Source organism: Haliotis rubra, unplaced genomic scaffold, assembly GCF_003918875.1.
Source record: "Haliotis rubra isolate DU_JTF1 unplaced genomic scaffold, ASM391887v1 Scf1199, whole genome shotgun sequence".
NCBI classification, from domain to species: domain Eukaryota; kingdom Metazoa; phylum Mollusca; class Gastropoda; order Lepetellida; family Haliotidae; genus Haliotis; species Haliotis rubra.
This window is the reverse complement of record NW_025765113.1, coordinates 141,144-213,232: the sequence shown is the minus strand read 5'-3', so window position 1 is coordinate 213,232 and position 72,089 is coordinate 141,144. Positions and strand designations below refer to the sequence as shown.

General features: G+C 39.3%; 2 protein-coding genes across 2 annotated transcripts; both read right to left on the bottom strand.

Annotated features, from left to right (window-relative positions):
* Positions 1 to 17,617: 17,617 nt before the first annotated feature.
* LOC124261896 lies at positions 17,618 to 18,525 on the bottom strand. Its single transcript, XM_046696264.1, has 2 exons — positions 17,880 to 18,525; positions 17,618 to 17,745 (listed from the first exon to the last, which is right to left on the bottom strand). Exons 1-2 carry the CDS (start codon positions 18,429 to 18,431, stop codon positions 17,728 to 17,730), a joined length of 570 nt encoding a protein of 189 aa, XP_046552220.1. The 5' UTR covers positions 18,432 to 18,525; the 3' UTR covers positions 17,618 to 17,727.
* Positions 18,526 to 34,150: 15,625 nt separating this feature from the next.
* On the bottom strand, positions 34,151 to 62,321 carry LOC124261884. The gene is made up of 11 exons (XM_046696255.1): positions 62,155 to 62,321; positions 51,237 to 51,277; positions 50,527 to 50,572; positions 46,855 to 46,959; positions 46,134 to 46,315; positions 42,873 to 42,995; positions 41,086 to 41,181; positions 39,442 to 39,694; positions 38,483 to 38,578; positions 37,411 to 37,677; positions 34,151 to 36,871 (listed from the first exon to the last, which is right to left on the bottom strand). Exons 1-11 carry the CDS (start codon positions 62,243 to 62,245, stop codon positions 36,837 to 36,839), a joined length of 1,335 nt encoding a protein of 444 aa, XP_046552211.1. The 5' UTR covers positions 62,246 to 62,321; the 3' UTR covers positions 34,151 to 36,836.
* Between the last annotated feature and the right edge of the window lie 9,768 nt (positions 62,322 to 72,089).

The following is a 72,089-nucleotide window of genomic DNA, read 5'->3' as shown; positions in this document are numbered from 1 at the left end:
TAAACAAATTGCCAAGATTATCAGCAGCGGAGCGTGAACGAGCCTGTTGCCGATCGGTGCTTTGAACAGTGATATTGTCAGAACGTTTGAGTGTAGAAGGCAGACCATCAACCAGACTCCCCAGACATCTAACAATCCCAGAACCAGATGACCGAGAGTGACGACCCCGTAGGATGACCATCACCTGTGCATTTTCTGCGCAACCTGCATCAGCAAGAACACAGTATACTCTTTTTGGTACTCTATCCAGCATCTACAGACTCTTCCAACCAGAATTTTAAAAAATCCTTAAATATGACGCATCTGTTGGTTGTATTCACGGAGGGAATAAGGCACATTGAATATTTCTTGATCTTGAATAATATACTGTTGGGGTAGAAAGAATAAATACAGTTATATATTGTTGCTGAAGATGATTCTTAAGAAGTGTAGTCTGGTGTTTGGGAAAAACATATTATATCATATTATTGCTCAAAACGCCTCGAAAAAATATGTTTTCGCTATTTTCTACCGAAGCATATGTGTTAAGACGGAAATGAATAGAAATGGAAATTAGACGATGGAGATGTTCATTTTTCTACAAAACCTCATTCAGAAACAGAATTGAAAGTATTGAAAGTAAATGACACACAGAAAATCTGCACAATTATTGTTTACTGGGTGTACAATCGCACTTGGATCCATTGACAAACTGAGAATATTTGTCATGTTTTGCAATAAACCCACGCATTTACTAAACAAATGTTCACACAAAATCTCCAATGATGACAGTATTTACAGAACGATTGGAACTTACACAACTCGGGAGTACCATAACATATATCACGTTCTCTAAACGTGTGATTGCTACAACATTGTCACGTTCTCTAACTATATGTAGTTTGATGGATTACTCGTTACTATTTCATTATAGTAATACTATATGACGGTTGCATTGGTCGTTATTGCCCTTTCGTAAGTTTTAATGACAAAACTTTTCAAAGAGAATGAATAGTATCATTGCCGACTTTCGTGGGTGTTATATGTCCATCCCATTATGACAAACACTCTGTATCTGATGGTTGCATTGATGGTTATAGCTCTTCTTGGTTTCTGTTGATAGACGTTTCAGGGTCTTATATGTCAATCCAATTATGACAAACGCTATGCATATGATGGTTTCAATGATTGTTTATGTCTTTCTTGATGTCTGTTTGAAGTGTCAAATGGAACCAAATCAGAGAGTCTGACCATATCAACCAGTTTGTCGCCTCTTACGACAAGAATGTCTTGCTCAAGATCGGATCTAACAATGTTTATTTTATGTGAAGTATGGACTGACTTTGATTCTGTCAGTGATTATCAAACGCCTGCACCAGCACCAACTGGTCTTCAGTAACCCATGCCTGTCGTAAGAGACGACTAACGCTTTTGAGTGGTCAGGTTGGGTGACTTGGTTGATGATGGCAATCACTTGATTGTCTGTCCCGGACACGAGTGTAGCATTAAAGAACAAAATCAAAACAAAACAACAACAATAACAAACAAAAAAACCCACCCCCCAAAAAAAAACCCAAAACAAAACAAAACAAAACAAAACCCCCGAAAAAAACCAAAACCAAAACCAAAACAACAAAAACCAACAACAAAAAAGCAACCACCAATATCGACACCAACATAAGAATAAAATAATTTTACTTGCCAGGCCTTTTCCAGATACAGTGATGCTGACATTCAGTCCCAGAAATAGTGTCATATTTAAAGATATAATATATGTATCTGCAAACAAATCCCAATTTTGATCCAGAACAATCCTTAATTTCCTGAGCTTAGACTAGATACACCAGATTGCCAAGTTATTCTAGACTTGAGTAGGAGTCCAAAGTCATTTATTCTCTTGGGTCTGGGAGACTAATATGATGATGAAACCCTCTATCCAATGAGATCAGTGCTCTTATTTTGAATAGTTCCAGAAAGATGATGTCCACAGCAAGTGAACCGGGCGATCAGATAAGTAAAGATTCGTCATTTCATCCCTGCCTCGCAAAAAGGTTTTGGACAGTAAGGATACATATTACTGTCGTATTTCTCTCTCACAATAATATATATGCATAAAGTCTTCTCAGTATCAACTGCCTCTTCTTGTAATTGTAACATGAACCACTCAGCATGGGTCGTCTAAAATAGGACTGCGTCTCAGCCTTTGGGAAAAGCATTCGTTCCTTCGAGTTAAAAGGAACAATGGCGTTTTTACTCAAATATGTAGAAATACAGAAAACTAGCGAACGAACTGATTGATATAACGAATCATTTTTTTTATCTCGGCTACTTGCTGTGTAAGGTTGTCGAAAAGTCCCTTTGTGTTTTTTACAAACGTAATTTATTGTACTTAGTTCAGTTGTCTTAAACCTTCGAAATTATTTGTCGTTGCATAACGTTTTCATAATTTCAGCGGAAATTCGACAGTCGATGGCTGTGGCAATGGCAGCGATAAGGTTTTTTGAAACCTTTGGTCGATTTTTGTCAAACGTTCTAGAATGAACCATCGATGTGTCCGATAATACTCTCCTGTTTAACTCAGAAATGTTGCTTTGATGTGGCAATGGTGAAAATAAACCTTGATGTAACACTCTAGACACAGGATGTTGGTTAACTGCCGACCAAAAATCTTTAGGGATTAATGCATTATCCAACACGGACTGAGATCTGTTTCGGCGCAAGTGTATATGACAAAAATGAGAGTGTAAGTTAACGCATTTTCCATCAATATTCCACCACAATCCCGACAAGGAACGGAATGAGTGGGTAAAGGGTCGGTGGGGTAGCTTGGTGGGGAAACCTTTTGCTTGTCACGCCGAAGACCCGGATTCGGATCATCACAATGTGTAAAGCAATTTCTGGTGTTCCCTACCGAGATATTGCTGGAATAGACCCGTGAAGGTTAGGATTAGAATGAACCTTCAGTAACCCATGCTTGTCGTAAGAGGCGACTAACGGGATCGGGTGGTCAGGCTTGGTTGATACGTGTCATCAGTTCCCAATTGAGCAGGTCGATGCTCATGCTGTTGTTCACTGGATTGTCTGGTGCAGACTCGATTAGTTATAGACCGCCGCCATATAGCTGGAATATTGCTGAGTGCAGCGTAAAACTAAACTCACTCACACTCACCTGTCCTGGAATATTGCTAAAAGTGACGTAAATGTCAACTCACTCATGTGGAATATGCGAGTATGACCAGCGAACGATTTCACCACTGTGCTACCTGACCGAACCTATTCGCCGAGAAGTGCTATCATGTAAGCAAGCGTCACAGACATAAAGTCGATCCGTTGCTGCCAGGTGTAAATGAGATGTCCTTCGAACTGGTTATTAAACCAATCTTCAGACTAAAGCTCGTCAGATTAAAATGTCTAATGTCATGCATTGCTGTCAGCAGAGAACCTGAACTGGACGTCAACTAAGTATGTATATAATTTCATCTCGACATAACATCGTGTGTATCCGGGAGATTGTGACTGACACAATTACCATCCACAGACATCTGGCTTTGTAGCGTGATGAAGAGGCAATGTCTGAGGTCGGGAAGTCTTCCATGCAGGAGCAAGAGTAATTTTATTACAAGTCTTTTCGGCATTGTTGCAAGTGCCATACATGAAGGTCTTATTCTGTGGGCTTTTTGTCTCATGGGACACATTCTATTTTAGATTCAAGAGGATGCATTCAGAAAATATACTTGATGTCTTAAATATTCATAAATGTGTACATTAAGTATGTGTTGTGTTCATGTTTAGCTCGTCATGTCTAAGACCATGGTTCGATTCCCCCGCAGTGATATTGCTGGAATATTGCTAAAAGCGGATAAAACTAAACTCACTCACGCACTCACTCATCTTTAGTAATTTAGTTGTTCATACTTGTTCATATTTGCTTTCTTTCTGCTTGTGGGGTTGCTTGGTAGCCTGGTGGTTAAAGCGTCCGTTCGACACACAGAAGTCCCGGGTTCGATGCCAGCTCACGTTGCACAGTATTAATGGGAGCATCGGTAATTTTAGAATTTGTGTCAGATGTAGTTGAAGTAGTAGTAGTGGCAGTAGTAGGAGCACCAGTAGTAGTAGATGCACTAACAGTAGGTAAAGCAGCAGCAGTAGTAGTAGTAGGAGTAGTTACTGTAGCAGTAACACTGGCAGCATGTTGTGTCTACTTTGTAGGTAAAATAGCAGCAGCAGGTAAGTGTAAGTAAATGTAGTAGATATAGAAGAAGACACGGCTGCAACAGTATCTGCAGTGATGTATAGATGTTGATGAAGTAGCTTCAGGGGAATCAGTATAGGAAGTTATTAACACAAAAGATACGTCCTCAATATCACAGTGTCTACACATAGAGTGCAGACAGGCACTTGACTGTAGAGGGGGACTGTCAGATTAAAGTGATTTCATCGCCTAGAGCTTGTGTGTCGACAGTATTTTCAATGGCCACATCCTGGCTGCCCTGAAGGCTGTAATCTTGGAAAGGATATTTGGTTTAGGATCAAGCTGGTTCGGTTGTCTATGTTGCCAAAGTTCTGACTCAGCAATCGTAGAACACTGAAAATCCCTTCGTGCCATGCTGATCATTCCATTAGCACAGTTGAAAGTAACTATCGATCTCATTTCAAGCTTATATTAATCCCCAAACGAACTAGTATAACATTAAATGCGCTATTCCCAGTAGCACTTGGATTTGTACACAAGGTAGAATTACACTGGTGCCGTTTTAAACAGTATAATTCCAGTCGAGATGCCTGATTCTGAGAGTGTGGAAAACAATGGCGTGTGTACATAGGGTCGGGGAGCTGGTTAATGCTGCGATTGAGTAAACACTCAAACTTGTATAACATAAAACTTCTGTCCTTGCAGCCTTCCGTTAGCATAGTGAAAGGTAGTTATCTACGTCAGTTCAAACTGATATTAATTCCAAAACGAGTCTGACTTTAATCCGCTATTTATATTATCTTGTGAATTTCTACATAAGATAGATTTCACCAGTGTCTCTTTAGGAAGTAGAATTCCACTTGTGTGCTGGCGATTAGGTGCCTGTCTCTGAGCCTCAACGTAACTATATTCTCGAATCTGTACTTCACTGAGAAAGTGTTATCCCAAAAATCGCATCTGACCACTTTTTAAATGGTGTATTCATAGTTTTCGGTCGTACGAGGCGTGCCAATTTACTCTTGCCAGATGGGCACACAAGGTACGTGTTCTACGAGGAACGTGGGTTAGCCTAGTGGGTAAAGAGTTCGCTCTTCACACCGAAGACCCGGCTTCGATTCTCCATTTGGGTACAATGTGTCCCCCACCATGATATTGCTAGAATATTGCCAAAGTGTCATAAAAACTAAACTCACTCACTCACGCACTATACTAAGTCCCCACACCCTCAGCATCTAAACAATCACCATTCATATTGCTAAAAGCGGCGTAAAAAGTAAAGTACACCCAACACCCATCTCAGAAACCGACCTTCACCATCCTACACTCAACCAGCTTCCAAACAATCACCATCAACCACATGAAACACAATTCACAGCACTCCAACACCTTCCAGCCAACATCATCAACCAATACCACACCCTCATTTAATCCAGACTCATGTCGCTAAATGTTTACACGTACCAGTCATCAAACAAACCTTACTCTTAGGTCCTTTAATATATATCCGAATCCATTTAATCTTTACCATACAAGCCAGCCAACATTCCACCAGAGGGACCCATTACAAATCATCGTTGTGCCAGCACGATGGTACCGTTATATCGGAATGTACGGCAGCACGGCAGGAATATATTAATCACTATCAGCTATACTGAGTACATCCTTCCTGGCTGTACACACACTGGTTAACGTTGAATTGTCCCCACCTTTGTTTGAAACGTGGTCGTTTTGGAAACTAATGTATTGTTTATTCATACTATGTCGGGTGAATCTCGTTTGGTCATTACTATGGCATCCTAGAAGGGACATTGTCGCATTGTCGCGTTGTCCCCCCCCCCACAAAAAGTAGCAAAATATGTCGAAATTTACCAAAGCACTGGAGTGTTAACGTTTTGCCAATTTTTCATTTTCCGCATTTTAACGCTTTTTTGACACATTTTATATTAGGCGACAGTGCGACAACGTGATATATTTTTACCTTTAAAACTGTGGCGCTGAGCTATTGTTTCCTCTTTGTAACATACACAGATATTATCCAAAGCCCAGTAAGTGACACAGCGACAATCTGACAAATTAAATATTGCGTTGTGGCATTGTTGCGCTTTGGGTAATATTGAAACGTTTGCTTGCTTTTTATAAGGGTGACAGTGTCCCTTGTAGGATTCCATTAATCACAGATCACTTGGCGGTATCCTAGCAACGTACAAATACAAGCTCGGTTTACATGGTGTAGGCATGACACTAATAACACCAAAGTATGATCCTACTGTAACCTGACATTTGTGCCTCCACGCGGGGTATTATTTGCATTCCGGAACTATATATATTAGTTAGCGTGTTCAACGTTGGCGAGGCAAATATCTCGAAACCGGTTAGGCACACTAATTGCTTAGTATCCCATGCTAACGATTGGAGAATGTGTAAATCGTGACAGCAGGCTTGTAAAACAGTAATAATGGTCATGAATATGACTTTATTATGTTGACAGTTCAACATTTCAGCTATGTCAATAAAATATTTCAATAATGTCTTGTGAAGTGGTAATCAAATACGTTTTATGGTTGGGGGTGTGTACAAATATAACAAAACCGTAATGTTCGTGTGAAACTTAGCTCTGAATATGCTTTCTTCTTTTTTTCTTTTGAAAATTGTAGTTTAGAATCTACACAACGCCTGGATCCTAGGAGCCTCGGTTTACTTAACTGTCTATTCTGGAATTTTGCAGGTTTCTGTAATAAAGCTGTTGATGGGAACTTTGTGTGATCTCATTGTCATTATCGGTGGGGACTTTAACGCTAGAACCGGTGAGGAAGCAGACAACATTCACAACACCATTGCAGATATCTTGGGAGATGACGATGTTGACTCTTTCTTTCATACAATAAATACAGAAAGACATTCATGCGACAAAATGATTAACCATGCTGGGAGAAAACTACTTAATTGGTGTGCTTCTGTAAATGTTTCTATCTTTAATGGTCGTTGTGGCCAGGACGCTGACATTGGAGACTTTACGTTTATAAGTCACTCGGGTAAAAGTGTGATTGATTATGTCATTGGATCACCTGCTGTCTTTTCAATTTGTAAACAATTCGACATTGTATCTAGGTCAGACTGCGACCATCTACCGTTATCGTGTCAGTTTCAGTGACGTGACTGCCAGGTTAAGCCCGTGCAGTATCCCGATGTTCATCTGCGGGCCGAGTACCGGTTTGTTTGGGATGAAACCAAAGCTGAAATATTTAGGGAAAGGTTATTGTCCAAGGGTAGGATAAACATGTTTGATAATTTTCTTGATGCTGTGTCTGAAAACATTAATGAAGCTGTTAATTTATTGGTAAATTTAATATGTACAGCTGCTAATTGTATGAAACAAAGTAATTATGTAGTCAATACCCAAGATCAAACGTGGTTCAATAGAGAATGTAGTTATTATCAAGCTGAGGGGTAGATGTTATTAAAAGTATTAGAAAGAGTAGACTTATTGAGGATTTAAAGAGTTTTTCGGTGGCTAGAAAAAATTTCTGTCGTGAGAGAAAAGAAACGTTTGTATCAGGACAAGATAGTGAGATTGTTAACAGACAACCTGTTTAATAGTAAAGCGTTTTGGAACATATTCAAAAGGTTTTAGGGGGCATCTGTAGTTCGTCCCAATATATCTTTACAAGAGTGGTTTGTCTATTTCTGTAATATGTACATGGACGCTGCTGGGTCGATAGATGGTAATGCAACTTACAATAGCGAATATCAGCCCACGGATATTAATGTTACAACCATTCTGGACTCGTCTATTACAGTAAAGGAGGTTACCAAAGCAATAAATACCCTCAAGTGCTCTAAATCTGCGGGTGATGATAAGTTAATTGCTGAATTTTTCAAGTTTTCTTCTGATATTCTTTAACAGTTTTATTCAACATGATCTTTGATAATGGTGTGTTTGCTGCTCAGTGGTCGGTTGGTCTTATTGTCCCTATTCATAAAAAGGGAGATTGAGATCCAGTTTCAAATTATAGAGGAATTACTATTGTCAGTGTATTTAGTAAACTTTATATTGCAGTGATTAACGACAGACTTAAATTTTGGAGTGAAGCTTACGCTAAAATATCTGAGGCACAGGAAGGGTTTAGAACAGGATACTCAAGCGTCGACAACATCTTTATTCTTCATTCTATTACACAGAGAATTCTATCGAAAAAGGGTAAGTTGTGTGCTTTCTTCGTCGACTTTTCAAAAGCATTTGATTTGGTAAATAGATCGAAATTATTGTTACTTTTGTAACAGAAAGGATTAACATCCAAGATGTTAGGTTGTATCAAATCCATCTACAGTTGTGTTAAATCTTGCGTTAAAGTCAATAATTGTTTTTCACAGTTGTTCGACTGTAATATTGGAGTTCGTCAAGGATGTGTCTTGAGTCCCTTCTTGTTCTCCATTTTTATAAACGATTTAGCTGACAGTATAGAATCGTTGTGTTGCCCGGGCATACAGTTACATCCAGAATTAACTCAGTTGTTTCTCCTTCTATTTGCTGATGATGTCATTCTATTCTCTGACACCATCTATTGGCTACAAAAACGTAGTAATGTTCTTTAACAGCATTGCAAGGAATATAAGCTATATGCCAAAAGTGTTGTGTTTAGAAATGGTAGCATCCTTACTAAGCACGAAAAATGGAATCTAGGAGGTAAATTAATTGAGTGTGTTTCTTCATGTAGATTTTTGGGAATAGTATTTTCACAAACATTGTCATGGAAACATTTTGAGAGCTCTATTTTACAATCCAAAAAGGCTTTGTTCGGTATTTTGAAAAGTTTATCAAAATTTGAGCACATGAAAAGTGATGTCTCCTTCAGTATTTTTGACACTAAAGTCATGCCTATTTTGCTTGATGGTGCCGAAGTATGGGGTCTAGACTGTGATTGTAATTCATCCATTGAAACAGTGCATACCCTAGCATGTAAATACTTACTCGGTGTTAAACTATGTACCCCTAACCACGTTGTACGCGGCGAATTCGGGAGATACCCTATGTATATCTTTGCGTACAAACGCTGTATTATGTATTGGTACAAACTGTTAAATATGCCTTCTACACGTTTCCCTAAGAAATGTTACAATTTATTACCGTTAGATGCTTCAAATGGTAAAATTAACTGGACATCAAAATTAAAAAACTTATTTTATACAATGTCATTCCCCCATTAAGGAAGATTCCCAAACAGTTTTCGTTTTCCTGATTCCAGCTGACAGTTTCCTGTTTTTGCAGACACAGGTATATTCAATGTGTCTAAAATAGGCATCGATTGTGCAGCTTCTTAATAATGAATGAACAAGATTAGTTGTATCACGCAACGGGTTCTCTCATTAAAGATTTAGACTTAGAATGCAAGATTATGTTTGTCAAGTGTAATATGAAACTGAGAACGGACACAAATGTGACAAGGTATGAATGAGTTATTGTATCCCTTGACAGAATACATATATTTACTTGATTGTTATAGAATGCATATTTATAAGAAATCATTGTCACAGACCTTTATATTAGTGATGCAAAGGAATTCCCTTTGCAGATACAGACTGCAACTGGATGTCTCAATTGAATATACATGTTGCCTGATGGTCAATGTGAATGGTTTTTGTGCAAACTATTTACTTTGGGGGTCCTGTCAGCACCATCTCAGTATTTTTGGTTGGTTTTGTCGTAGCATGTCAGTCCCAACAAGCCAATTCCCTTCACCATGTAATTAAGTTTAATTAATGTAACTATTTCACGTTCTAGTTTTCGAAAGCGCGAACAAAAACAAGCAGTAAGTATATGAGACAATAGTTTAGACAACTGAACAAAGAGTGCACATATCTCACCAGTGAACGGTTGAGACGATTCATTATATACCGTGTCGGGCAAAGGACAGTTGTCATGCATGTTTGATGGTGGCTAAAGGGGAAACAGCCCAAACTGGTTGTTACATGGGGATGTATTTGATAGGGACATCATAGTTTGAAGTTAACAGTGTGTCGACGACAGGTTATAGTCAAGTGTTGTTTTCCTCCAAATCCAATCAACAGAACAACAACACAAAAATCTCCAAAAAATCCAATAAAACAAACAAACAAAACAAAAAAACAAACCACACATCCCCATCCCACCCTGAAAATGATAACAAGAATATAAATGAAATAATATATGCTCATAAGGCTCAATCATCTACATACCTTAACCCAGACTATTGGGCCAGAATCCAGCCTAATACAACACAATCCAAACAATGCAATCCATCATGTCAACGCAAAACAACATTAATCCTCCAAAAATTGACAACTTTAAAAGTTATTTTTAAGAAGGAAAGCTTGGGACGTGAGGTCCCCATTGTCCGTGTTTTTCTCTCCAGACCAAGCTGATCTCTTCTTCATGCATAAGAATCATCATGTATAAGAATCACTGCTCCAGTTGACAGGACCTGGGAATTTGACCAACAAGTTTAACTGATGAAATAGCCAGATCCCTTCCACTGATTTACTAATGAAACTAGAAATAGGCGAAACCAGTGACACTACGTCATCATATTCATATTAAGAGCCACGCATAAATAGTGACAACAAAATGATCGACCAAATAAGAGAGGGCATTCAATAAACAACTTTCCGTTAATATTCAGTAGTATTTGCGTTGAATCGGTCTTTGCTACCAATATTTGAGCTTCCGAGCATGTGTGTTTTTCAGTATTACCAAGAGCATTAAAAGTATTTTGGTTCAAAGGCTGTTTGTTCAGGCTAATAGAATTCAAGGTGTTTTTAGGCATTTGTGGTAAACGCGTGGATGGCATTTTCAACTTTGATGCATTGTTGACGGAAATAATGTCCTATAGCCTCCCCTTGAAGATGAAATTGCCTTGCCTGTGTATGTGTTTGTGATGGTTGCCATCGGTGGGTCAGGGTGCAGTAGGATTTCGCCAGCTGATAGTGATTTTTGAACAGACGCTTGCGATACAGACTCCTTATGTGATTCTGGAAATGCTTTAGCCAGTTTAATTTAATTAAATTTACAGCCACGCATGAGCATTTATTCAAAAACGTTTCCATCGTATTCAAATCTGGAATGACATTCATCAAGACAACACTGTAAGAACCAAACCCAATACAACCCTGTGCATTACATCTCACTCCAAAGTAATCTATATTAGACGAATAGACCTGACTCAAGGAAATATGGAAGGTGAAGGTTCTTTCCAAGAAAAGAACTTTTAGTTCCTGCTCAGTGCATCACCTACAGTTGATATACCCAGTGTCAATGTGTCAGGTCTCTTTCACAGTTAAGTAAGCAGAAGTATTGGATCAATTTCCCTTAAGAAGTTTACAGTGTTATGCTAAACACATTCATACCTTCTAGGACACCAAAGTGTGAGCTGGGGATATCTGATAAAGATGGATGAAAGAATTGTCCACAGTGCTGTAAGCACTGAACACGTCTGCAATCCAGATATCGTTTCCGGAACACCAGTTCCTTTGTTCACAGCATTAACACTGTTCATTTATTGACAACGACGCAGCGACATTCTATACTTAGCAGGGAGTACCACACTGTCGCCTGTCTAATGACTGGCGTCATCCTCTGAAATGAATTATCATGAAATATTAACAGTCTGACAGAAGCAACTTTTGTTGGTCAGCATTTGTACAGCTTGTTTGTTTGTTGTTAAACAACCTCAGCTGCTGATCTTTTGAACACCAATCTAAAGCATTGGGATACGATGACCCGTAACCAACTAAGTCAACATATGTCGTCAAATCTTACAAACCTAAATTCATTGGGATCAAATTCTAACCCAGAATCTCCTCGCTTACGATGATAATATTAACTATGATCTTTTTTCCATCACGTACCGGGAGCAGTTAGAAATGTCTCAGCACATGGTTTCAGTCATTTAAGCAGCAAATACATTTCGTCTGTTTCAGTCATGTATGACTGTGACTACGAACAACGCCGCTTTGTGTACGTATAGATCATGATGACAATCGCTGGTCTGACTGAGAGCTGTCATGGAACATTGGAGTGCGGCTAAAGTGCCTTGCTTAAACAACGAACAAATCCAAACAAACAAATAACTGAGGCAATGCCATAGAGATTCCCATGGAACTATCAGTTAATCAAGCAATGTGTTTAGTTGTGAAGTTATATGTCAATTGCACAAGTCGATTTCGTATCACAAAGAGAGCAGCATAACGAAACCCCCAACCGCCAAATAGATCACCTGAAACCTCTACATATACAAATACTTGTAAACACAAGACTGTATGACTGTACACTTATGATTCAAGATTTGTCAGGGTCATACTCTGCTGGCCCAAACTGTAACTGCCTCAAAACCTGTATCACTTTGGCTGCCACCCAAACTGTATCAGGCGCGCCTAGGCATTACTGTAATATTGTACAAATCGGTATTAAATCAAACACATTCACTCATTCACTTGACCCGTGAAGAACCGCGTCACGGTATCCCAGTCGATGTTGCTAAAACACTTCCAAGGACAATATTCAAAATCTCAACCTTGTGAATATTCAACAATACTTCAGTATCTATACCTTAGACAAAGTTAATCATCGGATCTCTTCTGGGAACCAGTACCACCAGCATCAGAAGCAGCCACAACCTTGGTGATGTTGGAGTTCACCAGCCATGGGTCACAAATGTGCATTCCCTTCCATCCGCCTTGCTTGTCCGAGGGGTCGATGAAACAAGCGGATGTCCATTTGGCCACACATTACAAGAGCGATATTAAAACCGTCGCGATGAATCTTTCAAAGGTGAATTCTATAAACATTATACGAAAGTTCAATAACCATTTGCTAGAGCGATGAAATAATGTTTCTGCTTTGTTATTAAATTTGCTTTGTCTCGGGAAGACAGGGTCCTTTTTAGTGCGAGCCACTCTCGACTCAAAGCTATAAAGAGAGAGAGAGAGAGTCTTTATTTCCTCCAGTAGTTACCGAAGATTACAAACAAAAACATCATATTATATTACAACACGTACATGAATATTAATAATTGGATGTTTAGAGATATATGTACAGAAATTTATGACATGAAGAGAATCATTCTGTATAACAGTTCACAAGGTGAGGTTTCAGGTCATATACATACAAAGAAAAGCGTAACAGTATCGTTTCCCATAGTGTTGAATCTATAGAGTTATAAAAGTCGTTTTCTGCTCCGAAGAGAAATGACAACATATCTTGTTCACCTGCATTTCAAATATTACGTAAGTTTCAACATCAAGTTTATCAATTAAGTATGCAAAGAAATCATTTCGTTGTTGTATTAGGTTTTCACAGTGGAGAAGTATGTGGAAATCAGAGTCAAATGTTTGTTTATTACAAAGAGCACACTCTTTCGAGATTTTACCTCTTGATAATATTTTGACACAAAATTGCAAGGATTATTTATAATTAGGGTGTTTATATGCCAGTTGCCAGAAAGTATGGTAAGAGAGTGTAGTATGAGTTGTTGCATAAAATGACATGCTTGAACGATAGAGAGTTTGTGATCGCCATAATTGTTCTTCATAACTATATATGTACAGTAGCATTTACAATTCTTCTCCATACCCGTTTTGGAGGAAATATGCCTTGAGCAATATAATTGTCAACAAATGTATTTAGATTATACTTTTCAGATATTGATAAAAGATCATCACAGATGTTGTTAGATTTTACTGAAGTTGCAATAGCAGCACAAAAGATATGTTTTGCAAAGTTGTTACACTCAGTGTTACATAGTCGCCCAAGAAATAGTAGTTTACATTTATCGATATACCCAGTTAGTGACCATAATCCCAAATTTGCAATGGTAGATATTGATGATGACCTCTTATCAAGACCTTGCACAAGACGAGCAAAGTATCTTTGTGTTTGTTCAAAGGTGTCAGCCTGTTGGACTTTGATGTTTGGTAATACTTCACAGCCATAGAGACTAGTTTTAAGAATCATTCTGAGCCATATTTTAACACAAGTGATTGGATGTAGGTCAGAATCATTCAGTCCAATAGATCTAAGTGAGTTTACATTCTGTCTTGCTTTCTGACAATACTTTTCACTTCTAGTTTTTGTTGAGAGGTTACTTGTAAAGAGTACACCCCCATATACGGTAGATTCTGATAAGGGATTGGGATGTTACCAATGCTACAGTGGACGTTTACATCATAGCCTTTTCTTTTGCTAAAAACGATGATGGTACTTTTTGATGGGTTATATGTTAGACGCCATTTAGAAGCGTATGAAGAGACAATATCCAGTGATACCTGTAGGCCATTAGAGGATGTGCTTATGAGTGTAGTATCGTCAGCAAGCAAGACAGCTGGAACGTCCATACCAAAGACACGGATACCACAGCCAGCTTCTCTTAAAGATGTAATTAGGTCATTAATAAAATGAGAAAAACCAAGAGGATATAACCCTCCCTTGTCCAACACCTTGTTTGACCAAGTACATATCTGACCTCTCGCCGGTATGTATGCAAAATGATTGGCTATTGGTGTAACAGTGATGTAACAGTTTCCATGTATTACCTCTAATACCAAGTTCATGAAGCTTATAGAATAAACCATCATGCCAAATTCTGTCGAATGCTTTTGCATTGTCGAGAAAGGCTGTAAAGACAGGGGAATCTCTATGGTTATAGTATTGTATACTCTCCATGAGAGTAAACACAGACATTATGGCTCCATGCTCTTTTCGAAATCCAAATTGTAACTTGTCAGGAAAGTCCGGATTTGATTTAAGCAATTGATTTTCAATTCGTTTGAGCAAGAGCTTTTCAAATAATTTACCAAGGCAAGATGTTAGTGTGATACCTCTGTAGTTTCGAGGGTCGGTTTTATCATTTTTACCTTTATATATTGATATTACCATTCCAATCCTATATTCGTATGGGACATATTGAGATTCAATCATATGATTGAATAGTTTACATACATAATTAATGAATACATCACCTGCATATATGATATGCTCGTTTGTAATTTTGTCGGGACCTGGGGATTTGTTTTTGCTAAGAGACTTAACACCATCCTTTACCTCATCAAATAGAAAGTCTCTTTCTAGTTCCTCATCATAATCCTCAGTGCTGCTATTGTCCATTTTCTTAACCATTTGAGATATGTGATTTTTGAAATCATCATCAAATGTTTCTGACTCATGTGGTTGACCTAGGTCGGTATAGTATTTGCCCCAAATTTTACATACTTCAGATGGCGTTGAGCCGCTCTCGCCTCCGTAATCAAGTGTAGATACATTTGTAACTACTGACCGTTGCTTTCGGACAGTTTTGTAGAAAGTGTTTACTTCAATTCAGCAGATAATTCAATTTCTTTAAACATTTCTTTTTTATGGGATCTTTTTGATTTCCGAAGCAGACATCGGAATTTTCTTTTCTCATCTTTATAGGTCAAACGTTGTTCAGAGTCATGTTCGCGAGGTTTACCGGAGTTTATCCATGCACGCCTAGCTACTCGCATATCGTAGTGAGCATCATTTAGGCAATTAGATTTCCAAAAAGGTTTTAGGTATGGTTTGTAGTTACTGTGAGGTATAGAATTTGAGGAAGCATACAATAGAGCAGAGCTTATCATATCATTGAAGTGATCTATATTGTCTGGTTGTTTAAAATCTACATGAGAAAAAATTCCGAGAATACATAACGTCCTCGAATAGTCTTTGGTAGGCGTTAATGTCATTTTCATTAGCTAATTTCCATTTTGGAATACCATAATGAAGATTGCTATAACATTCCTTTACTGGCATACTTATGGCCATAGAGCAAGGCAGGTGATCTGATACACTAAACGGACAAGTGTCATCTACCATAATACTGGTAACACGTGTGCTTAGATCGGATGGTATAACAATGTAGTCAATCATACTTTGGAATAAATTATTTTTGACCTACAAGTATATTTACATGTATGTGAATTCGTAGGCATAAGTTTGAGAGCATTTATGAGGTCTCTATCTGACAAAGCACACTTCAAAGTTTGGTCTCTGTGTGATAGAATATGCTTACATATGTCAGAGTTTAGATCACCTAAAATAAAGGTCGAACTCTTTTCAGATAGATAGTCATACAAATCTAATAGCTCACTGAGAGCACTACAGTAAGTTGCATGCAAAACATTCGTTGATGGCAGACGACAAGCAATGACAAAGACATCACAATAGTTGAAACGGCTAAGCTTGATTGCAATGACATAATCAGAGTTGACTGTAATTCTCTCCGGCTTTCCACGAGGAGTTTGAATTAACTAACAGTGCCAGACCGTGTGATCCACGTGAGCATGACGAGTCTGCTTTCACATAGTTATAAGTCACAGTTTTCAGTTCACAGAAAGCATTGAAATGATGCAAGTTACCTGATGTTAGCCAGTGTTCTTGTATAGCAACAACATCAACAGGCTGTGATATTGTCTGATTGATGTATTCACCACCGTGAAGTAGTCCACGTACATTCCATGTTAACAGAGAGAGAGTCATTATGATGACACTGTGGAATAATGGTATTCTAATACAGCTGATAACGTTATTGCACATCATGATATCAATACTTGTTGCTGTACGATTCACTCTCGTCATTATATGACCTGTTTCTTGGAACATAGTCTCTCACCCGGATTCCAGGTGGCCAAAAGTCTCTATTACCGGAAACATAGTCCTCATAATCGTCAAGATCGAGATTTACTTGTACAGTGTACGTATCTTGATAGTTGGAACGAACATTTTTCTTCATTAGCCTGACAAAGGTCACACGCACATTTTGATCATGAGTATATTCATGAATGAGTTCCTTTACTGAATCGAACGACTCCTCAGCACTAATGTTATACAGCACAAGACGTTTAGTTATGACTCTGGGAACACCTTGAAGAGCATGATATCGTTTAGACAGTGATCTGATAGGATGTGTAGTATTGTTCTTTACCTTATTATCACTCTTGTCTACGTTGTTGTTGTCCCGTTTCCGTGATGGGTGACGATCAACTTGGTTCCAGGAATCTGTGTTGTCTGTATGTCCTGGATCCATTGAGGGGAGGTCAGCGTCGTAGTTGTCGTATACGAAGCTTATGGTGTTCCTGTTGTCCTGTGGTGGATGCACACTGTTGTCGTTGATCTGACTGGATATGACTGGAATATGACGGGGTTCAGGGTTGGACGTATTAGTTTTGTCCTTCTCCAGACGCGATGTTTGCTCCACCGCTGTTTCACTTTGTTCTGTTGTTGCAGGTGTCGTTGGTGTCGAGTCCGTGTTCGAGGTAGATTCACTGTTAAGAGATCTACCTTTTACTTTGTCATTACAGTTCTTATTTGACTAGAGAGGCTTGCAAATTTAGCATCAATTGTCTTTAATTTGGCATCGACAGAATAATTTGTCTTTAATAGTTCACTTTCTAAATGTAGAATGTGATCCCGATATGATTTATTTTCTTGACTATACAGTTTCAGTTCCGATCTCAGTTCTGACCTTCTGTTTTCAGAGTCACTGAGCTTAGATTGTAGGTCTGATATAGATTTATCCTTTTCCTGGATAGTCTCATTTAATCTCATGATGTGATCAGAAAATCTACTTTCCATACACTGTACCCTTTCCTCCAACTTGCTTTGTCCACGAGAAACAATCTGTTTCAACTGTACAATGTGGCTAAGTATGGAACACGTTGAGTCGTTTGTCTCACCTGAAGCTCGTTCAGTGGGAGTAGTCGATGATGAAGATGTGCTGTTGATCTTGATTGGTGTATTGACGTTGGTGACGTCGTTGGCTGTTGATGGCGTACCTGGTGTCGACATAGATAGATGTCGTACACTTGCTCTGCTGAGCACCTTAGTTTGCAGGACATGTGCAGGAATAGTACCTTCAATGTAATGATATAGGTAGTACACATCTTGAGCACACTTGTATATGGCCGGCGCTGTTGTTGCCTGAGTATTTTTTCTTCTCACAAGTAGACCAGCTGGGAAGTTAACACACGTCTGCTTGGCGTAGTCATACAAACTCTCTTTTACATCATTTATTTCTTTTATGTTGTGGTTGTATATGTCTTGAATGCTGTCAATAAAGCTTGTCTTGTCTTTAGAACCAAGTTTAGCTTTTATTTCCAAGTAGATTGACTTGTCAATCTCATCACACGGCTGGGTGGTGTATATGTCTTCATTGTCCATGTCATCAGCCTCACCTATTGTTTCACATACATTGTTCTCGCTGTTCGCGACGTTCATTGTTGTATCTTGAATTCAAGCTTGGGTTGTGAGTAGGTAGTTATGTGAACATGGTGGACAAGTACTAAACTTTGTATACAGAAAAAAAATCAAAGTTCACTTGTGTTAATAATAGATTAGGTTAATGATAGATTAGAATGTAAGGCTGTTTGGTAGAACTGTAGAGTGTCCAATATAGAACCATTCCAGAAATTGCTACAAAAGAGATGCGACAAAACAGTAAATATTTCTAGAGATTACAAAACAGTATATACATGTCATCACTTGGCTGCTGCCATCTCTTGAAATCTACACAACTACGCCGCTGAATGCAACAGAACTTGTAATACAGAAGTTGCCATCCATAAAGCTCTACGTTTTCATTTACTCACTAGCCTCTAGGATGCGAATCAGAAACTTATGAGAGATTATTAGTTCTACTGTGGCATTAAGGTACCTAGTAATGTATAACTTGGGAACTCTTTACCAGAAATAATTTCATCAATACAATGCATAAGTAGCTTTATAGACAGGATCACCTAGAAATTAGGGCATAAACTTTGCGTTTGATATCAATTTTAGAAATGGATTCTGTCAAGTAATACATTCAGATGAGGTTGTAGTGATTTAAATTCACATAAAACCCACTGATTCATGCCATATCATCAGTAGTGTGTCTGTGGCGTTACTTGTGAAAATACCCTTCATTACTTATTTGTGTGTCTAAATTACACCATTATTTAAACAACATATATTATTGTACAAACATATGTACAATATGGTATATGGTATAAAAAATCTTTATGGTACTGTTGAAAAGCTGTAGAGGAAAACATATTAATGATTTAATCTGTATGTATATTGATCTTAGAATTTGGCACATTTAGTTGACCATTATTGTCTTATACTTTAATTATCTACTTGTGATCTAATGATTACAATACTGCTTGACTAGAGGTATTGAATCAGAATGTCATGTTACAACTATGTTAATATATAGTGGTCTGTGTTTAGTATGTCATGCAATATATTTAATGTCTTTGCATTTGGGTATTGGAGGAGAATTACGATATGACTTTGGCTGTTTTGTCATATCCATTTAACTATATTTCATTCATGTTTAAAACGCATTACGGTATGCACTGCACCATCACACTTGTGGCTCACTGACGCACAAAAGAAACTACAAATCTATTGGTTTGGGATTGTTTTGAAAACTGGTACTCCCTGCGACTTACAAGTCACAGACATTGCGTACATGTTTCCGAACACCACATATAGCCTTTCAAATGCTGTCATTGGAATATATTAAAAATTGTTATTTTCTTGACTCGCACCTGTATGTTAAGCGCCAGCAGTATGAAACACTGTCAGTTGAAATTGTTTGTCGTATACCCATCAAAGGCAAGAAAGAAATTATCAGCAGCGGAGCGTGAACGAGCCTTTGCGATGTCGCCATCGGGTGCTTCGAACAGTCATATTGTCAGAACGCCTGACTGTAGAAGGCGGACCATCACCAGACTAATGAGACGCATCAGCCAGACTGGCCAGACATCTGACAGTCACAGAACAAGAAGACCGAGACTGACCACCCAGTAAGATGACTATCACCTGCGCATTTTCCATTTGCGCAACCGGCATCAGCAGGAACACAGTGATGGGACGACTGCGTGCTGTGGGCACCAGGACCATTTCAGGGCATGCCATGAACTGTCAATGACTAAAACGTCTTTGCTGGGCTAGGAACGTGGGATGCATGCAACGTTGCACGTGTGTACGATATCTGTGGTGTTTTGGCAACATGTACACAATGTGTCACAAGCACTTTTCAAATTATTTACAACCATGTTGTTTTTGGGAAGCACCAGCTTTGCACTTTTTGTACGTCAGTATCTATTCAAGATGTCTCAGAGTGGTTACCATGACACTTATTTAACTCTTTTAGTACTCAATCCAACATATACAGACTCTTCCAACAAGTATTAAAACAATATTTATTTAAATCAGAGAAAAAGGAACTTATACATTTTTGGGTTGTAAGCACTAAGCAAATAGGGCAACTGAATATTTCTTGATTTGAATAATGTGCTGTTGGCGTATAAAGAATTACGATAGTTATAGTTTGTTGTTGAAGACAGTTCTTAGCAAGCATAGCCTGGTGTTCAGGACACTTGATATGATAGTATTGCTTTCAAAACTCCTCGAAAAACATGTTTTTAATATTTTTTACCGAAACATAAATTCATGTTTCAGGACGGAAATCAATAGAAACAGAAATTGGACGATGGACATGTTATTTCTTTTTATGAAACGTCATTCAGAAACAGAATTAAAACTGTTATGACAAACAGTTTGACTTGCAGGAAATTATGTTTTGAAATATCTGCACAGTTATTGTTTACTTGATATACTGGGATTCATTGACAAACCGAGAATATTTGCCATGTTTTGCGATAAACCCACGCAGTTCTAAACAGATGTTCACACACAGTCTCCAATGATTGACATTATTTACAGAGGAATACCTTTAACGATTGGAACGTTCACAACTCGGGTGTACCATAGCCGTATCATGTTCTCTAAACGTGTAATTACTATAACATTGTCACGATCTCTAAATATATGTAGTTTGATGGATTACGATATGACGGGGAGCTTGTCCCGTAACTACTTCATTATTGTAATAGTATATGATGGTTGCATTGATGGTTTTTGCTCTTCTTGGTTTCTGTTGACAGACGTTTAAAATACAATCAAGAGTATCATCTTCAATGTTCCAGGATGCTATATGTCCATCCAATTATGAAAAATATTCTGCATATGATGGTTTCATTCATCGTTAATGTTTGATGTAAAACTCTAGACTCGGGAACTCGGTTAACTGCCGACCAAAACTCTTGAGGGATTAATGCATTTTCCAAAATGGACATACTGAGATCTGCTTCGGTGCATGTTTTTATGACAAGAATGAGTGCATATGAATTTACCCATTTTCAGCAATATTCCACCTTAATCCTCGGCAAGGAACGGAATGAGTGGGCTTCAAAAACTGTGATACAATTTCTGGTGTCCCCGGCCGTTATATTGTTGGAATATTGCTAAATGCGGCGTAAAACTCAAACCACCCTTGTGGAATATACGGGTCTCGTAACGAGCGAACGACTTCACCACTGGGCTACCTGACCGAACCTATTCACCGAGAAGTGCTATCATGTAAACAAGCGTCACAGACATAAAGTCGATCCGTTGGTGCCAGGTGTAAATGAGATGTCCTTCGAACTCGTTATTAAACCAATCTTCAGACTAAAGCTCGTCAGATTAAAATGTCTAATGTCATATACTGCTGTCAGCAGAGAACCTGTACTGGACGTCAACTAAGTATGTATATAATTTCATCTCGACATCATAACGTGTGTATCCGGGAGATTGTGACTGACACTTGAGGGATTAATGCATTTTCCAAAATGGACATACTGAGATCTGCTTCGGTGCATGTTTTTATGACAAGAATGAGTGCATATGAATTTACCCATTTTCAGCAATATTCCACCTTAATCCTCGGCAAGGAACGGAATGAGTGGGCTTCAAAAACTGTGATACAATTTCTGGTGTCCCCGGCCGTTATATTGTTGGAATATTGCTAAATGCGGCGTAAAACTCAAACCACCCTTGTGGAATATACGGGTCTCGTAACGAGCGAACGACTTCACCACTGGGCTACCTGACCGAACCTATTCACCGAGAAGTGCTATCATGTAAACAAGCGTCACAGACATAAAGTCGATCCGTTGGTGCCAGGTGTAAATGAGATGTCCTTCGAACTCGTTATTAAACCAATCTTCAGACTAAAGCTCGTCAGATTAAAATGTCTAATGTCATATACTGCTGTCAGCAGAGAACCTGTACTGGACGTCAACTAAGTATGTATATAATTTCATCTCGACATCATAACGTGTGTATCCGGGAGATTGTGACTGACACAATTACCATCCACAGACATCTGGCTTTGTAACGTGATGAAGAGGCAATGTCTGACGTCTGGAAGTCTTCCGTGCAGAAGCAAGAGCAATTTTATTACACGTCTTTTTGGCATTCTAGCAAGTGCCATACTTGAAGGTCTTATCCGTTTGGCTTTTTATCTCATGGGACACATTCCATTTTGAAAAATTCTAGAGGATGCATTCAGAAAATATACTTGGTGTGTTAAACATTCATAAATGTGTACGTTAAGTATGTGTTGTGTTCATGCTTAGTTGGGGCACGTTGTGTCTACTTTGTAGTTAAAATAGCAGCAGCAAGTAAGCGTAAGTAAATGTGGTAGATATAAAAGAAGACATAACACTTGCTGTAACAGTATCTGTAGTGATGTATAGATGTTGACGAGGTAGTTTCAGGGGCACAAGAAGCTAGTAACACAAAAGATACATCCTCAATTTCACAGTGTCTACACATAGAGTGTTGACGGGCACTCGACTTGGGACGTCACGGTCAGTGAACTGATGTCTCCGAAACTTTCAGAGTAAAGTGATTTCATCGCCAAGAGCAAGTAAGTCGACAACGTGAACCATGGGCACAACCTGACTGCCCTGAAGGCTGTAATCTTGGAATGGTCTTTTTTGGATTAGGATCAATCTGGTTCGGTTGTCTGTGTTGCCAAAGTTCTGCAATCGTAGAACACTGAAAATCCCTTCGTTGCATAGTGATCATTCCGTTAGCATAGTGAAAGGTAGTTATCTACGTCATTTCAAACTAATATTAATTTCAAAACGATTCTGACTTTAATCCGCTATTTTTATTATCTTGTGAATTTCTACATAAGATAGATTTACACCACTGTCGTTTTAGGAAGTAGAATTCCACTTGTGTGCTGGCGATTAGGTGCCTGACTCTGAGCCTCAACCTAAATATGAACTCGAAGCTGTACTTCACTAAGAAAGTGTAATAAAAAAAAATGGCATATGCTACATTTGACCACTTTTTAAATGGCATGGTGTATTCATAGTTTTCGGTCGTACGAGGCGTGCCAATTTAGTCTTGTCAGATGGGCACACAAGGTGCGTGTTCTACCAGGGACCTGGGTTAGCCTAGTGGGTAAAGTGTTCGCCCTTACTCCCAGGCTGATTGACTGCAAGCTGAACCTTGTCTCTGATAGCTTGTTTGATAATGAAAGTATCATCAACCAACACCACACCCTCATTTAATACAGACTCATCTCGCTAAATGTTTACACGTACCAATCACCAAACAAAACCTACTATTAGGTGCTTTAATATATATCCCAATCAATTTAATCTTTACAATACAAGGCAGTCAAGATTCCACCAGAGGGACCCATTACAAATCATCGTTGTGCCAGCACGATGGTACCGTTGTATCGGAAAGTACGGCAGCACGGCAGGAATATATTAATCACTATCAACTATACTGAGTACATCCTCCCTGGCTGTGCACACACTGGTTAACATTGAATTGTCCCCACCTTTGTTTGAAACGTGGTCGTTTTGGAAACTAATGTTGTGTTTATCCACATGCTGTCAGATGAATCTCGTATGGCGTCACTATGGAACCCTAAAAGGGACATTGCCGTATTGTCGTGTTGAGGCCTTTGCAGAAACAAGCAAAGAATGTCGAAGTTCACCAAAGCATGGGCATACGAACTTTATACCAATTGTCTTCATTTTTTGGATTTTGCCGCTTTTAAAACACATTTTAGATTAGGCGACAGTGCGACAACGTGAAATATTTTTATCTTGAAAACTGTGGCGCTGTGCCATTGTCTCCCCTTTGTAACATACACAGACTTTATCAAAAGCCAAGTATGTGACATAGCGACAATGCGACAGATGTTTTAAATATTGCGTTGTTGTATTGTCGCGCTTTGGGTAATACTGAAACTGTTTTGCTTGTTTCTGTAAGGGCCACAACGCGACAATGTCCCTTGTTGGATTCCATAAATCATAGACCACTTGGCGGTATCCTAGCAACGTTCAAATACCAGCTCGGTTTACATGGTGTAGGCATGACACTTATAACACCAAAGTATGATCCTATTGTAGCCTGACATTTGTGCCTCCACACGGGGTATTGTTTGCATTCCAGAACTATATATATAAGTTGGCGTGTTCAACGTGTCGCAGTGTGGCGAGGCAAATATCTCGAAACCTGTTAGGCACAGAAATTGCTTAGTATCCCATGCTAACGATTGGAGAATGTGTAAATCGTGACAGCAGGCTTATAAAACAGCAATAATGGTCAAGAATAAGACTGTTTTATCTTGACAGTTCAGCATTTCCGCAGTGTCAATAAAATACTTCAATAATGTCTTGTGAAGGGGTAATCAAATATGTTTTATGTTTGGGGGCGTGTACGAATCTGACAAAACCTGTGATGTTCGTGGGAAACTTGGCTGTGAATATGCTTTCTTCTTTTTTCTTTTTAAAATTGTAGTTTAGAATCTACATTTGTTGATGGTAAAAAAAGCAACGGGTCTATGCAATGGTGAGTGAGTGATTCAGTGAATATGGTTTTACGCCGCAATATACCAGCATCATCACAGTGAAATTTGTTTCACACTTTGTACCCATGCTGGTAATTGAACCCGGAACCTTGGCTTGAAGAGCCTATGTTTTAACTACTAGGCTACCATACGGTAAACTGAGCCGCCATAGTTTGTGTATTGCTATTGTTTTGGGTTTGTTTTTGCTGTCCATTCAAAACCATTAATGAATGAATATGGTTTTACGCCCTTTTAGGGACTATTCTGACAACAAGACGCCTTGGACACTGGACATGGCACAGCAAAGCTCCGCAGCAAACTAAGAATCGAACCAATTGCTTGGACAAACGCTTTAACCACCCGATCACCGCTGTTCCCCTCAAGCTATGCCTTTAAAGACTTGCAGGCTAATTTGGTAGCCATGAATTATATCCTTCAGTTTTCATACACACACCTAATGCAAATCTGATCATGAGTTTGCATTCACTAACATACTTTCAGCTTTTCATCTAAAACGGAAGACCCACCTATCCCATGGACAAGGGTCAGTGGGGGAGTGAACTATCAAACTTTCGTCAGACGTAAACCGATATATGGTGTAAACAAGTATTTTGAGGGTATGAAACTATGGTGCGTATCTGTTGCCAGGCGTGCTTGAACCATTAGCATTAGCGACTGTGCATGTTGTTTTGCAACTTTCCTCCAACTTCAAAGCTACCATCCAGGAACAATTCCAGCAATATTCTCCCCCAACCCCAAACCCCAAACACACAACAACAGAACAAACAGACAAGATGATTAGTAAAAGCTGCGTAAAACCAGACTCATTAACCACACACGCACGGCCTTCAGAATCAGGAGGGTACTTTCAGCTTAATGAACTCACAGTGTGTGGGCTTTGTTCTACGCAGCTGTGATACATACAGTGGAAGCTGTCTAAACCGGCACCCGTCGGGACTAAAGAAATACTCCGGTTTAGACAGCGTTCCGGATTGAACAGATCGGTTAACTCCGACTAGAAGTGAACAAGTTTTGTCAGTCTCATATACATTGTTCTATCACAATAAAACATGTCAACTCACTCAGATTAAAATGTTTTTCTGGGCAACCATGTTGTTTCAACGCAAGATTAATTGGTGACATTACACATCCAGCCGAATCCTCGCCACACGCCGGATTAGACAGCGCTGATTACAGCATAAACCGACATTCGGGCGGCTCATTTCATGCCGAGATTCGCAATAGACAGCTGCCGGATTGCAGATATTTTAAATGATATTTTTTTTGATAATTGCACTAGCCACGGACGGGCCTGAGATTTTATGCCAGTGTTGACAACTTGCCGGATTGGACAACTGACGGTTTTGACAGCTTCCACTGTATACCGTGATAGGTACATCAGGACTTGTCATGCAGATATCACGCACATCTTTGGCGTTTGTCAGGGACATTCTTGAACATGTGCATTTTGTCAGCCTGGGCGAAAAATCTTTGAAAACCGAGAAGATCTAGTTAGAGACTCAACTCCAGATTACATGTAACAAATGTTAAGTTCGGACCGGACTTAAATGACGAACAGGTAGATTTTGACCTAGTCAATGGCAACAGATGTGAAGGACATTTGTGATTCTGTCAGTATGTATACTAAGGTCTTTTTTCTGTCAGTGTTCATTATATGTGACGTAAGGTCTGTCTTAGATCCTGTCGTTGTGTATCATACGTGATATAGGGCTGTTTTTGATTCTGTCGGTTTGTGTGATATGTGATGTAAGGTATTTTTAGTTCTTTTGATATATACTATATGGGAAAGCAAAACAGTTTCCGAAACCTATGATATGTACAGTATGTGACGCAATGTATGTACCCCTTCATTGTGTAGACGGTAAACAGGACAATAATTGAACAATCAGCTACAAAACGTTTGCATTAAATGTATATAAAAACGTCTGTTACAAGTCACCACAACTCTACGGAATTAACTGGCCTAAGCATTATACTGCTCATCCTAAAGTATTCATGCTTCATGATCCCATATTTCCATTCATGCTTTTCCCAAAGTCATTCCTCCATTAACAAAGATTCCCAAACAGTTTTCGTTTTCCTGATTCCAGCTAACAGTTTCCTGTTTTTACAGACACAGATATATTCAATGTGTCTAAAATAGGCATCGATTGTGCAGCTTCTTAATAATGAATGAACAAAATTAGTTGTATCACGAAACGGGCTCTCTCATTAATGATTTAGACTTAAGATGCAAGATTATGTTTATCAAGTGTAATATGAAACTGAGAACGGACACAAATGTGGCAATGTATGAATGAGTTATTGTGTACCTTGAGAGAATACATATATTTACTTTATTATTATAGAATGCATATTTATAAGAAATCATTGTAACAGACCTTTAGTGATGCAAAGGAATTCCTTTTGCAGATACAGACTGCAACTGGATGTCTCAATTGAATATACATGTTGCCTGATGGTCAATGTGAATGTTTTTTGTGCAAACTATTTACCTTGGGGGGCCTGTCAGCACCATCTCAGTATTTTTTGGTTTGTTTTGTCGTAGCATGTCAGTCCCAACAAGCCAATTCACTCATTCACTTGACCCGTGAAGAACCGGGTCATGGTATCCCAGTCGATGTTGCTAAGACATTTCAAAATACAATATTCAAAATCTCAACCTTGTGAATATTCAACAATACTTCAGTATCTATACCTTAGACAAAGTTAATCATCGGATATCTTCTGGGAACCAGTACCACCAGCATCAGAAGCAGCCACAACCTTGGTGATGATGGAGTTTCCCAGCCTCGGGTCACAAATGTGCATTCCCTTCCATCCGCCTTGCTTGTCCGAGGGGTCGATGAAACAAGCGGATGTCCATTTGGCCACACATTACAAGAGCGATATTAAAACCGTCGCGATGAAGTTTTCAAAGGTGAATTCTATAAACATTATACGAAAGTTCAATAACCATTTGCCAGAACGATGAAATAATGTTTCTGCTTTGTTATTAAATTTGCTTTGTCTCGGAAGACAGGGTCCTTTTTAGTGAAAGCCACTTTCGACTCAAAGCTATAAATCAGGTTCAATTATGTAGATGCTAGTTACGAGGATGCTATTATATCATATCAAATGTCAGAACGACAACAATGTACTCTTTTTCAAAACATTTCAAGTGGCCGCTCTGAAAATTCTATCATAGTTTTTGGGCTGAAAGGACATTGATTTATAAGGATCATTGTCATCTTACCCTTGAAGTAGTTCTGAAGGTTCACAAGAAGTCGATATTAAATCACTGATGACAACCTGGAAATCGGAGAGAGAAAAGAGCACAGCAAACTACTGATAGAGTAGAATGTAAGGCTGTTTGGTGGAACTGTAGAGTGTCCAATATAGAACCATTCCAGAAATTGCTACAAAAGAGATGCGACAAAACAGTAAATATTTTACAGATTACAAAACAGTATATACATGTCATCACTTGGCTGCTGCCATCTCTTGAAATCTACACAGTTCCGCCGCTGAATGCAACAGAAATTGTAATACAGAAGTTGTCATCCATAAAGCTCTACGTTTTCATCTACTCACTAACATCTAGGATGCGATTCAGAAAATTATGAGAGATTATTAGTTCTACTGTGGCATTAAGATACCTAGTAATGTATAACTTGGGAACTCTTCACGAGAAATGATTTAATCAATATAATGCATAAGTAGCTTTATAGACAGGATCACCCGGAAATTAAGGCATAAACTTTGCGTTTGATATCAATTTTGAAAATGGATTCTGTCAAGTAATACATTCAGATGAGGTTGTAGTGATTTAAATTCACATAAAACCCACTGATTCATGTTTTATCATCAGTCGTGTGTCTGTGGTGTTACTTGTGAAAATACCCTTCATTACTTATTTGTGTGTCTAAAGTACACCATTATTGAACACATCTAAATAATTCTGAACGCCGAAGTGAGCTTTCCGTCATATTGGATATGGTTTACAAAATCAAGTTTCGCAAAGGCCGGTCATATGACGCCTATTCATCACGCATATTTCATATTCAGTTGTGACAAATGCATCGCTGAATTCCTTATGCATTTTAGAATCAACTTACAAATGGTCTTTGTCACTAAAACTAAGTGTCCAGAAAAAAACGAAACATATTGGGTGTGAAAACGGAGCGTTGTGCTCATAACACAGCGCTTGCTAGAAACGTAAACAAAGCGAAATCAGATTTTATACTGGGCAGCATTTTCTCAAGTTTTTGGACATAAGTTTCTTTATTCGTAGCATGCATTAGCTCAATAATTTTAGAATATACACGGAAAGAGTATCGTAGCAAGAACTAGAAAATTAAAAACAGATACAATACAAAAATTTGATATATTCATGTGCAGCGATACGCCATGCCAGACGCAAAATCATTGAGAACAACATAGGCAATTATCGGGATTTCTGACTTTTTCAATGAAAACAATAAAAACAAATAACCATACGCAGATAGTCAGAATGTTTCCGATTACTTACATCATACATTTATGGGCAAAGGTTCCCTCGCAAAATCGTGGGCACATCCGCAAAGCCGCCATTTTATGAGAAATCGGTCATCGGTAGTGATGTCATACGTCAACATTGTTGGCAATTTCTTTGAGGTGAAGGTCGGTTGAATAAGAATAAACACACTGTCCTGCGGATTACACTTTCACATGTTTCAGTATTATGTATACTTTGCGTATCGTTCACATATGGTTTCATGAAACTAATTTCACTATCAACATTTAGTATTTTAAACCTAAGTAATACTGACATAATAAATAAAAATGATTTATTTATTTCATGAAATGTATATATGCACACGTTTTTAAAGGATATGTCTTGTGCATTGAATTTGTTTATGTTGTGGTATAGACAAAACAATGGCGTATAATCATTGGCCAGGTGCCCGTTTGTCACAAATACTTTGAGTATAATTGTTTTCGATAATTCCCTGAACAAAACATCACGAACATGTAGTGTCCTTATTTACAGAAATTTTCTCCAAGTGATCTGAGTTACAATGACTTAGTATTAAGCATAGCGGGGTGATGTCCCCTTATCTTTATAAGAGTGTGACCTTTATGTAGCCATTTTACGTCATAGTGGAACATCCATTTTCAACACATATTGCGAGTCATGTTTAGAGTGTATAACGTTAAACATAGGCACACAAACTACTTTAATACATACCTATGTTGTTCAGGTATCAGGCAGAATTTTGTTCGATCACACTTTCCTTAAAAATTCCAAATTGAAAATATAGTAGCACAGTACTTTTATCAGTACACGATAAAAAGCAGAGAAATTTACTGTTTTTAACGCACAACAAAATTAGGGGTAACATTTAGCAGTGTCTACTTTTCAAACTGAGTTTATACCATGAGATAGGACATTTAATACTCTACATTTCTGTGTAATTTCATAGCTGTAGGTAGATCCAGTGCTGCGCAAACGAAATTCTGGCGCTATGTTCACTTTTCCAGGAAGTTAATGACACTCTATTGATACCCCATGACCTTCATTAAGTTAATGACGCGCTAATGACAACACGACGTCATTAAAACCTTAGTACAGCAGAATTTAACGACACATTAGTTAATGAACGTTTAATGGCACGTTAATGCTTCATTAAAGTTTGATACAGCCGGGTCAAGTCTATATGTGCAAGATGTCTCAGCGGTTACCATGACATTTATTAATTTTAGCTCTTTGTATTGCTCTATCCAGCCTCTGCTTACTCTTCCATCCAGAATTATAAACATGTTTACTCAAATAGACGATGCATTTGTTGGTAGTAAACACTGAGGCAATACGGAAACTGAATATTTCTTGATTTCGAATAATATGCTGCTGGGGTATAATAATAAATATAGTTATAATCTGTTGTTGACGATAGTTGTTAACAAGCGTAGTCTGGTGTTTGGGAAAATCGATATCATATTATTGCTTTCATAACGCCTCGAAAAACATTTAAATAGTTTCTACCGAAACATATGTTTCAAGACGGAAATGAATAGCAATGGAAATTGGACGATAGAAATGTTATTTTTTTTATAAAACGACATTCAGAAACAGAATTCAAAAATTGTTATGACACAGTGTGACTTGCAAGAAAGTCTGTGAAATATCTGCACAAATATTGTTTACTTGGTATAGTGGGATTCATTGACAAACTGAGAATATTTGCCATGTTTTGCAATAAACCCACGCATTTTCTAAACAAATATTCCCACAAAATCTCCAACGATGACAGTATTTACAGAGGATCACCTTTAACGATTGGAACTTACACAACTCGGGTGTACCATAGCCGTATCACGTTCTCTGAACGTGTAATTACTATAACATTGTCACGTTCTCTAAATAGATGTAGTTTGATGGATTACGACGGGGAGCTTGTCACAAACTACTTCATTATAGTAATAGTATATGATGGTTGTATTGATGGTTATTGCTCTTCTTGGTTTCTGTTGACAGACGTTTAAAATAGAATCAAGAGTATCATCTTTAACGTTCCAGGGTGTGATATGTCCATCCAATTATGAAAAATACTCTATACGATGGTTTCATTGATCGTTAATGTCCTTCTGGATTTCTATTTCCAAATGAACCCAAGATTAGTGACCACTTGATCCCGTTAGTCGCCTCTTTCGACAATGATAGGTTGCTGAGGTGCAATTCTATCCCGGATCTTCACGTGTTCATTGACAATGCCAAAACAGAGTTTTGGCCAGCGAAAATGGTTAAATATAAAAGAATGCAAGTAGAAAAACGGACACAAATAGTTTCTAGAATAGAATCAAGACAATTCTATTAACCCATATGTTTAGGAAAAGTGCAAATATATCTTAACAATAAGACAAAGTCATCAATATCCCCAGCAAAATACTCTTCATGAATATGTCAACTAGTTATGACTATGTCAAATGTTTTGGCATGTATATAGCACTGAGTGAGTTAGTTTACTGAACAATATTCTAGCTATATGCCTGTAAATAATCGAATCTGGACAAGACAATCCAGTGATCAACAGCATGAGCATGGATCTATGCAAATGGGATACAATGACATGTGTCAAGAAAGCCAGCGAGCCTGACCACCCGATCCCGTTAGTCAAAAGCATTAACCCACATGCTGACGATATTTTCCAAATGAAATTCTTCTTTGGAAACTCATGTGGTTTCATAGAATTGGCGTTTTTGAAAGAGTAAACATCGATGGCTTTTGACATATTTCTTGGGACACGGAACAGAAAAATGCACGTGCAGTTGCAACTCAAGGAACCTGTGTTCCAGTCATCGAAATGACTTTTGAAAATCATTCGGCCGATCCGAATAACAAGGGAGATTAGAAACTTAATTGGAGTAACTGGAACTGGTACATTATATTGTCCTGACAATTTAGCATTGCCCAGAGTACACTTTACAGACCTTGGGCATGATTTTGTCATCGTTACACCACTGCAGATCATCCAAAATCAGGGAGACCCCGCATGACCCCAATAACACAAGGTCTGTTTGAGTGGCATTCTACAAGTTGGTGGTATAGAGATGACAAGACTTTATGGATGATCAACTTCTTTATTTTGACAATGGCGACGTTTCGGTACAGATTCATATACCATTTTCAAGCATATGCTTGAACCCAAGGTCGCCAATTTCGTGTCCTTCACCCTTTGAACTGGCCCCTGACTTCAACGTACACGGCGATACAACTTCCTGGTTTGCGTCATGTATCTTCTCAGGGTGTTCATAACCGTTAATGGGTTCCTTGAATTGATAGAAGACACGTATTAGTAAGTCGAAGTAATCGACTGTAGAATGTATCATCCGTGGCTTTTTCAACGTTGACATAACCTTTAGTTTTGTCACTAATCACGTTTCCGTCTTCACAGGAATACTGGGCTTAACGGTGACTCTAATGTGAAATGTACCCCGAACATTAGTCGAAAGAATCGATGAAGGAAGTGTCACATTGTTTGTGGGCAGGTGAGAGGAACATATCTTGTTTACACTGAGGACAACATCGGAGGTTTGCGTTATCATAACGTCCACACGTTGTTCAGACTCTGAAGGAGCAGTGGAGTGATCTTGTACATGGTTAAAGCGTTCGCTCGTCATGCCGAAGACTCGTGTTCGATTCCCCACATGGGTACAATGTGTGAAGCCAATGTTTGATGTCCCCCGTCGTAATATTGTTGGCATTTTTCACAAAAGTGATGTAAAACCTTATTCACTGACTCAATCCGACTCTGAGGCACCAGGAGAATTTGTTTCCATCTTGACAAGGCTATTCCCAACACAAAACATTAGATGTTTTCTGTACTGTGATTTCTTTAGTGTTCAGCAATACAACCGTACTACCTTTGCCGTCAGGGTCAACAGATTGAAAACCAATCTAGCATCTGTGACATGATCAGTTAAACAGATGTTTACATTGACGTCAACCAAGGTCTATAATCTGTAGCAATTACGTTAACCACTTAAGAAATAGTGGGCTGTTATTCCACAAGGGGTCTGCACCATGCAACATGGTGTCCTGCAGTTATCCAGTGGAAAAGTGGACTCTCGGTGTACATGGCTGGTGTGTAAATTGCTCAGGTGTCTCTGTCAACATCAGATGAAATGTAACAGATATCATATTTGGGATTAAACATTCTGCATTAAAGTACAGATTCTAGTACTTTGTTGGGTTGAGTCCCATCCGGGATGCGATTCCACACCCTCAGACTCGGGCACCTTATCGCCAGCACACAAAGTCAGCCGTCTAACCGCTCAGCCTTCGGCGAGTAAAATGCTTTACTTTGTAACCGAAAACGTTCTAAATATAGCTCTTAGTCTTGTAGAATCAATCTTCTTAAAAACGGAATTTGTGTATCGTGTATTGGAAAATATAGACATCCTAATGAGTCATCATCTTTAGATGAAACAAATGTTACACATTCTTTAATATTATCTTATTTGAGATACGTAAAAAATAGATATTGAATTTTTAAAATCAGATCATATTTTCCTTGTAAGTTCCAAGTGTAGGTAACTGATGTTATCTTTTTTCTTGCATCATTGATTTCCCCCGTTATCGACCATCTGCCTTCATTATCTTGGCTTGAATATCCTCAGAAACATTCCGTTTTTATGAACTGTATTTATGCATCCGGTGTCATTGTGAGTGTGTTAGTTTTGAAATAATCACGAACAAGAAGTATCTTTAAACATTTATTTGGACACAGCTATAGTATTGCGCCGTGTTAAAAGCCATTAAGATCACACATTGTCTGGTACTGTAGCTCAAGCAGGAGATCCCAAGGGTATGTGTGTGAAACACCTCAGCGGACGAACTAGCTATGAGTTCATTTGGAAAATGGTATTGTACAGGTCTTTTAAATGACCAGATATGGGGGTTAAAAAGGGTTTTGGAGAATTTCAAGAGGAAGTGTCGTGAAATTGCGAGAAAAATGCATTAAATGTCTTTTGTTCTGTTGTTAAGTCACGGCTTAAGTCACCCGCACACGACACACTTGAATCTAAACGTTTTGGTTTTTTTTAAACATAGATGTGTCTGAGATGTAGTGTAACCCCAAAATATGTTATTTACATGATACATTGATTAACAAAGATATTTAAAGGTAGTTTCTGAAGAATAACTGTTGTATTTCATTACCAAAATAATGTAGGGAAGCAGTTGTATTTAATTATTCGAAAAAATGCAAATTGCAAATTCGGTCATTATAATGTATGACACTCACTAGCAGAATGACTGTGATTTCCATGAAGTTCATAGTACATAGCTCGTCAGCTGTACCAGTAGTCGTACAATGAGTATGAATATGAAAATAGTTATGTTATGTGAGCTAGACCGGGCAGACAAGCAGTTCAGTGAGCGGTACACACATCTGACAGAATATGGCCAGTGTTTTACACAAAGACTTGAACACAAATGCATACACCCGTAAACAAGTTGTAGACATGTTCGAGATCTTCTGTTGCAAAAGACAAAAATTGTGCGACTTAGAACGAGGAAGAACAGGCTCATTTCAAATTACGAACTTATATTTATCAATTACATAATACTTTTCTATTTGTAGGTCTAATTTCGTAAAACCATTTTCGTAAATTGAAATGAGCGTGGGATATAGAAACAGCAGACATATCAACCATCACAATCATATTCACCTCCCTTGATCCTCTATTAACTTCGTAAAGAAACTGATAGTGGTTTAAGTGATATATTTTGCATGTTGAATGCTAAAAAACCCAGAAAATAATCAATCAAGAAAAAGTCAAATTCTTAGGTATTTTTCATATTTTATTATGAAATTTACTTTAGTCCATCATATGGTTATATCATTTACAATGTCTTGTATATTCCGTATTACCTATATACAAAGAAACATGCGTAAATTCGATCTGAAACAGGAATTTACAGTTTGGAACTTTTTACAAATAATTTTACAGTTTAAAAGTATAACAAATATCTGAATAACTGCTGAAACACAGAGAGCCGAATCGATTTGAGCACATGAATATTTATCAGGTCATGTTTAATGCGGAATTATTGTTAAAATATCAAAATTCCTCTGCACCGGCATTCATTTTACACTGGAAGAAAGAGCACTATTTGCAAGATTTGAAAGAACATGGGAAGACAGATCGCCCAAGTAGTTGAGAGACCGATCTTTCTAAAATATCCGAAATATCCAAAGTGTCTCAAAATAAAAAAAAACCCTTCTCCTCAACGCTTTCCATAAGGTCCACACTCAGGAATAGCATCTTTCAAGGTTTGGGCATAATTATCATCTGTTTCCAGGACATTTTTGTGTCGAAAAAGAACTATTTCTTCCAGTGATAGACTCTCGTTACGTTCAACAGTCTCAAGGACGTCATCAATATATACATAGTTATTGATCACAGCATATGGGTAGACAAATGAAAAATATACAATATAATAGTGACTGAGAAGAAAGCATGGTGAAGCACCTTCTGAACAAACGTACATGTTGATGTACCACGCATTAAAACGTCAGAAATATATCTTGTAAGTATTTTGTGCCATTTATTCTGAATCATTTTGTGGGCACCGACACGTGTTGGTGCGCCCACAGTTGGATGAGTATTAGAAACTAAAAACAGGGTGTGCAAAAGTACGATAAAGAGTTCCACAGCGCTAAGTACTATTTCAAAACAGATGGTATGTTTTTCCCAGAATTAGGTCAGTGTTTTCAGTGATGATAAAGAGGGTGGGAATAAGCATCGCCAGTTATTGTGATTCATTCAGGCTATTAAGAATGATTTACGAGTGAACATAAGCTTATTACTGTTAGTGGTATGATACCACATACTGTGGTAAAAAACAAGGTCTGGGATGTTATGACGATGGGCTATAAATTATTCATTCGTTTGTGTGATCACTTCAAGAGCTTCTGTATTGAAGGTCTAGGAGGTCTGATCTGCATTTTTTCTTCAGTACTGTGATGAATAATGCAAACCCCCATACCGCTACAATATTGTAGAAGGTTAGATGGTATGGTATTGATTCTGGTTGAGTACAGACGCTATTAATCTGGGACAATGTGTGTTAGATATGGTGATTGACGTAAACATCACGATACCACTGCTACAGATGATAGACACATGGCAAAGATCTTCACAATACCCTGGGACATATAGGATCTGCCCGGAATAGCAATATATTTATATATTGAATAAAATCTTGGATAAAAATAACGTCTTTTTCTTTCTCACTCTCTCAGTCTCTGTTTCTCAGCTTTAACATTGTGATTACGCCACAGTGTATTGAACCCGTTGAGACCGCGGTCATGTCTCGTGACTTCGTTTAGCATCCATTTATCACTTGTGCTTATCTGCTTTCTGCATATCATGCTCTTCTCGCCTTACTGCTTCTCTTCTTTCTTCTCCTTCTCCTCCTCTGTAAGAGAAGAAATAAACTGATAGATAAAGGCATATTTCCATCACGTTAAGTAGAGAATTTTGGTTATTTAAGGTTAATTTCGAACATAATCCCTTGTTATCCTAAGTTATAAAACTCATCTATGAAGGTAACTGCAACACTTTGTATATGTAACGTACGATGTACATTAAAGCAAATAAAAGCGACAGAAGCCTTTCCAGAAGGAAACAGCAGAGTCGAATGTACGATTTCGGAAAAATCATAAGCATGTGTTTATAAATCACAATAATACTGATGATACTGTCACAGTTTCACACCAAACACTGATTACATAAATCCCCCCCCCCCAAAAAAATATAAATAAATAAATAATTTTTTTAAATAATAATAATAACAATTTTTTTACAAAAAATATAATAAAAATAAAATAAAAATTAGTTTTTATTTTTTTTTACAAAAAACAACAAACCCAAAACAGACACAAAACAACAACAACAAACAAACACACCAAAAGCCAAAACAAACACGCCAGGTAGCTTGAAACTAAACAAACATACCTTTCACTTCTCCATCCGCTTTCGTCTTTTCAGCTGTTTCTGTCTCTGCACTTTTTGCTGTGTCTTTAGCCTGGGCTGTTTCTTCCAATTCCTGTTCTGCTTCCTCAGGTGTTTCCTGAGGTGTTTCCTCTGCCTCCTCCTGTTTCTCCTCCACCTGACCGCTCTCAACTTCTGCGGAGGGCATGCTGTTCTCCACTGCCTGCTCTATGTTGTATTGTGCCTCGGGGTTCTGTACATCATCCAGTAGAGCGTTGGCAAGCATGTCAGCTGAAAAGAGAGTCATCAAGAGGTTAAAAAACCCGAATAAATAAGAGCTAACGAACCGAATGGAACGTTGTTGACATAAAACATTTCGAATTACGTTAGAAAATGGTTTTGCAAAACTCAATATTATTTAGTTCATTGTGCGTATAAAGGAATGTGCCTTAGAGGTTTAAAGGAATATCGAGCTGATCCAACATGTTTATAATTATTTGGCACGAAATGAATTGAAAGTCCACTCGATTTTCGTTAGAGGCAACTGAAAGTGTTGGCAACCCCTGAATCACTTTCCGCAGTTCTTATGTGACCTCAGTAAGCGTGTCACCTATGGTTATGACTATTGAAGTTGTCTCCTGTGTTTATCACTCCATGGCAACACAGGTAAGGACTTTCATATAAAAAAGTTGGTTTAAATATATATATGAATAGTGCGTATAAATAAGCGATGTCCATGTACACACGTATTAATTGCAACTTTTACCACTCTTATCAGTTGGAACATGCCAATTAATATAACAATTACACTTGCGTTACAGACATTTGCACTTATGTTAGTTCATCATAAATGTGGTTAGTTTTACGTATTTCGACTAAAACATACAGCAAATGACTAGAACAAGAGTTCGTAATATGCATCGGTTCATGATAAGGTTTCGAGAAGTCTACTGTAAACTCAACGCAAGACTATCTACTTCCACTTAACTGGTTTTAAATCGATAAATACCACAAACATATGTTGCTTGTTATCCCTTTACAATAAAGAGATTCGACTTCATATTAGTACAGACTTAAACATGATAATAATTCGTACCTAAAATGTCTCTGATCTGACCAATGTCATCTGGGTTTCCGTCACGTGACACCACGTCGTACAGGTAGCTGACAAGAGCCTGTGCTCGTGCATTTCCTGAAACGAAAGAATATTGCCATTTAGTTATGTAGAGCAATGCCAGTACAAAGTGAACTATGAACACGAGGATGTATTAAGTAATAGGTACTGTTTCCTTCATTCACAGTCAAATTCCATTGGTCCGTACTCTTTTAATCCAGAAACCCCATTACTTTCAGACCCGTGAAGATCTGGGTTAGAATTGATCTTAAGCAACCCATGATTATCATAAGAGGCGACTAACGGGATCGGGTGGTCAGGCTCGCTGGCTTGGTTGACACATGTCATCGTATCCCAATTGCGTAGATCAATGATCGATTATTACAGACCGCCGCCATATAGATGGAATATTGCTGAGTGCGGCGTAAAACTAAACCCACTCACTCACCCTTTCTTTTCGGTGTAATGCTAACATTTACTGAAATACCAAGCACTTTAACAATTTGGCAATTTTTTGCAATATTTCAGCTTGGTGACTGGCTGGCTACATGTCATCGTATCCCAAGGATCGTTGGTGACAGTGGCGATCACTGGCCTCTCTGATCCAACATCGATTGTTAACATAGATGTGTCAGACCAGACTAAGTAACAGTTCTGCCTTGGAATCGCCACGCGGTTTGTGAGAAAATCACAAGAATAATATTCCAAGATGGCATTAGAGTGAGTGAGTTTAGTTTTACGCCGCTTTTAGCAATCTTCCAACAATATGACAGCAGAGGACACAAGAAATGGGCTTCACACATTGTACCCACGTGGGGAATCGAACCTGGGTTTTCGTCGTGGCCAGCGAACGTTTTAACAACTAGGCTACCCAACCGCCCCAGATGGCATTAGAAGTTGCAATGGAATATGGTGATTGCCGACAACGTAAATATTCATACCTCCTTCGAAATCTTTTTCCCACCAAGCATTGAGCAGAGCATCAATGACACCGTTTAGAGATTCATCCCCCTCGGAAAGTGCGTCCTCAACAACTGCCTGTCTCTCGGCGTCAAGGTCGTTGCCGATGTAGTTCTCGTAAGCACGGTCAAGGCTGTAGAGGTCATCTGGGATCTGGTCTGCAAGAGGTGCCATGTTGGAACGCTTCTCTGCTTCGTCGTAAGCTGGGTAGTATCCCTGGAGAGGTTCCTCATTCTGGGAGAACAGATTGCTGACGTGTTACAGCTGCACTAAGTCAGGTACAGTTATATAATTCATTTCGCGACCTATACCATGTATTCTCGAAGACACCGTGTAACATGACTGGCTTTTGTGTAACAGTACAACCGCCGGAGTTTTGTATTGATCGTGGACTCTCAGGCTGTCTGAAGCACGATATTTTAATGAACACCATCATCAGACTTGTAAGGATGGGTTGTCGTGGTAAGAAGCAAGCTAGCAATCATATGCTGTATAATACTCCATGTATATTGTTATAAGTATCGGTTATAGGAAAAAGGAACACTGATGGACAATCCTGTGCGGAAGCATGTTATTTGTCTTATGCAAGGATGTTGAACACCTGACCCTAAATCTGAGATAGACATAATTTGCCTATCCGTCTAATAGATAGTTTGGGAGCATTGTGGCAGTTTTGAAGGTACCCTACATTTGTGAACAAGTTGGCATGTCTGTAGAAGGTAGACAGCACGGACAGGGAAAATGCATAGAAAAACAGAATGAACAGATAGGGGGTCATGACAAGGAACATGGCTAAAAGCAAAAATGATTATGAAAACTCATAAGAAGATGAGGACAGATGAGACAATTAATGATCAGATAGGCGGAGTCGAGAAGGTGACAGTTCGAGCATAAAAAGGAAGGCAAGCATAGGTAAGAATACAAAGACAATTAAGGAGAAACCTCGAAACCTAAAGTAAGAAGGCAAACAATATATGCAAAGGATATGCCAGGTAAGACCTCACATAGAGCTAAAGGATATGCCAGGTTGGACCTCACATAGAGGTAAAGGATATGCCAGGTTGGACCTCACATAGAGGCAAAGGATATGCCAGTTTGGATCTCACATAGAGCTAAAGGATATGACAGGTAGGACCCCACATAGAGGTAAAGGATATGCCAGTTTGGATCTCACATAGAGCTAAAGGATATGCCAGGTTGGACCTCTCATAGAGCTAAAGGAAATGCCAGGTTGGACCTCTCATAGAGCTTAAGGATATGCCAGGTTGGACCTCACATAGAGCTAAAGGATATGCCAGGTTGGACCTCACATAGAGCTAAAAGATATGCCAGGTTGGACCTCACATAGAGCTAAAGGATATGCCAGGTTGGACCTCACATAGAGCTAAAGGATATGCCAGGTTGGACCTCACATAGAGCTAAAAGATATGCCAGGTTGGACCCCACATAGAGCTACAGGATATGCCAGGTTGGACCTCACATAGAGCTAAAGGATATGCCAGGTTGGACCTCTCATAGAGGCAAAGGATATGCCAGGTAGGATCTCACATAGAACTAAAGTATATGCCAGGTAGGATCTCACATAGAGGATAAAGGATGTGACAGGTAGGTGGGCTAAGACTTACAGGATAGTTGATGGCCTCTGCGTTCTGTGCGGCCAGTAGTCGCTGGTACTCAGAGATTACTTGTTCCTCGTAACGTTCAGCTTCCTCCTCGCTCATCTAAATGATAATAATGAAAATAATAATGATGATTGCTGTCTTTACCAACACATCGTAAGTACATATGAAGGTATAATTATTTACCTTAGGAATACTTCTAATATTACTATGCAAATATTGCTTAAAATCATAACAATCTGATTGTAACAAATTTATTTATTTTAAATTATAATAATCTGATTGTAACAAATTTCATTTTTTAAAATTATGATCATCTCGTTGTGACAAATTAAATGTTTAAAATGATAACAATTTCATTGTAACAAAATCAATTTTTAACTTAAATTGAAGGCGAAATGTTTGTGCTTTAATTGAAAACGGGCGCAAACATTTAACCACATTTTTCTTGTTCGAATACGTTTAACTCTTAGCACTAAAACCAATGAAATCTATCCTAAACAAGGTTGGTTTCCGTTTCCAATTAAACAGACACAGTTGTAACATCTTTATGGAGACGCCTTCATTACCCACAACCACGAACCTAGTCCCAAACGCAGAGACACCAAGGCTCAGCACAGTTTCGTCCTCCATATTTTTTAAAGAAGTCAATACAAACTTTAATTCCACACCAAGATCGAACCGCCAGGGGGCGGACCTAGTCTAGCTTACCCCGAGACAAAAAACAACACGAAATCCAGTAGAATACTGAATTACGTCTTCCAAGAATTGTTATTAGAAATTCAGTTCCGGATGTTGTTCGCGCTCTCTGAACAGAGCTCCGATATTAGATTTATGTTGTTAACCCGTCTTGATAGTACTCTGCCACAAATCAATATCGGGAATGCGCTATGTAATTATTGGGCTCCCGCTAGCCTCAAGGTAGATCATCTGGGATTTGTGGGCTTAATTAAGTAACGCTGTTTCTCCGCCTGCTTATATGTTCAAGGAAATATAGGTCGCATTGTTTTTTCTGGGCAGCAGAGATGATGGCACACGGGACTGAATGCTGCTTGAAAGACTTGAGAAGTTTTGGGTTACTTTTGGATGTATTTTGCGTTCTCATAACCGTTTTTTTCAGAACATGATTGTCCATCGAAGATTGCAGTAAATAAACCTAGCTTTAAGAAAATATTGCACAACGAATCTAAAATCTTTACCGTATCAACTTGAATTTAATTTAAATTATATCAAACTTTCAGGTTAAAAACGCAAGATTTCTCTAAAGAAATGTTTCGATTGCCCTTCACAACCAAAAGCGTTTTCAAATTCAAGTCCTATTTTAGGAATCAGTAAAAAACATTAAGCAACCTTCTCTTTGATTAAAGAATTCCGACTGTCACTCCTTTTTTAGAGCAGCAACCGTCACTAAAAAGGGTAAAGAGCGACCTCTATCGGTTTGGATGGTTTTTAAATTGTCATTTGTCAGTGAAATCCCTAAGAATCCTAACCGAGTGCCAATTTTGTCACCGAAATCGATTGGAGAGATTGACGAAAAATGTCCTCTAAGCTTTGAAGAGCAAGAGCGCACGTCTTGGAAGCCCTGAACAAACTCTTCAAAGGATGAACCATTGATTGGAAACTTTTCAAGTCAGGATCGATGTAATTGTATCTAATTTGGTTCAATACATTTACGTCAGCCAAGCTATTTCAACGTAACTGACTCGTCCATTGAAACCGCTAGCCCATGTCACGGCATTATATGGTGGTTCTGTCACAGCGAAATAATCACATTCAACCAATCGATAACTCACTATTGAAGAGCCAACGAGGTCTTTCAAAGCGGCATAAAAGTTGTCGAAGTCCCATGATTTCAGAAGGTATTCTGCAACAGCCGTAGGCGAGAATTCGATGCTGTCTTGGCTTGGCAGGATTTCCTGAAATGGTAAATGTTCTTTGTAGAAATGATTGGAACAAAAATACGGTTTCGTTTCGACTTTGTGTTGCTATAGAACTTTGCGTGCAGGGTCAGAGAACAGACCGATTCCTTGCTGAGTGAAATATCGATTAGTTTCTATGTTGTGCGTGGGAGATAAATTGATGACGTCAGACGGTAGCTTTGACGTCAGAACGTATCCGGTGAGAGGCTATGCGGTTTAGATCGATGTCCAATGTCTATTTCGACCAATTCAATAAACCCTTTTCATTCATGGAACCAGTAGCGCGCCGTCGCAAAATAATTATTCTCCCGATTTAGAAAGTTTTCATTGATCTTCACATGAGCGTCCGCAGTCTTGTATACCGATCTGATAAGGGAGCCATCACTGCTTCCTCGCGAAATGATTTACTTTGTTCATAAACAATATCTGTTCGCGAGGTCTTCTTGCGGCGCCAGCAGGTAGCAAACAGAAGCTCAAGAAGGCACTTAAACTTGTTCGAATGAAACCCTTTCACGTTTGAATGAAAGTACCATCACGCCAAACTGAATCCAATCCAACAAGAAGGAGGTCTTCTATCTCTGCTGGTTATAATCCCACGTTACATTTTGCCACCGCTGGCACAGAAATATAAAACCAATATTCCCTAGTTTCAAGACAAGACCTCAATTTACATGGTCAATATTTCCGTCCATTGTCATTTTTATCAACAGCCCATAAAATCGTCAAACAAAAATTCCAAATTTGATTTATATTGTTATACAATCGCGCGAGAAGGAACATATTTCAATAACATATTGATCTTCTTTGAATATTTTGAAAATGGCTCGATCATGCATAATCACGTTTGTGTTAAGCATAATGCATACGCCCCTTGAGACAATTTAAAAGGAAATCGATTTCTTCTCTCTCATTTTGTTTTTTTCTCTTCGATGACAAATCAGCTAACGTGACGTAGATCCACACGAGTATTGATCCTATGTTATTTGGGAGCGTGTCATTATATTATTCATTAACTTTTGAAGAAAGCTTCAATCGATACTGAAAATTGATCAGCATACGCTGAAGACGCTGTTCAGTATGTTGCAGCGAGGAAAACATGGGTCATTAGTGGTGTTAAATGATGTGAGCACTGAGTGAGTGAGGGAGTTTTAGCAGCAATATTCCATATAATAATCGAGCCCGGACAAGACAATCCAGTATTCAACAGCACGAGCATCGATCTACGCAATTGGGATAAGATGGCATGTGTCAACCAAGTTAGCGAGCCTGACCACCCGATCCCGTTAGTCGCCTCTTTCAACAAGCATGGGTTACTGAAGATCAATTCTAACCAAGATCTTCACGGGTCGCTAAATGATGCATTACCTACATAACATATTAAGGCAATACTGATTTTGTAACGGCAGCCTGTGACTCTATAACTTCGTCAAGAATAAGCAGTAATATCATGGTATTCTGTAATATGTGTGAGGTTTAATAACTACCCTCATGGAAGCGTGTTGTACTGAGCGAGGCAAGTAACACTTACTCTCTTATAAAACCAAGTGTTTCAGGTGGTCATAGTTACCATGACATGCCTATTCTTTCCGCAAATGCCTTATTTCATCGCTTGCTATCAGAGATTATTTTTTATCATTTTAACAGATATTTTGCGATTTTCGTTCAAGGGACTATGTTTTGGCATATACAATCAAGACCGCTTATTCTCTGATGTTGAGGTTAAATATTTAGTAATACGAAGTTCCATTTTGAGTTAAACACACGAGAGGGGGTATTTCAGGATTATTATAGAGGCGAATGTGGGATACGACCCTGGTCCTGGTAAGGGACGCAACTCTGCAGAGCGAATTGCATCACCCTAACTCACTGGACCACCCTTGTTTGATGTAAAGAATTTCACGTCTCAACAGGAAAAATGCAGTCTCAGTTGTTTAAATAGCCCATCATTGTGGGTTCAAACCCAGGACCATGTGCAGGTTTAGGGACCTAACTTCTGGTCACTGGAGCCATTATTAAGTCCTAAGAAAATTTGGGTTAATACGATTTCGGAATTGCAAAAGCAAAGAACTAAATACTCATTTGAACTTTGTTACACTTTCCCTTACCTAGCCCTTGCCCAGCTCTCTTGTTGTTATGTTACCATTGTAAAACTGAAGTTTGAAAGAGGGATATTTTTAAGACGTGAATGGTTTGCCTGCAAGAAGACGTTAAACAACGGCTCTGAAATTCATTTACATTTTTCATGGGGCTGAAGCCGAACATTATTGCAGCTCGTGCAAAACAAGACCTAATCAATTGATAAAAAGTCTATTTTTTCACCATGGTTCTTGGATGCATTATGAATAGAGCTGATAACAAACCCCCTCCAGTGAGAATCTGCGAGCGATAAAAGGAATTGTTTATGACCGCATCCAAAGTGTTTTGCAGCGTAATCAGGATTATATCACGGTACAACGTAATGAAATCTGACGCAGACTGGGATAAAAATACTCATCCGTTGTTCAATGTGGCGTAATACCCTAACGTCGATCCTTGGTTAGTTTCCCTCGTGGGGCTTTTACTTAAAGGACGAACTCAAGGACTTTCACGTTACTTTTGCACTTCACCCTTATCATTGACGTCTCAGTCACTCAATCACCAAAGGACTCGTTCTCTGAGACCTTCACCTTGGGTAGCCTAGTGGTTAAAGCGCTGGCTCGTCACGCCGAAGACCCTGATCAAATCCCGACTTGAGCTCAGGCGCGAAGCCCATTTTGATGTCCCCTTGCCGTGAAATGGCTATATGGCTATATGGCTAACTCAATACTTCACGTGGCGACTCAATGACCCGCTTGTACAAACTCCTCCCATTGCACTATGTGAGTTTGACACATACACCTCCAGTAACTGAAGATCCGGGTTAGAATTGGTCTTCAGCAACCCATGCTTGTCGCAAGAGGCAACTAACGGGATCGGGTAGTCAGACTCGCTGACTTGGTTGACACATGTCATGGTATCCTACCTGCGTAGATCAATTCTTATGGTGTTGATCCAAGATTGTCTGGTCCAGACCCGATGATTTACAGACCGCCGCCATATAGCTGGAATATTGCTGAGGCATTAAACTACATTCATTCATTAATCCAATGAACCTACCTCTTCAGCATCTGCATCAGCATCTTCAACCTCTTCCTTGACGAAAGTCTCGTGAACACCTTTGTCAGGAATGTCAACGTGTGTCTCGGCAATCTGGTGCGGCTCACCAGTTTCATCGTCGTTTAATTCAGACACTTCCTGTGTGACGTCAGCTAAAACCTTTCCTGTGTTTGTGTCTGTAACTGAAAAAAATACATCCATTAATCAAAACTGACAACAAACACAAATCTTCGTTAAAGGATGAGATCGTTGACTTTGTTGCATTAAGAACGAAACTATGGCTGTCTTCCTCTTTATACCTTGTTAAGCTTCCAAGCTGAGTTATATGCTTGGCTTAAAGTGAAGTCTGAATTTTTAACTGAAAACTTCACTCGGGACCAATCGGCTTATTCCGTTGTTTGCGTCATGCATACTATCTCGGGCAGCCATGGCGTAGTGAGTTGCATGCACTCAATATCAACCGCACAACAAGATTCATCCGCATATAGTTCGCCAAACAGAAGTACGATATGACCGTTTTAAAGATTTGTGTGTTACAAAATTACACCAAATTAACAGACACGTGGATTTGAAAACAAATTCAAACGTTAAAATACCAGTACAGACAAGACTGAATGCAGATTATGTATCACGTGATATTCACGTGAAACAAAGATGGCTTCCAGTCACTGCTGCGCTAGGTTCTTATTGTTATTTACACAGTGTTCTTTGTTCAGCCTACCTTTTTGTTCTGTTTTCTCGGTTTTTACTTCTTTTCCATTATGGTTTTCAACGTGGGATACTTGACTCTTGTGCACTGCAACGTTATTGGATTTACTCTCTGCACCTGGAACAGTCAAGATCAACATTCTTCCAGACCGAGGCACGTGTAGCATTCATTTCGGGAATCAAATACAGTCTAACATCGTACGCATTCTGGCGAATTTGAAGGAACCTTCGTGAAAACTGGGCGGTGGAGTGGCCTAGTGGTTAAAGCGTTCGCTCGTCAAGCCGAAGACCCGGGTTCGATTCCCCACATGGGTAAAATGTATGAAACCCATTTCTGGTGTCCCCCGCCGTGATATTGCTGAAATATTGCTAAAACTAAATTCACTCACTCACTCGTGAATACTTAATATCAGAGGACCGAGCAAACTGCAAATAATGGAAAAGGAGAGAATATGAAGTACCCATATTATATTTCAAGACAACCGCAAGTCCGGGACATCAAGGCTCCACGCAACAATGTTTACCTGTGTAGCTTGAATCAAATATGTTCATAGTGAAACCCTATTAAACCATACCATTGTGAATTCACACCGATCAACAAAATTAATATGATCATTGATACGATGCATATATTATTACTTCGCATACGTCAGTTTAATGCTCAACTCCTATGCTATTTTATTTTTGACGAACTGAGAATCCTACTCGCGGCGAATATTGGATTCAATCCTTGCCCGCTTAAGGGACGCAACTCTGCAGAGAAAATTGCTGTACCATAGCCCAATAATTCACTCAAACTATCAGATGTACCACAACCTGGACATTTGAACACTGAACACTTGAACACTGAACATTCCAATCAATGCTGAATAATATAAACAGTAAAAACTGTTGAGTCAAACTTGTCTTGAATTTAGAGTTTGGTCCCTGTCCCTGCGTATTCCAAAGTGTTCTTATTTCGGGTAGAACCTCGGATAACTCGAAGTATTCACGTTGGTCCCTTCCACTTCGATACAACGGTGTATAAAGATGCAGACCTTATCCCATATTTGCCTGGCATTCCGGGTTTACGTATCAACGAGGTGTCGGTTTCTTACTCATATAACAGAAAGTCATTAAGATTTGAATGTGACACTTTTACCAAATGAAGAATTTAAAGGACGTTATTATTATATCATACAAAGAATATGAAAGAAAATAAATCACATTCTTGTGAGATTTGCCCGGCTGGAAATCAATAATTGTATAAACATTCCTAATTGAAAAAAAAGTTTTCAGGTGGCAAGTTCTCATTAACATGAATATACGTTTATTTACAACTTACTGACGTCACCCATAAAGGGCACTTAGTTATCTCTCGTGAACTAGACGCAGATTTCTGAGTACAAGTATCACCAGTTATTTTCCTTAATTGCCCATCAAGACATTCTTTTTTGTATATTGTAACTTCAAAGATGACAAGAGCGTAACTTCTTGTGGCATTGTTCTTCAGTGTTCACGGAGTGTAAACTTCTTGGACATAGCTTTTGTCAGGACCCAAGTGTTCAATCACGTCTCTTTCTGACGTTGCATGTGAGGTCGTGGCGTACGAGATAAAACCACAATCTAAGGCTAAGGTTCCACTTTAACATCTGAGCATCGCATTTTACTCGAGTGAGAGAGGAACAAGAGAAAGGTATTTTATCACTAATCGAGAACTGGTTTATTGATTGGAACACTTTTGCCTCTGAAGTAAAAGAGCATTAGTGTTCTTAGGTAGAAAGGAAGGTCCTCGGGTATCGTTAATGCATCTCTTCTGATGAAGAGCGGGATACAGAAGGAGTGACTAAGTGCGGTCATTTGGGAACTTGGGAACAGTCAGCTGGTGTTCCCGACAAGCTGCGAATTTGCGTAAATACGCAAACTATATCACCATTACGCCAAGTATGTTTGCAGTATAACACCACACTTTTCTAACAATTCTAACAATGCGGCGGTATATCATCTGGAATTGACAGACTAGTGAATGGCATCACAAGCATCGGTCTTGGGAATTGGGGTACGATTACCTGTATCTACCAAGTCCGCTAGTCTAGCACCCCGATACCCTTAGATACTCTGATACATAGAGCATTGTCTGAAGACTAATTCCAACCCGGGTCTTTGCATTGGGACGTTTGTCTTGACTTGGAATTTTCAGGATTTTTTTCAGTCAATGTCCAGGGCTCACGCTTCTTGCTATGAAGTAGGCGATTTGATCATCTGACGCCCAGGTGAGCTGGAACATTATCTTTGCAGCATCCTCCAAGTTACTTAAACAAATCCATCTGTCATCATAACGTTATTTCCACGGGTCCATATACACTTTACCTATTACATACGATCTACTAAAATGCATTATCGATTACTTAAAAGAGAGTTATGGGTGTATATTTAGGATGTTATATAAAATAATTAGTGTTATGACGTCAATGGTTTGAACATCAGTCTTCAAAGGAACAAAATGCCCTCATTTCCACGGCTGTAAAACCAAGGTCTAATTTCCTTGGGGTAAATGGTATTATGTTCTTTCCTACAAGAATACCATCAAAAGAACTAGTGTTAGGTACCTAAAGCTGCGAGCGATATTGATCAGATACTATGGCCTAACCTTATTTGCGTGGCTTGTTGCAAGTCTGTTCTTGCATAATGTTCGCATTTGTTAACTGACATGTAAGCGAACTGTAATGTCAAGAACGCATCGATTTCATCTTATCGACAATGACATAACGGCTTGACAAGGCTTTATTCATGCTTTATGAGAGTGGCAGTTAAAAAGAGACAAACATTGTCATAAATTCTGCTTTTGTAACCGTTTTTGTTCGCAAAGCATAACAGTGGTTTGGGGACATTGGTTTGATTTGGTTTGGTTGAGTTTAACGCCGCACTCAGCAATATTCCAGATATATGGCGCCGATCTGTACCAGACAATCCAGTGATCAAAACCATGAGCATTGATCTACGCAATTCGGATACGATGACATGTGTCAACCAAGTCAGCGAGTCTGGCCACCCGATCCCGTTAGTCTCCTCTTACGACAAGCATGGGTTGCTGAAAACCAATTCTACCCCGGATCTCCACGGGTCTATATAATTGTGTATAGCCGGTGGGGAAGGCTAGTGGTAACATCCTTTGCTTGTCACGCCGAAGACCCGGGTTCGATTTTCCACATGGGTACAAAGTTTTAAGCCAATATGGTGTCCCCATCGCTGGAATTGAGCTACAAGCTGCGTAAAACCCAACACACACACTCACCATAGTAGTTTTAACCATCCAAAACACACACAAAGCATAAAGACCAGTGGTGGCACTGTCTCGCCATGACAGCCATTTCCATGGTATGGATTCAGAATAATACATAAGTGCTGTGGCGTGTTAAGACCGGAGCTCAATACACATTCCGGTCTTCAGAAATGTTTTAGTAGAGTCATTAGGACGTCTCCGATGTGCGCGTCTGGAGCCACACAGTGAAGCAATTATTCAGGCTGACCAACGATGCGATGAGGCGACAGATTAGGAAAGCCTACCGCGCCTGTAGGTCACATATTCCAGGAAATGACACTGAGGCAAGTAATCGAAAGGACGCTGCCTTCGTTGGTGTTCCGAATTGGCCTTCTTGCACTTCGCTTCAGAAGGCCTATCAGCACTAACAAAGGGAATACTCACCAGCCAGGGCAACTAATTTTTCGAGTTCAGCTTCTTGATCTGCAGCCTAAAAGAGAAAACATAATACTATTCAACACCCTGGAATGCCTTTAAATATTCAAACATAAGGCAAACGCACATAAAGAAAACGAAACCCTTCTTGTCATAAGAAATCCCATTCGTGCAATTTCTGCTGTATCATGATAGGCTTATGAATCAGTACCAATCTGTGATGCTTTGATGCTTGCGTTAAGCTTATCCTGATGTGGATAAGCATTGAAAGCAGGAAGGTATATATGGTATGGAAAAGCTTTGAAATGTTTCTCGTTATCGTTATTACTTAAAAAGTATTTCTTTTTACATGGTTTTCAATATTTGGTCCGAGAATAACAGGGATTATGGTTTGTTCTCGAAATGTCACAATTATCCTTACTGTTGATGAAAGAGCTACCTTTCTTTGACTATACTTTTGTCAACATGATTGCAAAATAATTCGGATTGTGTTACCAGTTCATTGAAAACATATTCATGAAAAGCATTTTTTTTTAAACTATGTATTTCTGAGGACTATTAGCGAATACATCAGAACTAATCGGGTGGACTAACAATGCTAACATATATCAATTTGTATTGTATTGTATTGGTATTGTATATCTGGTAAAAGGCAGAAATTCTGCTGCTTAAGAAAATACGCCCACATTTTCTGATGAGTTTGTTTTAGTCTTACATACCTTGTCCGCTGATGGTGTATTTTCAGACACATCTTTCTTTTCTGAAATGAGATTTATTATGGATCAGTATCAAGTGTAAACAGACACATGAAGTAAAGATCAAAAGAATTAATTTAAAAATGATACGTTATAACATACTTTCTTTATTCAAACCACAGTAATGGTTATGGAATAAGGAGGGAAGACGTGAAATGATCATCAGTCTTAACACCAATGGCACTGAAGTCTTGTCTGTGTTGCGCGTATGTGTGCGTGCGCGTATGCGTGTATGTTACATTATGTTTGTTATTTATATGTATGTATGTATGCATGTGTTATTTATATGTATTGTATGTATGTATGTATGTATGTATGTATGTATGTATGTATGTATGTATGTATGTATGTATGTATGTATGTATGTATGTATGTATGTATGTATGTATGTATGTATGTATGTATGTATGTACGTATGTATGTATATGTGTGTGTATGTGAGTGAGTGTATGTGAGTGTATGTGAGTGAGTGTGTGTGAGTGAGTGAGTGAGTGAGTGAGTGAGTGAGTGAGTGAGTGAGTGTGTGTGTGTGTGTGTGTGTGTGTGTGTGTGTGTGTGTGTTTCATATTGCAACATGGTCAACATGGCCACCCCACTCAAACACAGTACACCGACTCCAAACAGATCAATCCTTCCCGTTCATACCGAACACCAGGCATTACCATCTATCAACGTATGTTAAAATTAAACGACAAGGTTATCGAACCGCTCTCCAGGAAGAAACATTATCAAATTTACCAGACCCAAAATGAGAAGCTATTTCTAAATCAGGAACTACGAATAATGGACTATTTCCAGACCAGCCAGCGTCGACTAACAAACTATTTCAAGAATTCACACAAAATAACAAGCAATTTCGTAAAGCAAGAACGGTTTTCAAGCTTAATAGGATGCCGAAGTGGAGCTTCAGATTGAAAATCGAAAGCAATCACCAGGCTGTCAACACTACATTAATCCTAATGACGCAACGTTCAAGCAATCACTCTAACATAATCTCGATGTCCAGGTAATACTGAACTCCGACAATAAAAGCTGTTAATGTAGGGGTGCTTATGAAACATGTATAGTGTTCCAGCAAACACCAATCACTCGGGTTTCACATATGGCTTCATAGACACGGGCTCTGATATTTACAGAGAGGTTCTCGTCAGAAGGACAGCTAACAGCTCCTGTAAATCACTTCCACATTGACGTACATCAATAAAATTAATGTGACAATGAGGATACATTTATGCGCCTTTGTGTACAGTAATTTCTAACCCTGCATCGAAGTACTTCTATGTAACGCTGAACGTTTATAATTCATTAAGAGAATTCATCATTTTGACGTTTACTCCACCATATAAATTATACAGATGAACATTTACAGACATTTCAGATAAAATGATAAACCCAAACTGGTTTGTATAACTAGCTTCTATTTGAACAGGTGAGGTTGGGTGAAATGGGGTTTAAAGTCGCACTTAAGATTATTTCGGTCATGTGACGACGTTGATGCGTGTGTATGTGCGGCTGCTTGTACTAGCCTAGACTTAAGCTGGTTTTACAGTGCAAGCTCACTGAGATACCATGCCGCAGTTAAGCATGAATACCCCACTCAAACACATTAAACTGACTCCAAGCCGACCAGTCCTTGTTGTACCCATTAATGCCGAGCGCCAGGCATGGACCAACAAGTACCATATTTTAACGTCTTTTGGTATGACGCTGTCGGGGATCGAACCCGCGACCTTCCGCTCTCCGGATGAACACTCCAAACACTACACCACGGAAGCGGTCCTATTTGAACATGGGTGGTGGGGTAGCCTAGTGGTTAAAGCGTTGGTGCAGCGTGCCGAAGACCCGAGTTTGAATCCCTATAGGGGTACAATGTGTGAAGCCCAATTCTGGTGTCCCCCGCCGTGATAGTGCTGGGATATTGCTAAAGGCGTCTTTAGACTAAACTCACTGACTGCATTTGCACAGATCTTCAGGTCGACGTATATGCATGCATTCATATTAAATATTGTATAATTTATAAGTGAGTATATGGATTATTAATGGTAAACCTCGCACTGCCAATATTGAAAATATTCAGCATGGCTCTAAATGTGCTTCACCCAAAGCAGGAAGGTTTTATGCATATTGAGAAGAATTGCCAAGATTAACATTCTTTCCGCCTATATCCACGCATGTGTATCTGTCGTTAAACAGTCTGAAAACAACATAGGCTGCATGTGGGACTCTAGGACTTCATCCTGTCTCCATCCCAGTATCAACCTTTCAAAAGGCTTCTATACAACCTGTCCAGAACATTCTACATCCAGCCGTCTTATTGTTCGAGACACATTCAAACTCCTCCATATCCCATCACCATTATCTTTGACCTTTAACAAACAACATATACATTGTCTCCGCAACGAACACAGTCCCCAGTGACGTTATTCCAGGCAGGAGATTCAAAACTCTAATTTTCCGCCTAATGCGGTGTCGCCGAGGACAGGGAGCAATACGGATTCCGCTGGCATTAAACCTCCTCCCACGATCTTGGCTCAAGTGGCCTGTCATGAATACATTCATGCTACCGTGGGCGGTTGTTGTCGACCGAGTGGGTCAGGTTGCGGACCTAAACCAAGCGTACAAGACCCTTGCCATGGTCAGGTGTTTTTCTTGACAGAGATGCTCCTCAAGGTTCTTGTGATCCTGCATTAGTGAAGTAATCCCATGGCATGAGGTTAGATGGTATGACACTGATAATTACGAGGTACTTCTCGCTTCTGTCCGCCTACAAAGACTGTCAAAGGCTTTGGCTCAGAATTGTAATTGCAGGCTTGTGACATTCTTTGATGTGTAAGTGACACAAGTAAACACAGCAACAGTAAACAAGTAAACATAGTAAGTAAATTACGGTTATAACGGAGCCTAGTGGTTAAAGCGTTGGCTCGTCACGCCGAAGACCCGGGTTCGATTCCCCACATGGGTACAATGTGTGAAGCCCATTTCTGGTGTCCCCCGCCGTGATATTGCTGGAATATTGCTAAAAGCGGCGTAAAACCATATCACTCACACACTCACTATAACGAACCAAAAGGGATAACAAATTTCAGCTCGTCTTAACCGTAGTTCGTCTTCACCGTACTTCGACTGATACATACACCAAGTGGTCTGGAGTTAAAACAGTTCGTATATGTGTCAGTTCGTTATAAACGTGTTCGATATAAAATGAGTTCACTGTATTGCCATACGGATTCCATGGATAGGTTTTCATGTAAATAATTAACATATAAACAAGTCGATAAAACGATGTATAATTAACTAGACTGATAATTAGATAGATCCAATGCATGTTGATGAAGCTCGATTGGTTGATGGTTCCATGGAAACATGATCGACGAATGGATCATATATCGGTAGATAAATATTTAATGTATATGTAAGTATGAATGGACCAATGCATTTGTACATTGATGTCATATGCAGAAGAGGGATGGATAACACGGATGCTTAATAGACAGATAATGGTACAAGGAACTAAATTCGATTCATCTCGCTTGTCTGAACTTCAACAGACAGCGCTTGTCAAACGGAAGTAAAATGCTGTTGATGTTAAGACAATAATCAGCAGGTTCTGGGAAAACATTTTAAAATGAAAACAAACCCCGCAATTTTCCGCCTAAGCTGTCATCAATTTTATCTCAAAATCTCCCGTGATTTTCCTTTCATGCGTTTAGTTTTGCATTGTCCCATGTGAGTCTGTCCTCCCTTTGATGTAAAACCCGTCTCATGAAAAAAACATTGTTGAAAGAAAAATGTCTGCTTTGAAGATGCTCTTTATGGTCTCAGCGATTTAAAAAAAATAATCTATTAATAGTATCGGTGACAGTATTGATGTGTGCCTAAAATAAAACCCAATTACTTGATGATTGAAATCCGCTTGGAGCAATTAGTTGAAAGATAACGTTTGTCCAAGGGGAAATAGCATTCGGTTCAAGTGCTATTCACCACGCGACTAATGTCGTTCGGTGCGACTGATGAGGGTCGTCAAAGCGACGAAGGACGAGGCACTAATTGTTGCCATCGTTTGTTATGGCTACTGTGACCATTATTGATCTTATTTACCAACGTCATCGGAACTACGATTCTGTTTGCCCTTAATAGACACGAAACACAGAGTAGATATCTGCGTTTGGCAGCGTTCTAGAATTCGGAAGATAAATATGCAACCTGCAATCGTCTTTCTTAGAAGGAGGTGTACAATGAACATTGGCCATTAGGCCTTAATGCCACCAATACAGTATAATAGAGGAGTATACATATCCTTCGGTATTGACGATCGACACGTCTTCGTGTCATAGTCGTAAGTGCCATGTTGGTTTAGTCAAATACCATTCATGTTAAGAAAAATGTACTGAACAGAAAACCAGCGAAAAGGTATCCGTATGTACATAAACAAAATGAGAGTTTGTTATCAGTTAGCACTGCACTCTCCTCCGCAGCAGGAGAGAAACGTCTAAAGGATTTGTCTTTTGTTATCTTCTTGTAAACCACAACACACGATCTTGCTTGAAACAAGGGATGTATCGGAAAATAGCCTCTAATTGTGATCCTTGTTTACCAAGAGGACGCGACGCTGGTACGAGAAAAACACTGGCTGAATGTCACGTCTTAAAAGGTTTCTGACATGAAGAAAATGGCCAAGGCTTATTATGGGAACCAAGATGGGTTGGCATTTGCACAATGGTTATCCCATAGCTCTCTGAGAGTGATGGAGAGTTGTCTATGGGCAATGTAACATTCAAGCAGACTAGGTCGTACAGCGAACGCAGGAAATTGTTTAAGATAAGCTGCTTAATACGGAGGCGGTGGGACCGATTGGTCTGCGAAGAACCACTTATTGGATGGGTTGGAATCTCCAAGGTAAATTTAATGAGACGAACTTCGGTTAATTGAACATGCTGGCATTTAAGGATTCCATTATCTCGACAGGGATGCGATCTTAGACTAAGGAAAGATCGGTTAAAGATTATGAATATTCATATCGGTTTACATGAAATAGATGTTTTCCCGTAGGAACAAGGCCATGTCTTACAGAACTAAATATCACCCAACTGACAGTATGATATATAATACATCAGCACAAACGTACAACATGGAACTAAACCGATTGTTTTCAGTAATGGTTACCGTTATCTATCTAAAATATTCAGCTATATGTTGAAAGGTATTTAAACAAATTAATCAAGGTAAGGTCACAACCATTCTAGAAGATTAACTATAAAACATGTTTTTAACATTTTTACCAAATAATATTTATAATTGTTCTTCAAAGATCTTAGATAAAATATTCGATCATGCGGAAACAACTAGGAAAGAGTGAGTGAGTGGGCGTGTGAGTTTAGTTTTACGTCGTTTTTAGCAATATTCTAGCAATATCACGACTGGGGACACTAGAAATGGATTTCACACCTTGTACCCATGTGGGAATCGAACCCGCCTCTCAGCGTGACGAGCAAACACTTTAACCACTGGGCTACCCCACCGCCCGCAATGTGGAAAGAAATCGATGATGAGACAATACCACTGTGAAATATTAAAGGTTGAAATAATCGTGTTTATATTCGGTACGTCTACGCTAACCCAAAATTCCCCAAGTAAACTTCAACATTAGCTGTAATTATTGACTGGCCTCTACGTATCATGTAGTGATCAAATTTCACCTGGTGATATTTAATCTGATGTTCAGTCCTAAAGAAAACATCCGGAGTGTTGAGAATATTTGTTTTCGTCATCCTTTATCAGTGATTTCCGATTTGGAAACAGGTTTGCACTTCGTATTACTTTTATGGAACAATGTTTATATCTTTAAAATATAACACGGGGACAATGTTTTGGTACCGCTTGGCGTGAATAAATTTCTTATTCAACATAGCATAGAATCCTACCACAGGCGAGAACACCGTTATACAGTGTGGTACTAATTCTGAATATTTTCAGGCCCATTGTGCTTAATTCACCTATAAATATGTATAAACATATAAGAGTAAGTCAAGGTTCTCTTTCAACTCGCCGTATGTTTAAACAAAATGAACGATTAAAGTATGGAAACTTCCGTGTGTGCATATATACTAACGGTTTCCGTGAAAAGGTATGTATATTTCAGTTGAATAAAAATATTAATGATCTTGTTTGAAAACATATACAGCGAAACAAATGACCTTTGTTAAATGCTAAAGGCAGTCAGTCAGTTTCTTAAAGATCTCGGCTCCAAAGCAAGAGTAATTTCTCCTCACCGGGAGAAATTTAATAAAAACCATCACTGCAGCTAGAATTTACCCCTTACTGTTACATGTATCGATACCCGCCAGCCGAATAATTTAAGCCATCCTCTTGGAGCCTTGCTATGAGTCTGCTTGTCGATGACAAACAACAGTTTCACAGCAAATGGAACCATTGACATTTACACTGCCAAGACTTCAAGATCTGAAGTTTGCGACAAAGGAGGCATTGAAACTTGAATAATATTCCTGACACGTAGAGGTTTTCCTCAAGCTTATCCGGTGTAATCCGAGAAATACTTCTGACATTTTCAAGGTTTGAGTGCTCATGTTTCTCAATATTTTATGTAAGGGCAGATCTACGCACCGGAAGGCCTGAGACCTCCCGGAAAAATGTGACGTTTATAAAAGTTTTTTTTGCAGTGAATTTCATATCTCGACGCATGCCAAAAGGGTGGTGATGGTCGGTGCATCATTAGATTTAGTCATGACCAAGATTTGGATTTTCTCAGGATCAAATAACCATTATTGAATCCAATGCAGCTTTAACGTCAGGGCATATATGTTTAATGTCATTAGAAACTTAAATATCCTTCAAATACAGAATATGGGGCTTTCAGAGCCGTACATCAACATCAAAATGCAATTTAATGTTACGAGATGTTTAGAAAACTAGTTGAAGATGAAAATTAAATCGCAAGACTGTTTCCAGCATCCACAAACGACCATGCCAATATTTTATTCAAACATGATACGTTTGACAGAGAAGATAATCTTATTACTTCGATAACTTTACTATCCAAAGAGCAATAATGAAGCTAAACGACCAAAAGTGACTTTACATCAATGTTTTGTGACTGTTAAAATGAAACAATCAAGAAGCAGTGGTGATATATTGGTGTATTTGAAAGGGGTTCCACCAGTTGTGTTTTGGACCATTAAGGTTGAAATGTTTCAAAGACATCGTCACTGTTTTCAGCGATAAAAGTTGTATGTTTTTCATCAAATTCAATTTTATCATTCCAAAATGGTTAACACTAAATTTATCTTTTCTGTTTTCCCGCAACAGTCAATTCCACTCTTGGCCTTCACGTTTTTAGACATTTTTGGACAGGTTTGAGTTATTGAACAGTTGCGAGTTTGCGAAAGTACCACGGCGTTCAATATGAGGGAGCGCGACCGTCTGCATGCTGCAGGCGTTCCTGGACGCCGACATAGCGCCACCCTCTGCCTGATATAGGCCTTCATGGTTGCCGACGGAGCACAACGTCTGCTCTGTGTGGGAGACCAATACCGCTCTAGCCCTGTGTTTGAGGTAATTTTTGTTCAGACACGGTGACTTCTCCAGTGGTGAAATGTCAACATTATTTCTGAAAGTGCGGGGGAGGTATCCTCCATTTTTAGTTTTGCTTCTAAATAGACGTCAATTCTCTAATCACACTTGTCGGCGGGGTGACTATTTGGACAGGATGACGTTAATTGTGTTGACATTATGTATTTGGAAAGATATCCTTGAGGTGTGAAAAAAGAAAAGGCTAGAAAGAAATGATCAAACCAACTTTTTTCTCTTTGGTTCTTACGAATCAATTCATGTTTTATTTATCTCCATTTCTTATTCCTGTTAGTCCTAACGTGAAAAAGGAAACGTTATCAACCATCCGTTAGCGATAATAAGGTTACACCATTGCAAACTAGCTCCTGTCCCTCGTGAAAAAAGACGCCTGTCTTCACTCATTTGGGGGATTCAAAAAAAGGTCATTAGTCCAAATTTATAGTGAGCTTTTTATCTGTTGGAACATGACAGTGAAAGAATTCCAAATTACCTTTGTTTTCAGAATGACCAACGGTGGTAGCAGAACTTCTCTAAGGAAGTCTTAATGCCATAATATGCTCGTGTCGCTTGACAGTAATGGAAACATGGTGTGAATTTAGTCCCATGGTAGTGTTAAGACTCGTTTAGGTCTCCTAGGTGGCCTGAGTTGGAAGTGGCAGTCACCCAGGCAGCCCTAATTGGGGTTTACAATGTAATGAAACAAGGAACAGTAAAACTCACCAAGGAGTTCGCGAATCCAGAAGTAATAAAACATTCTTATGATGTGTTTCTCTGATTACAGCGCTTCTGACATGTCATTGTTTTATTTTATTTATTTTAATGTTATTATATCTCGATGGAAATATGTAGTTTGTTTGTTGTTTAAGGCTGCACTCAGCAATATTCCAGCTATATGTGGCGGTCTGTAAATAATCCAGTCTGGACCAAACAATCCAGTGATCAACAGCATACGCATCGACCTACATGTACGCAAGTGGGATACGATGACATGTGTCATCCAATTCAGTCAGCCTGACCACCCGATCCCGTTAGTCGCCTCTTATGACAAGCATGGGTTGTGAAGACCAATTCTTCATGGGTGGAATGTCTTGGAATATTTTCACGATGCATATCATTGCTCAGTTCTTATACCCGCAACACGACGTTGAGAATGGATTAAACATACTGTGAACTAATTATGCATTTTCTTATGACAAATTATTACCTTCACTGCATTCAAACGAGAAAGGACAAACTAAAGTCATAAACGGCAACGTGAACCTATAGTTTCAAAGTATGTCAAGTTAATGGACATTACTAATGGTTCAGAAAATCCATTATTATCACGATAAATTACAAAGTGTGTCCCATAAATCTGATTATGTAAATTAAACATAATGTAAATGTCATTTGATGTCATTTATCCTTTCTGTGAGCCAACATATGGTGTATCATATTTACGAAAGCAATGCGTTAAGCAAAGGAAATTAGCTTCGTTGGTGCAACCAACACCGATAGTCTCTTGGGTCATCAAATCTGAATATGACATTTTGGCATATGTCGGAAGGCTCCTGTTCTCGGAATCATGTTTCCATATGCTATGAGAAGAGCATCATTTGTATTAACGAAAACAATAAAAGACCAATATTAATATTCTTTTTAGGAGAAATCGATAAAAGGGCAATTATTCTCCCACTCCAAACACATTTATATACACCGAGTGGGCGGAGACAATATTGATGTACGAGTCCCGGGTTGCGAGTGTCTAACGCGATGGAACCGTTTCATATATTTATCAGAATGGAATAAAGAAAATGTCTGTGAGGTAAATTTGGCTGTTTGGGACCAAGATTTTTCATTTTAAGATGCTGTAAAATTTCAATTAATGATGTAGTTTAAAGTATTAGCATTACCCTAATGTCACCCTCTTAACCGGTGCATTTTGTGCTCATTTCTTATCCATTTAGTCGAATTGCAGTTTATCTCGAAGAAACAAGCGTCGATTTACATGGTTTCTAATTCTAAAAACAATCAATTCTGAAATCCCGATTTCAAATCGTCGTTTATTTGGAAATATAGTTTCTGCTTATACAATCCGGTTGTGTCGAAGTACTGTTATCTCGAAGTAAAGACGACTGCGCCCTTGCTTGTTTTTTAATTTGAAATTGTAAAACCCCAATTTCTTAAAAGCAGATGTTTTCATGAGATGTGTTAAATGTACATTTTTCTATTCGAATATCGATTCCGAATGTTCAAAAGAATAATTCGAGTAGTTCATTTTGTCATTATCGCTGACGGGTTCATTACATCCTAAAGGTATAATGCATTATATATACCAGGGAAGCCATGAAGCATAACTGATATTCCATCACAAGATACCTGCAATGGTTTTACAGTTGACTGTCTTGAATATGCTCGAATACTTTCTTTTACACGTGTATAGAGCAAACGACCTTTACACGTACAGGCGATAACTTATTAAACTCATTATTAACAAATGACTCACCACATTAAATGAGTTGACACTTGAGCATCGCACCAGTCTTTTGCTAAATAGCAAAGGTCTATCCAAACAGTTTTGAGGCATTTCAACTAAATGAGAGCATTGTTTCTTGAAGACGATAAGAACAATACAGTTGAACATATTGACGAGAGTGTTAGGTGTTATTAAAGGGGATGCGAATAGTGTGATCTTCGATTCTACATGAATAAAACATTTGTTGGCAAAACCAGAATTCAAACGTATTATACAGTCAGTAAAGTAAGAATGGGGATTTGGAATAATGATGCCCTTAAATGTAGATTTATTTGCTGTAGGTTAATTGTGACAGCCACACGGTGGCCCTAACGGGATTAGACCGGTATCCTGTTGAATTTACATCATCAGGGCCATATGTATATACAAACACAGAAGAATGAGAATAAATTGATGTATGTAGTTTTAAGGCACATTTGGTAAATGGCTGTCCCCCGAAAGACAACTTTCTTAACCTTGTCTAACGAATTAATAAGTATCCTTATCATAAACAGTTTTAAGGCACATATGGTAAATGGCTGTCCCCCGAAAGACAATGTTCTTAACCCTGTCTAACGAATTCATAATCGTCGTTATTATTAACAGTTTTAAGGCACATTTGGTAAATGTCTGTCCCAAAAAAGACAACACTGTCAAACGTATTCATAATCATCATGATTGTGAACAGGTGATAATTGTAATATCAATGTGAACATCGATCAATCAAAGACATAGAAAGCTCTAGAAACCTGTTTGTCAAAGTTGATAAAGTTTCAATAAGCCGAATACATAAAAGCTCACCTTTAGCTTGTTTCTCCTGTAATGGTGCCGCAAATGTACCGGCGACCAAAACGACTGCTAACACACAGCTATAGACCTGATGCGCATGCATTTCGTGTGAGTGAGATGCGGAGCTAAACCTGTCACGTCCTTCTCCTGGTGGTAAACGCGGCTTCTGAACAACTGCCCACTCCCTCGGTCTCCAAGCATCGTCAATGACGTCACAGATCGATGCCGACGTCAGCCGTTTTCATTCACTGCTGGAATATCGACATCGCGAAGCAACAGCAAGCCTGAATAACACGGTGCGTGATTGGCGCTCGGGGGACGCTCTCCCAGTCATTGTGTGGTTCTGATTCCTTTCCATTTAATGTACTGCGTATGGTTTGGGTACTCATACAAGCTAAAAGTGTTGGATCAATAAGGGTTTGTTAGTATGCTATATTTAGTTAGCTGTTGTGATGTTAGTATATGGTTCAATGTCACGGCACCATCGTCCATTGGAACTGTCAACACGAACGTGGCAGATGAATACCCGCTGTCGGGTAATATTCCTTGTCAAGCTGTGTGATTTAGTGACACATTGTTTCAATTAAAACCTGACCAATCGGAACCTGGACATTCTGGTCATTCTCAACTCAAGTGACATGAAACATCAAAAGGACACATTCTCGGGATCTTATCAACAAATTAGGGGACATATTGTCAACTGATGTGTTTGTGAGACTTGAGAATCTTCGTCGCTTCACAACGAGGGAGAAGGGTTTTACTCTGCTTCAAGCAATAATCCTGCACTTTGACGGTGGTGTGATTCAGTATGATTTTACGTCGCCTTTAGCAATATTCCAGCAATATCACGATGGGGGGACTCCAGAAATGCGCTTCACACATTGTACCCATGCGAGGAATCGAACCCGGGTCTTCGGCGTGACGAGCGAATGCTTTACCCACAAGGCTACCCCACCGACCGTTAACGGTGGAAGTGGGCTTCACACAAGGAACCCTTCAGGGAATTCGAACCTGGGCCTTCAAGGTGATGAAGTAAACGCTTCAACATCTACACAACCCCACCATCCCATAACCACCACGTGGTCAACTGGTGCTCTTCGGTGTACGTGTAGCGCTTATAATCAGAGACTGCGGTATGTGTTCAGTTGTATTCTATGAGTTGGGCCCTGAAGCCTTAAGTGCCATGAACCATTGGGCCGGTTTCAAAGGGATGATTAAGTTTGCGAGTTTTATATTACACCGCCTTTAGCAATATTCAAGCTAATACCCAAGAACACCGACCGTTGACGGTGGAAGTGGGCTTCACACAAGGAACCCTTCAGGGAATTCGAACCTGGGCCTTCAAGGTGATGAAGTAAACGCTTCAACATCTACACAACCCCACCATCCCATAACCACCACGTGGTCAACTGGTGCTCTTCGGTGTACGTGTAGCGCTTATAATCAGAGACTGCGGTATGTGTTCAGTTGTATTCTATGAGTTGGGCCCTGAAGCCTTAAGTGCCATGAACCATTGGGCCGGTTTCAAAGGGATGATTAAGTTTGCGAGTTTTATATTACACCGCCTTTAGCAATATTCAAGCAGCAATACGGCCAAGAACACCAGCAATTAGCTTCACACATTGTACCCATGTGGGGAATCGACCCCTGGTCTTTGGGGTGACGAGCGAACGCTTTAACCACTAGGCTGCCCCACCGCCCCTTCTGATTAGGTCCAATGAAACATTTGATTGATTTCAAAGTGCTGATGAGAAACTACATGATCGTTACGCCTTCATCCAGTAAGTGCGTTCCATCATGTCTGTTTGGATTAAAGTGAAACGCTGCATTACACAGGTGTAATTATATGTCATCATGAAACAGTAAAAGATAGGGTTGACTTCATGATGTGTGTACCAATATTAAGCTAATCACTTCGCTTGCCTGTCAGTGTGAAAGGTACTATCATCTTCGTCAAAACGGGGCAATTACAGACGAAGTAGAAATCAATACGAAGTATGAGTGGTGGGTGTTGGGTGTGGAAGGTTGTGGGCTTACGAAGACAACGTTCCAATAAATATAACTGTTGTGGATCAATATTGTTTTAAAAATTCCCGTTTCTCAAAAAAAACAAAAAAACCCCCAGAGATGGTGATACATATTTACGGACTTCATATTTTAATCAAGGCAAACATAAAACATGATACAACAACAACAACAACAAAAATAAAAAATCTGGGCTCGGCAAAAGGGGTTAAATGTGTTTATGCTGAAAAATTGATTTGACCCATAAACATGACTGGGTCCCAGAAACAATGGAAAAGCAATGTCCATGGTATGTTCACAAATATGTCAAACACCATAAAATACATATATCCCCATTGGGAAGTCATATTTTGACCTTTATTCCCTTGCAGTACAGATGATAGTACCTCTATTAAACTAATCACTTCGCATGCCTACCAGTGTGAAAGGTACTATTATCTTCATAACAACGAAGAGAAATCAATACGACGCCCATGTTGCCGTTGATTCGGTTAGACGATGCAAAGTATGAGGACGGGTGTGTGTGTGTGTGTGTGTGTGTGTGTGTGTGTGTGTGTGTGTGTGTGTGTGTGTGTGTGTGTGTGTGTGTGTGTGTGTGTGTGTGTGTGTGTGTGTGTGTGTCACGGTTGAGCACGTTTAATTAACAAAACTGTTGTGGATCAATATTTTTGTTTCCAATGTCCGTTTCTCCAAAGCCGGAGTTTGTGATAAATATTAAATTTTTAAAATAAATATGCAAAATTTAGAAAAGAGTCTCCACCCAAAACAGAGTGAGATAATGCTATTCGTCCGTGCTCAAAAGACAACGTTCAAATAAAAAAACAACAACTGTTGTTGAACAATACTTGTTTCCCAAGGTGATAATATAAACGAGCTTTATAGTGTACTCAAGGAAAGCATAAAACAACAACAGCAGGAACAATAGCAACAACAACAACAACAACAACAACAAAACAACATGCCGGCCAAAGGAGGTTAAAGGGTTTGAATGCTAAAAATGGTTTTGTCTAAAAACATCTAAATTAAAATGTCCACAGTAAGTTCACGAGCATGTAATACACCTATCAAATACATCCTCATTTTGGGTGTATGTCATATTTGACCTCCCATCAATCATGGATGTATGCTTTATATCGTCAGTCAGTTTACAATATCCAGAAGTAGTTACTCGTTCTTTTTAATACGATAACATACTGACGTATGGGTTATCCGTGTGTCATTTCCGACCCCCGTCGGTCCCCGTCCCATTCATCTCATCAGTGATATCGCTTTGTCATATCCACTATTCCGTCTTTACAACAAAGTCTCGAGAGAGCAATCCAACCCACGGTGATACCCATCCCTATGTACAACATTTGTCAGTGGCACGGATCGTAGTGCCGGCGGACATGAAACTGACAGTCTCATGTGATGTTTTCCTACGATCTGGCGAAGCGGCTGCATACTGAGAAACCAGTAGCAACCTCAGCTACACAACTGTATCCAATAAGATCGAGTGCTTTGTTTGCTTGTTTGTTTGTTTGTTTGTTGTTTAACGCCGTACTCAGCAATATTCCAGTTATATGGCGGTGGTCTGTAAATAGTTCAGTCTGGACCATACAATCCAGTGATTAGTAGCATGAGCATCGATCTATACAATTGGGATTTGATGACACGTGTCAACCAAGTCAGCGAGTCTGACCGCCCGATCTCGTTAGTCGACAAGCATTGGTTGCTGAAGACCAATTCTAACTCGGATCTTGAGTAGTGCAACTGGCTCTGCAGTGAACTATGATAAACACATTGATGTTTTTGGCAGTGCTGGTTATTTTGTTGACATGAACGATTTTGTAGTTTTATTGCATCACTTTATTTTAACATCATGCACCCAAAAAACTCAGACTGTTACTGAACAACAGACGATATGTCTACGCCTTCCTAATTGAATTTAGGAAGTTGTTTTTCTAATTAATTAATTCCCTCTGACCCTCTTGCGTGTTTGTATGTCCATACAATATGAATCAATCAATCAATAACCAATCAATCAATCAATCAATCGACCAACTAATCAATCAATCAATCAGAAATATTCAGAAATATATCACATTTGATGCTATGGCTTGAAACAAATCCAGCAATTATGCACGAATAAACTTATCATGTCATATTGACAGACATTATGATGGAGAGAAATTTACATAGATTTCCTAATTGCTTTACATTAGGATTTTCAAATAGGGCTGACGTTTCATAAATGTTAGACACAATAATACATATTTCTGGAGGCAGTAAAGTTATTACATTGAAATAAATAATGAAAGTCATCACCGATTTGGGAGGGACATGATGGACAAAATCGTTTATTTGAGGAAATATTTTCCCAGCGATCTATTTAAATAGGTAATTTATGGTCGGCGGTTTTAAATTTGATTCAAATATTTCAGTGCTTTCTTCCTAATTTACGTTCCAGTAAAGAAATATCATAATGAGATTTCATACATTCATAAATGACAGCTTTAGAGGAAGATGTTATGGGGTTGTTCAACAATTAAATAGTCGAGTCTAGACCTGACAATCCAGTGATGGACATCACGCGCATCGATCTAGGAAACTTGGATACAACGACATGCATCAAACAAGCCAGCGTGCCTGACCAGCCGTTACCGTCAGTCCTCTTACGACAAGCATATGTTGCCGAAAACCAGTCGCAACCCCATCTTCACCGGTAGTTGGGAAATTCAAAAAATAAGACCGTGCTTTCCACAAGCAGTGACATTAATTGGATAATGCAACGCACGAACACCGTCCCTATAAATATATTCTAGAATCCGTCTATGTTGGAAATGTTCCGCGTTTGAGACTTCCGTTGACCTTTCAGTGTTTCTAATACGCTAAGATATGTGAAGCCGAGACTACGGAACCCTAGAAGGGACATTGTCGGGTTGTCTCGTTTAGGTTAATTGTGAAACTTTCTACTTGTTTTTGTAAATTTGTGTGTTGTAACTCCGCCGTCAGCAACATTCTAGCTATTTGGCGTCGGTTTGTAAATAATCGAGTCTGTATCAGACAATCCAGTGATCAACAGTATGAACATCGATTTACGCAGCTGGGATAAGATGGCATGTGTCAACCAAGTCAGCGAGCTTGTTCTTTAACGCCACACTCATCAATATTCCAGCTATATGGCTGAGGTCTGTAAATAAGCGAGTCTGTACAAGATAATCCAGTGATCAACAGAATGAACATCGATCTGTGAAATTGGGAACCGATGACATGTGTCAACTAAGTCAGCGAGCCTGACCACCCGATCCCGTTAGTCGCCTCTTACGACAAGCATGGGTTGCTGAAGACCAATTCCAACGGGGTCTCCACGGGTGAGGATATTATCTGTTCCAGACTGACAACAGAGGACTGAAATGACACCGTTAGAACTGGACACCAGACTCGGGTTCAGGTTGACAGCGTGGGGTGTTGCTCACAATGCAATTAATGCATATAACTAATTTGTCTGAGCGTCCCGTCGTCGTAAGCTAGAATACAGCTGCGTTAAACATCTCTTGTGTTTTTTGTTTGATTACAAGGCCGTGGCATAAAAGAGTAATCGGCAACTCGGACAGGTGATCTATCAAGATCTGGGGCAGATCGCCTCCAGGGAATCAGCCTGAATTTCTGTAAAAAGACATTATAGACCACGAGATATTTGTCATCGTCAAATTACAAAATGGCAGGAAGGAATACTATTTAGTTTTGAAGAAAGAAAACAAGCGTGTGCACATCCTTGACATAATGATCTGGCTCAAGGTGAACATCTTACCTTTGGGGTTTGTTGGTACTGATGAGTGCCAATTCGTTGAAACTGTTTTTCATTTTCGTATGGACAGTTTTAGCAGGCTCAAAATTTTGGTTAGCTGGTTGTTTAACGCCACACTCAGCAATATTCCAGCTATATGACTGCGGTCTGTTAATAATCGAGTCTGGACCAGACAACCCAGTGATCAACCGCATAAGCATCAATCTACGCAACTGGGATACGATGACATGTGTCAACCAAGTCAGCGAGCCTCTTACGATAAGCATGGGTTACTGAAGACTAATTCTAACCCAGATTTTCATGGATCTAATGCCAAAGGAGTTGTTTCAAATTTAATCATTATTTGCTTGCTCTTGGCTGAGTCAAATTGGATAAGTTAGTGAGTATGGTTTTACGCCAATATTTAAGCAACAACACGGCTAGTGACATCATGGCCAGAAATGGGCTTCACACATTGTACCCATGTGAGGAACTGAACCTTCCCTTTCGGGCCGACGAGCGAACCAACCACCCGCTAGGCTATTTCGCCTACCCACCCCTAACAACAAATATTGCATTCCCAAACTGATAACACAGAAATTTCAAACAACACAGCCCTGTCCGTTGACTCAGTAAATCTCTTAAAATAGAAATAATTGTACGAGATTCCACATTGCAAAGTGTAATTCATTGTTCAAAAAACCCAAGCGTGCATCACCAGCGCGGCTTATCTTCAAGCAGTTCGTGTTCTTCCGATTCAAGTTTACGACGGTCGGTGTTAAAGTGTCGTGGGTTGGGGGTATATAATTGGAAACAAGACACCATAGAAACGCCAGCATAACGAGATTTGAACGAGTTTTCGCAGCTGATTTCATAGAGAAACGATCCGTTATCGGGCAAGTTCTCTCTCTTTGGAAGCCTTCCTTCCATTCAAATGCAAAGCCCTGTACACAGTGACGTACGTATGTGTCAGTTGTTGGTTTTCAAGGGGGTAAGTTATGTAAGTGGTGTTGTGGGAGTGCTTGGGAGACAGAGGCATCCGACAGCTACATATGTCAATGTCAGGGAACTATAGGTGTACATATAGACAGAGCAATACGTTATCCCCGTCCTACGCAGTTGTCTGGTACATCACTTGATGAACCAGCATTGTTCTAGCGGCTAAATCTGCAGGTGGATCTTAATCAGTTTTCTGTATCGCGTTCCCGTTGGGATTCTGGGTTAGAATTGGTCAAAGCAAGCAATACTGACCCGATTTTATCTTATTATTTGTTGGTTGCTTAACGCCACATGTACACTCAGCAATATTACAGCTATATAAACGCGGTCTGTGAGTGAGTGAGTTTAGTTTTACGCCGCACTCAGCAACATTCCAGCTATATGGCGGTGGTCTGTAAATAATCGAGTCTGGACCAGACAACCCAGTGATCAACAGCATGAGCATCGATCTGTGCAATTGGGAACCGATGACATGTGTCAACCAAGTCAGCGAGCCTGACCACCCGATCCCATTAGTCGCCTCTTACGACAAGCATGGGTTACTGAAGGTTAATTCTAACCCGGACCTTCACGGGTTAACTCGGTCTGTGAATAATCGAGTCTGGACCAGACAATCCAGTGATTGGCACCATGAGCATCGATCTACGCAACTGGGAAAAGATGACATGCATTCGCCACGTCATCGTGGCTGACAACCAGACCCCATTAGTCGCCCTATGTGCCAAGAGTGAAGGTTGCTGAAAACCTATTTTATGCCTGATCTTGACCAATTCTAACCGGGATCATCACGGCCCACGACAAGCATTGGTTGCAGAAGACCAATTCTGACCCGGATCTACATAGGCTACGACAAGCATGGGTTGCAAAAGACCAGTTCTAACCCGGATCTTCATAGGCTACGACAAGCATGGGTTGTAAAAGACAAGTTCTAACCCGGATCTTCATAGGCTACGACAAGCATGGGTTGCAACAGACCAGTTCTAACCCGGATCTTCATAGGCTACGACAAGCATGGGTTGTAAAAAGACCAGTTCTACCCAGATATTCACGAGGACGACTGTTTCTGCACATAATTGGAATTTTGTGGTGTTTAACCACAGTTCACAGGTAGATTAACTTGGTGAGCACCCGACATATTCATGATAAGAATCCATGATGAGAACAGATAACCAATGACTTAGCCCCTCTGCCTGAACCAGATTTCTTTGCAACCAAATTTGCGTTCGCTTTTGATAGGAGTCCGGATTAAAGGGATATGTGAAACAGGCAATAATGTCAAGTTGACAGATTACTCAGCGTTTGGCTTCAACATACACTAAACGACAAAAGAAACGCCCTCCTCCTTCCTTAATGACGGAGGAACCTATCTACATCTGGCGTTGTGATGCGTGGACGTCCATTTTTGTGTCTGTCTCCAGTCTGTCTGAAGCCCTGAATAAGTCTTATAACCGTGATACGGTGGCATCCGAGGGCGTTGGCAACAGCATTGTATGTCGACCCCATCTGCACCATCCCGATGGCTCTTCCTCTCTCTTCAGCTGTTAATCGTGGCATATTTCTCGTACTTGTGTATCATATCATACATTCTAGGCTCTCTTTATACCATACAGAATCATTCTACATGTGAAATGGATGCAAATACTGCTTGGATATTGCTGCGTTTTGGCGATTTATATGGCTATGTGTAAACAAGAAATGGGAAAATGTTTCTTTGCAAGCAAATAAATATTGACAAAGATAATTTTAGATGTTCCTAAACATTTTTTCACAGCATCAAAGACACGTTTTACTTGTTTTCACTAATGCAAATTAAAAGAAAATGTTTTAATAGACTAATTTTACACACTGTACAACAGTTGTTTCTTGTTTTAATAGTTGAAAAATGGTGACTTGAAATGGTTTATCCTTGTCTCAAAGCAGAATTTTATTTCAACCTTTCTTTTGGACATCTAGATCACTGTTATTGGATTATTTCGGCATGGACGAAAAAAGGATAATTTAACTCTTCTGAAAAAGATGCATTTCACCCCAATATGAATGCATTTGAGAATTTGTTTTCGTGATTTGCATAAAGCTGTGTTGTTAAACTTTCTTCTAAACTAATACCTTCTAACATGTCTTTGATAGTTTTGAAGAAATTCATAAAGGTAGGAGGGTAACATTTCTTTGGTGCTTAGTGTATAACAGTTTAGCCTGAGGTCTCATTTGAATAACTAATTTTGCTTAACTTCTTCCAATTTGATAAAATGTAATAAAATATTCATGAGTATATTGAGTCAGTTGTACGCCAAACGTGGACACAACAGCTAACATTGCGTGACATTACGCTCACTTGGATTGCGTGAGGTAATCTTGCAGACATCGACTGGCACCGGAGACATCGGGTCCACCGCATCTCCCAAACCGATTTGGGAAATATGTATATTATACATACTGACAAGAATCGATGTGTAAGTGTGTACTCGTGAATAATAAAGGACAGCGGCGCGGAGGCAAGACGCCGTGGCGGACATGCTGCATAAAGTGAGGTGGAGACGCTGATATTATAACACAAGGTTTCTGAGCCAACGATACCGAAGTGACTGCTGCTCTCACTGTAAACACAAGAGCATGACTATCGATCTAACATTCAACCTCTGTCACCTGTACTGTTGGTACCTTGGGATTTCCATTGATAAATATGGACTGGGGCTTCCTTTAGCACACAGGGGCTTCATTATATTGTCATTGCAGCTTTAACTAAAGTAAGTTGTGGAAGGTTTGCAGGATTGTATGTGTATTTATTGATTGAATAAGTTTCAATTTTAAAAGTTTGACAAGTTTGTCTCCAACGCCTTGAGGTAGCTTAGTGGTTGAAGCGTTGGCTCGTCACGCCAAAGACCCGGGTTTTATTCTCCACCTTATATGAAGGCCATTTCTGGTATCCCCTACCGAGATATTGCCGGAACACTGCTATGATGATGATGACTTTTATGGAGTAAACCCACTAAGGTTTACTTAATAGGTGACCACCGCATGTCATGAACAAAATTGCTGACCAGCCCACTAGTACAAAATTGTTGACCGCCGTACCTGCCCAGAAAGAAATGGGTGCCTCCCCTTAAAATCATTATCACCCCTCCTAGCCATAAATTATGAACGGTCCCTTACATAA

Bases quoted from the DNA above. Each gene is read 5' to 3' on its own strand.
- LOC124261896 (XM_046696264.1), bottom strand. From the start codon at position 18,431: ATGAACGTCGCGAACAGCGAGAACAATGTATGTGAAACAATAGGTGAG.
- LOC124261884 (XM_046696255.1), bottom strand. From the start codon at position 62,245: ATGCATGCGCATCAGGTCTATAGCTGTGTGTTAGCAGTCGTTTTGGTC. The intron at 41,182-42,872 runs GTGAGTTATCGA...ATTATCATTTAG, and splicing joins ACCTCGTTGGCTCTTCAATA to ATGAGCGAGGAGGAAGCTGA. The intron at 37,678-38,482 runs GTACGAATTATT...CTCTCTTTTCAG, and splicing joins TCAGATCAGAGACATTTTAG to CTGACATGCTTGCCAACGCT.